This window comes from Malania oleifera, chromosome 7 (genome assembly GCF_029873635.1).
Source record: "Malania oleifera isolate guangnan ecotype guangnan chromosome 7, ASM2987363v1, whole genome shotgun sequence".
In the NCBI taxonomy this organism is placed as follows: Eukaryota; Viridiplantae; Streptophyta; class Magnoliopsida; order Santalales; family Ximeniaceae; genus Malania; species Malania oleifera.
Window position 1 is genome coordinate 107,506,331 of NC_080423.1, and position 72,089 is coordinate 107,578,419.

A 72,089-nucleotide genomic window follows, 5' to 3' on the forward strand; every position below is an offset into this window, starting at 1 on the left:
GGCATTTCTACTCGGTAGAATTTCACAAATAAGTAGTTAAATCATAGATAATAACATAAACTATCTTTTTAGCGGTTTAGTTTTCCAAAAATGCTATTGTAATCAAGTTCCCCTTACCTTATATTCGAAATGAAACTTCGTACGAAAAAGGTCCAAAACGACAACCCGAGATCCTGAAAACCTAAAACCACAGAACATAACCTTACTATGTTTTCTACTGCTATCCAAATATCCAATCAAAAATGGATTAGATTCCTACCTTGATTCTTGGGAAAACCCAAAACTCTGCGAAACGACAATCCGATCCACTAAAAGTGTAGAGTTTCCTCTTCTGATCCACGCAATACCCTTCGTTTTTGGAAACGGATGACAAACGGCGAAGGATCTTAGAGAGAGAGAGAATAAGAGAATGAGAGAGAATAAGAGAATTTATAGAATAAATCCTTACTTAGTCCTTAAGTAATCTAAATAAATATCTCCTCCAAGATATTTATATATAAATATCTAAAAATATCTCTTTTCAAAATATCTTCTCCAAATTTTTTTTTTCTTTTTTGGGGTCGGGTTACTACAACATATGTACTCATCATTTGCAAATCATTAACATAATTTCTAAAATCCTTTACTGAGCCTGATCATACACATGTAAAGTATTTTACCCACGAGAATACCTGAGAATTGGGGTGATTACCCACTTATACAAGTAGCACCCCTCTACTCTATACTTTAGGCAACCAATGGTCACAACTAAAGCATATCAAGGCACTTAACTTACTCAGTAAGCCCTTAGGCGAAAAAGTAATCTCGTACTCATACTGTTCATACAAAGGTTTACCAACGAAGGCTCCAAATGATAAAGAAATTTACCAGCTCATACAAGTATTTTCTCTCTGTCCTAACACGTTATGCAGTCTACTGCTACATCTAATATCTACTAGGGCACTCGCCTTTCTCAACAAGCTCTCGGACAAAAAGTTTGCCTCGCTCATACACGCACCATGTTATACTAGCATACATACTAATACTACTGCAATACATTATTCTGTCTATCATTTATCTTGCAACTCTCATCTGTTCATGTTCTTAACTTTGACATTTCGTAACATTTTACTTTATATGACTCTTTCCCATTTTACATTATTCACATTTCATATTTCATTCCATTTCATTTCGCTTTCATTTCATTTCATGCATTCGTACTACAACTCATTTTAGATGTACAACAGTTAGTCCATATAGATATGTGCTAAATTTGCTATTACAATTCCTTTTAATAGTTATTAGTTAGTCTATAACTCCTTTTAACTATCATCATTTACATAGTTGCATTAACAATCACATGCAGCATATAGTTACATTAACAATCACATGCAGCATAGTTCATATAACGCTTTCATTCTCGTTGCCTTCCTTGTATAACTTCTATCTCATACACATAACATTATTCAACACAAAATTTTCATTTACTCATGCCACATAGTTTAACAGTAAAATTCATACATTTCCTGTAAAATAAGTCAACCTGCATTTAACATTCATATACTGAAAACATACCTTTAATTTCTTACATAATTATCCTAAAAAATCTTTCACTTTCATCAGTCCATTTTCACATATACATAACTAATAAAACAACCCTAAGCTCAGAAATCATAATTTAAACGGTTGACATTTTAAACTCATAAGAAAACATATACATATATATATATATATATATATATATATATATATCTAACATAATCCATTTATTCGTGTAATTGATAAAACATGGTTTAATATATATTCCCCCTTACCTGCTTTCTTGAACTACGCCAACAAGGATCCCAAAAAGATACTTATAGTGCTCACCTAAACCCTAAATCAAAAGCCCTAGTTTAATCAGATAAGCCCTTCATAATCTACTATTTCTACATTTTCTCAACCTATAAACCTCAAATAAGCATTTATAGCCCCAAAACTAAGAATTTTAACGTTTGTCTCAACTTTGGAACGTTTCTCAAAAAGCCCAATTTAGAAATCTGTTCCGTTAGATGTGTAGATAATCTTCCCTATAACACCTAGCGGCCTCCAATCGTTGATTCAGGCTGAATCCAGGCCAAAAATTTAGAGAGAAGGAAGAGAGGCATTTTAGAGAGAGAAAATTTGAGGAAAAATGGATTTCCTTCACTAAGAAGCTTCCTTGGACCTTTTATACTCGAAGTTGCCACGTGGCCTCGTCGATGAGAATACGAGATTCGTCAACAAGTCATTAAAGGAATTTCGTCGATGAGAGGATGCGTTCATTGACGAAACTTAAAATCCGAAATTTACTCACTTGGGATCTCTTCGTCGACGATTTTTAGAAGAACACTCGTCGACGAGGACATAAGATTCATCGACGGGGTCTGCTGTTCTTCTTTCTATAATTCCCCTTTTTTTCCCTTATTCTTTATTCATCCATCCCATATATTATTTTCCTTAATTATTTAATCATTATAATTTTTTGGGTCATTACATTCTCCCCTCCTTTAGAAAATTTCGTCCTAGAAATTTTGCTAATCATTCATTCATTTACATTTCTACAATTTACTAATTTAGTATATCCCATATAATTCAATAATATCATCAAATAAACTTTTATATCATATATAACTAAGTAAAATCAACATATAAACTTTCAATTCATCCATAACTGAATTAATTTATAATTATCTTAATCATAAACCCATACCTGCATTCTAGGCATCATCAGACTCAAGTTGAATCAACGAGTAAACTTGTGCTGGACCACCTCTTCTTAATGGTACTTGCTGCTTCCCCCGGTCCTGGCTCGGTACAAGTACAACATGCAACGTTTCTTGATAATTCTTCTTGATATGCCCCGATTTACCGCACCTGAAACAATTAGGAGTCCCGAATCAACATTCACCCCTATGTTTTTTGTTACATTTCTGGCATACGGAGAAAAACTGATGACCCTAATAACCAGGATAACCCCAATCTCTTGTCTCCTACCTCAAGCTTGTAGCATCTTTCCCTTTCTTTCCCAATCCCTGACTGACCTTAGCTTGAAAACTCGATTGTGCAGGCCTTTTCTTTTGCTCTGTAGGCTTTGTACTGCCCTGGATGCTCTTTTCCAACACTCTTATTAACCAAATCTGAGAAATTCTAGACCTGGAATCCCACCACCAGTTCATAAATTCTATGTCTTATGCCTTTTTCAAATTTCTTAGTCTTCCTTACCTCATTCGGGATTAGAAATGGTGCGAAACGAGATAACTCCATAAATTTCGTTGCATATTCCCCAATGGTCATATTCCCCCAGGTCAGGTTAGTAAACTCTTTAATCTTTTACTCTCTGATAGATAAGGGAAAATGCCTATCAAAGAATGGCTCTTTAAATCGCTCCTAAGTTGGTGTTATCTTTATCAGCCTCTACTCCTCTAGTAGCTTCACAGAAAACCACTTGCATTTTGCATCTCTGATCATCTTAAATGCGGCATAACGAACTTTCTGCTCGTCCGTGCAGTCGAGTACAGTCATGATCTCCTCTATCTCTTGTACCCCATTCTCTGTAGCCACTGGATCAGGTCCTCATATGAAGGCTGGAGGGTTCATTCTCATGAACTCCTTGATGTTGGAGCCCTAACCTGCAGGTGGACAGTTCTGCTCTATCGAATCCTTCCTCATTTCAGCTCTAACCTGTCGGGCTATACCCCGCAACATTGTAGAGGTATTAATGTCCTTTTCACTGGAAGTCTTCGAATCATCCCTTCCTTCAACCTCTACATCCTCATCCCTAAGATTCATCCTAAAAATAGGACAGAAAAGAGATAAGAATTTCATTATCATAATCTACTTAACATAATCATTAATCTAAATCCAACATACACCCAACTTTTCAATTTAGGACCAATCTCACAGCTCAAAAATGAAATCATCTGAGGTTTATTGTGGCTTTTCTAAGGCCATCAACTGCTTTAGAAAAATCACAAGAAATCATCGACATATTTCCGCCTTTAAACTACAAAACAAAATCCTATACTTCTTAACACCTAACCTTTCCATCTAGTATCCTCATCCTAACCGATTCCTATACTCTAGTATAAATCATTCATAAGTTTGCAGAACCCAAAATCTATTGCTCTAATACCAAATTGTAATGCCCCAAACCCATAAACCTGGTCTGGTGCGTTATACTTGAATAGACTGTGCTTCGTGGCACCCCAAACCTGCTTGGTGGGACCCGGGTGCCACGTCATCCATTTATTTTTCTGATACCTGAAATTCTATTATCATTTACGTAGCGGAAAACATAACTACAATCCTTAATCAATATAATACCAGAGTTTTTCTACATCTATCTACATTCCATAATAAATCATTCATCAACTTGCATTCACATATATACATATCTCCAACATCCAGTATGCACAACCACCCATTTCTCAGAAGACTTAAAACACAAAACATAAAACTTAAAACTTAAATTTATACATCCCAAAAGTATCATCATAGTTTATACCCCTTTTTTTCTTTTTTATATCCAAAAATACTATAATAATCTCGAGCTTTCTAGGTTTGATCTCGTGAAGGTCCTGAAAAATATAGATTTGTATTTGAGTAAGACACATCTCAGTAAGGGAAGAAACAATATATTAAAATAGCGTGTGTCCAATATAAGGTTTGTAAATAACATATGTATTCATCATTTGCAAATCATTAACTTAATTTCTAAAATCCTTTTCTAAGCCTGATCATACACATGCAAACTATTTTACCCACGAGAATACCTAAGAATTGGGGTGATTACCCGCCCATACAAGTAACACCCCTCTACTCTATACTTTAGGCAGCCAATGGTCACAATTGAAGCATATCAGGGTACTAACCTTACTCAGTAAGCCTTCAGGCGAAAAAGTAATCTTGTACTCATACTATTCATACAAAGGTTTACCAGCGAAGGCTCCCAAGAATAAGGAAATTTACCAGCCCATACAAGTAATTTCCCTCTGCCCTAATACGTCATACAGTCTACTGCTACATCTGATACCTATTAGGGCACTTGCCTTTCTCAGCAAACCCTCGGGCGAAGAGTTTGCCCCGCTCATACTCGTACCATGTTATACTAGTATACATACTGATACTACTGTAATATATTGTTCTATCTATCATTTATCTTGCAACTCTTATTTGTTCATGTTCTTAACTTTGACATTTCATAGCATTTCACTTTACGTGGCTCTTTCCCATTTTACATTGTTCACATTTCATATTTCATTCAATTTCATTTCCCTTTCATTTTATTTCATGCATTCGTAATACAGCTCCTTTTAGCTGTACAACAGTTAGTCCACATAGATATGTGCTAAATCTGTTGCTAGAACTCCTTTTAACTGTCATCAGTTAGTCTGCAACTCCTTTTAGCTGTCATCATTTACATGGTTGCATTAACAATTATATGCAGCATAGTTCATATAACGTTTTCATTCTCGTTGCATTTCTTGTATAAATTGTATCTTATACACATAACATAATTCAATACAAAATTTTCATTTACTCATGCCACACAATTTAGCAGTAAAATTCATATATTTCCTGTATAATAAGTCAACCTGCATTTAACATTCATATACTGAAAATATACCTTTAATTTCTTATATAATTATCCTGAAAAATCTTTTACTTTCATCAGTCCATTTTCACATATACATAACTAATAAAATAGCCCTAGACTCAGAAATCATAATTTAAATGGTTGGCATTTTAAACCTATAAGAAAACATAATTTTATGCAGAAATTCAGCGAACTCTCTCTCTTCTCTCTCCCTACGGCTCCTCCTTCATCTCTCTTCGATTTTGGCCCCGTCGTTCGCCGGATCGATGATCTGAGGCCACCACGACGCTCCTGGGGAAGTTCTCCCTAAGTCTGTCAGAGCGAATCGTCGATGGGACGAAATTGGATTTCATCCCAGATTCAGGGTAAGGTCTTTTCGTTGAAATTTGGCTTTCTAGCAGTTATAGGAAATGCAGTAGACGTAGAAAAAGTAATATTTTGTTCTAAGATATATGGTTTTTAGGGTGTTGAGTGGGAAGCCCTGCGGGTGTAGGACCCATTATAGTAGGAGGTTTTAACCAGAATCAGGTAAGGGAAACATGCTATGTTAGGCAAACCTGTTATGATTCAGTATAAATTATATATATTTCAGCAAATTATTATTCATATTATTTATGCGATTTCAGAGCTTGAAAATATTAATGTTTAATGGTGTGGCATGAGTTTATTATTAGCCCAGTACAAGGTTTCCATAATTTTTAGAATACCATGATTTTCAACACACGCACAGAAACTCGTATTTTACAATATTTCTTAGAATATTATGATATAGCCATTTCAAAACCATAACGTTCAGTTCATACAGTTAATTAACAAATTCAGTTATTCAGTTATGCTGACATACCAGATATTCAGTTATTACAGTTTATTCAACTTAGTATAGATTATGTTATTGTTATTTCAGCTGTTACAAAATCATGGTAAAAACAGTATTTTAGAAGTATCAGTTACGTATATAGTATCAGACCCTGATGGACCATATTCAGCAATAGAGCATGGTACAATAGCTATATTCAGTTCAGCGTGCAACCCCTATTCAGATAATAGGTGGTATACAGAAGTCGGTCATGCCTATGTTGTGGACAGACTCCCCATCAGATATTGGTTAAGGGGGCACAATCTGATTGTCGGAGTTCCGTTGACTTACCCTAGTTGGCTAGCTAGGTTAAGTCCCGCCTTTGGGCCACACAACCTTGTCATGAGGGATTAATTCATGACTTCAGTTATCCATCAAGGGAATTTTCTCATTTATTATATATATAAGAGTAGATTTACAGAAAATAGACATACTTATAGTTATTAACAGTAGTATGAATAAGATATTCAAGAAACTTAGTTTATGTTAAGCAACATAGTTATAATGTATTTTGCAGCAGGTATACAGGTTTCACTTAGTTATGTTATTTATGGTATTTTTCTAAATCAGATTTTGCAAGCATGTAGCTCATTTGCCACACACTAGCAATAACATGTTTCTTCTTACTAAGCGTCGCCTCATCCCATTTAACTTATATTTTTCAGGTGATCCAGTAAGGCGAGCATTTCAAATTCGTAGATAGAGGGGTTTCAGTACTGCTTGTTGTTAGAGTGAGTATTTTGGGGAAGGTTTTCTTTGTATGGTTATAGTCTCAGATGAGGTATTTTTGGGAGATACAACTGTGTATTTATACTATGGGAGTATGTTAGCACTCTGGTATTGTACGTTATTGTATTATATTTGCGTATGGTTGTGATTATATGATTGTAGCTTCTCTGCTTAGGTTGATTGTTAGATTATTAATCAATAATATAGCAGGTTGTTAAAAAATATTTTGTATCACAACACTTTAAGTCAATGGAAATGCTATTTTACTAATTCGCCATACCAAGTTCTAAATATGAGTAAAAATGAAAATAATTTGAATCTTTAAATATGAACATGACAAACATATAACAAAAATAAAAAAAAATAGCAAACATATAAATATATTATTGTTGACATTTTGTTCGTTTATATATTGTATAATAATAAAAAATAAATATAAACAGTCACGGAGCCAGTGGTACTTGTGGATGGTGAGAGTTTACTCTGTGAGCCAGTGGAGACTATAGATGGTGAGAGTTCGCTCTGTGAGCTAGTGGGGACCATAGATGGTGAGAGTTCTCTGTGAGCTAGAGGGGACCGTGGATGGTAATGGAGATGTGTTCCGGGGGTCGGGTTGGCCGAACGTCAACTAATGCACATAAGTCGTGTTCGTATTTGGACTTTACCCTAATCAGCGAGACTTGAGGGCAGAGGACACTGATCCGTAGGTTTGGTGCCGTACTAAGGGGTCCGAAGGGCTCGTTGGCAGCTGGAGTTCCTATGTAATAATAAATAAATATAAACATATCAATATGTCAAACAACACTTAAATTGTGCAATCACACTTCTATAAACCAAGAAGTGAGTTTTGATTGCCATTTTTAAAATTTTATCTTTTAGTAACATATCACAAGCTAAATTAAACATTTGGTTTATTGCAATACAACTAGACATGATTTGACGAAATGATCGATATTCGGAAGAAAGGGAATAAATAGAACCCATAGAATCGACTTATGCATCTATACTATTACCAATACATAGGTGGGTAGTAATATTCAATTGTGAGATTCAGAAATATTAAAATAAGTGATCGAAAATCTTGTATTTCTATGACTATCCTGATTTTTGCATCTGCCGAGAAAAGGAAATATGATTGGCAGTGAAAGGGAAGGTTTAGAATCCTTTGCTATTTATTGCAATACAACTATCTAAGTTAGAAAATCTATAAAAATATCTCTATTTGCTAACTAACAAAAAAATATAATATTGAAATAGTGGAAAGAGACATGAAATTAAATATTGATTGTAGGTGTAATCCATCCCTAGAGAGAGATGTTCTGGATAAGTAATGGAAAAGATCTTTGTACATGGTTAGCTAGGTAATCGTTTTGTACTTTTTAAGAGAGGGGAAAAAAATTTTCATCATTGTTAACAAATATTTGAATTGTAAATTCATTTGACTTTGTTGATCGAATATTTATAATTTCAAAAAGATTTAATTATCTTGAACTGACATATGACCTTAATTCTCTTTCCTACTTAAGAGTTCAAATTTTGAAATGAAATTTTTGCATCAACCATCTAAAATGTTGAAATATTTTAAAATAAAAGACAGTACAAATAGTACAGACTTATTAATTTGATGGGGCGATGTAATAAAACTAAAATATTGTTTTTTAAGATTCAGGTGGGCAGTGAAAATGAACAATCCATTTCACGAGCAAAAAATGAAAAATGGCAACCTACGAGCGCCTCCGGCCGTTCAAACGCCTGGCGATTGCCAACCAGCGGAAACGGCTTTAGCTCTAGCTTTTCCGTCAGGCGCGGAAAAGGCGCGACTCTCTTCGCCAAGCCACACTCACCACCCCGTCGTCTCCGAGCAAGACACCCCGTCGTCTCCGAGCAAGAAGCCCCGTCGACATCGAACCCGAGCCCTAGCTGGAGCTCGAAACGGATCCCGCGATTGGATGTTCGTCATGCCTCGAAGTTCAGGGGCTGCGAAGCGCGTCGATGCTTCGCGAAACTCTCTATATTTCTGCTTGTTTAATCTCTGGCGTTTGTGTTTATTGAAATTGGAACAACTGCTGCAAATTGGCATGTCAATTTAGAGTGATGTGGTGATGCCGTGTGGATCAATTGATTGTAATTCGCTTCGAGTAAGGTTTTGTTTATTTATTATGCCATTCTCTCAGTGAAAATTTAGAAATTAGTTAATTTGGACTCCAAGGACTTGCCTCATGTTCAACTTGATGGGGTTGTCATCGAAAGGCAGTGTGCGTGTCTTTAGGTTGGGATGCTTATCAAGTACTTAAGCTTGATATTTGAGTAGTCGGCCTGCACATATTGAAATATTTTTTTAATTAAAAGATATGAAAAATTAGGATTCTGCTAAGATTTGGAATAGGTGCATGAATCCATATGTTTTCGTAAAAGTGTAAAGCATGTTTGGATTTTTTAAAATCTTAAAACTCCGAAAAAGCAATTTATTCAGGTGATTGGAGAAAGGATTCACATGTTAGACTGCATTGTTAATTTGCTAGAGTTTCTGCTAAAATTTGGGCTTTATTGGTTCGTATAGGGTTTCATAAAAGTGTAAGTGTGTAAAGCATGCCTGGCTTTTCCTACAATGCAAATTAAACTTTGAAAATGCATTGTTTCCATGTACATGTAAAAGATATGAAAAACTAGGATTCTGCTAAGATTTGGAATAGGTGCATGAATCCATATGTTTTTGTAAAAGTGTAAAGCATGTTTGAATTTTTGTAAAATCTTAAAACTCTGAAGAAGCAATTTATTCAGGTGTTTGGTGAAAGGATTCACATGTTAGACTGCATTGTTAATTTGCTAGAGTTTCTGCTAAAATTTGGGCTTTATTGGTTCATATAGGGTTTCATAACAGTGTAACTGTGTAAAGCATGCCTGGCTTTTCCTACAAGGCAAATTAAATTTTGAAAATGCATTGTTTCCATGTGATTGGAGACAGATTTTACATTGTTGCATTTTTTCTGGTATTTAATTGTGAGGCCTGCTGGAAAATGATGTTTTATTGTTTCTTCTAATGAGACAAGTCAGCGGATGGAATGGTTCTGCACTGCCTCATTTTCTATCTGCCCTACCCTACCCTATAGAGCCAGGACCGAGACAAGTCTGGTTCTGCTCCATCATATTGTTTACTGGGCTGCTTATTTCATGAGGTAATATTTTATTCCTTCAACATGAAAAGGTTGGCATGCTGGTCTGAATTTTTGCTGATTTATAAGGTGGTTGTGTGTTGTGGCCTGTTCAAACTTACTAGTTACTATGTGGTTGAAATGTTTTGCTGGCAGGTACATTTGGTATATGACTTTGCTACTGAATTCAGATTTTTTCTGGTTAAATTCCAAGTTTGCAGTGATGTGGGGTTGTGGCCCTTCATCACATTACTACAGGTGCAGATTCAGTCTGGTCCAGCACACAAGCGTGACCAGAATGGTTCATTCCCAGCTTATACAGGTGTGGTGCCTTGTGTCAAGGATGTGCTACTGTTTTACAAATGAGCCCCCAAATGCACCTAATATTATACTAATTAAACTAAACGCATAATAAATTACTACAAAACCCGAGAATCCTTGTCCCAATTCTTTTGAATTATTCTCCAACAAGGATCTATCCATGGTCTTGCATCTTGTGCTACATCAGTTTTCTAGGTGACCTAGGGGCGAGTTGCTTGAGTACTTGACTCACCCTATTGGGCTTTTGTAGGAACTTCTGGGCTGGGAAGAATGCTCTGGGGCCTGGGCTCACCCTACCGAAATATGGGGGCTCATTAGGGTGCCTAACTGACTGGGCATTTACCCAACAACTTAGGACTTGGGCAAATTTTACAGTGAGATGGCTAAATTCCTGATCTACAGAGTTGGGGAGTGTATGATCGGTCTATGTGCAAGTTCGGTGGGGAGCTGGCCATGGATAAGCAGTATGGTACAATGATATGAAGAAGGACTGAACTTGACTTCAAGTTATATGAACTCTAAAATTACCACAATGCACACACATCAGGCTATTCAACTTACTGTGCATGATGTGATGCTCTTACATAATATTACAAGGGGCTATGTGAAGGAAGCCAATGAACAGTGGCTGTGCAGTGTTAATTTTATTCATATGCGAAGCTCTTTATATACACTTACAGAGGGAATCAAAAAAGAGAATAAAAAATGGTTACAAAATAGAAAGTTGCAAAACAGAAAAAAAGAATATTTAGCTGGGTTTGTTATAACTGTTGATACGTCCCCTCGAGTCCAAAGGGGTGTCAACCACTTTGAGACTCATTGTAAAGTGAAGGAATTTGTCTGAAACCAGTGGCTTGGTAAGAATGTCTGCAAGTTGATCGTTGGTGCTGCAAAAAGAAATTCTGAGGCTGTTGGCAGCAACACGATCCCGAACAAAATGGTAGTCAATGTCCATATGCTTCGTTTTTGAGTGAAAAATAGGATTTGCATAGAGGTAAGTAGCACCAAGATTGTCACACTAGAGTGTAGGTGCTTGGGGTAAAAATATGCCAAGTTCCTTGAGAAGAGATTGGAGCCAAATTAGCTCAGCGGCAGAGGATGCCAAGGATTTGTATTCAGCCTCAGTAGATGATCTAGCAACAGATTTTTGTTTCTTAGAGCCCCATGAGATGAGATGGTTGCCAAGAAAAATGCAAAAGCCACTTGTTGATCGACGATCATTTGGACAGCCACCCCAATCGGCATCAGAATAAGCTTGAAGAACAGGGCCTGAGTGAGAGGTAAAAAATAGTCCATGATTGATGGTGCCCTTGAGATATCGTAAGACACGTTTGAGTGCACTCCAATGGGTAAGTTTGGGAGAATGCATGAATTGACAAAGTTTGTTCACTGCAAAGGAGATATCTGGCCGAGTGAAGATGAGGTATTGGAGACCTCCAACAAGACTTCTGTAGAGGATTGGATCATCAAAGTCAGGTGAATCAAATTTGGAGAGCTTGAGTGAAGCGGCCATAGGTGAGGACATGGGTTTGCATTGGAGCATGTTGCTGCGGGTGAGGAGGTTGTTGATGTATTTTCGCTGGGAAATGAACAGTCCAGCCGTAGTTTGATCAATCTCAAAGGCCCAAAAAGAAGGATAAATTGCCAAGATCTCGAACAGGAAAGGCCTTGCTCATGGCAGCAATTAGTGTGTTAATAGTTGAGGAATTTGATGCAGTAATGACAAGATCATCAACATAGACAAGCAAAAAAATTGTAGCAGCTGGGGTGTTGAAGATGAAAAGGGAGGGATTAGCTTTGGAAACTTGAAAACCCAAGAACTGAGCTGATCAAACCAAGCCCTTGGAGCCTGGTTTAATCCATAGAGAGCTTTGTGAAGCTTACAGACATAGGTAGGATGAGCAGGATCCACAAAACCCTGAGGTTGTTGCATGTAAACATCATCTGTGAGATTTCCATGTAAGAATGCATTTTCAATGTCAAGTTGGCGTAATGGCCAGTGCTGAGACACAACGACGCTGAAAAGAACCGTCGGCATTGGTCTTGGTTCGATAAACCCAGCGACAACCAAGGATGTTGAAAGAGGGATCTGGTGGGACAAGCGACCAAGTACAAGTGCGGGTTAAAGCATCAAATTCGTGAGCCATTGCTGCACGCCACTGGGAAAATTTTGAGGCGACTGTGTAGCTTGAGGGGTCGTCGGGAATAGGAACTGTGGTGAGGAGGCATTGACGAGCTGGGTAGGGTACGGTGCCATCAGAGAATACTTTGGGGCGGGAGGAATTAGTTTGGGAACGAGTGATGATGGGAGATCGAGGAGGGATGAGGATGGGTGGAGCAACAGGGGGGTTGGAGGGTGAGGGGGAAACATGAGTTGAAGAGTTCGGGGAAGATGAATTAGGGCTTGAGGTGGGAGCTGGGCCAAGTATAGATGGAGATGAGGCGGAAGATGGGGTGACAGGTTGCAATAGCGGGGCTGGGCCAAGAAGAGAGGGAGAAAGAATGGGTAAAGGGCCTGGAGGGGTTGAGGTGGGCTGGGTAGGGATTGTGGGCTGAGAGTGAGCGAGAGGAAAAGATGATTCATCAAAGGTGACATCACGGGAAATGTAGAGTATATTATTTGAAAGATTGAGACATTTGTAACCCTTGTGAGAGGAGCTGTAGCCAAGAAATAAACAAGGAGTGGACCTAAAATTAAATTTGTTAGGGAGATATGGGCGAAAATTGGGCCAGTAGAGACAAGCAAAGACCTTCAAAAAATTGTAATCAGGGTCATGATTAAACACCATTGAAAAAGGGGAGCGATGGTTTAGGGTGGGGGTGGGAAGACGGTTAATCAAGTAAACAACAGTCTTGAAGGCATCAGCCCAATAAGTGAAGGGAAGTGACGCTTGGGCCAAGAGAGTAAGCCCAGTGTCAACAATGTGGCGATGTTTTCGCTCAATGAGTCCATTTTGTTGATGAGTGTGAGGACAAGAGAGACGATGCTGAATGCACAATTTTTGACACAGAGGATACATGTTTAAATTCACCACCACCATCAGTTTGGAGTGTAATTAATTTCGTGTTAAACAGTCGCTCAACAAAGGGTAAGAATTTGGAAAATATTTGAATGACATCAGATTTTTGTTTAATAGGAAATAGCCACGTGAAACGAGAATAGTGATCAACAAAAGAAACATAATATTTGTAACCCAAACGAGATACAAAGGGGGATGGGCCCCAAAGATTAGAACAAACTAATGCAAGGGGCCGCTGATAGACAGTCTGACTGGGGGGAAAGGGGAGTTGGTGGGACTTTGCAAGGGGACAAGCTGGACATAAGAGGGAGCCTTTAGAGGTGCAATACTTCAAGCAGTTGGTGTGTAGAACGCGACGAACGAGAGCTAAGGAGGGATGACCCAGTCGATGATGCCATTGTTGGAGGGAGGTGTGCTGACTGACATAAGTGGAAGGAGAGGATGGCGGAATGGGAGGAAAAACATAGAGTCCGTCACGAGTTGGCCCGGTGAGGAGGATTTGCTTCGTCTGCGAGTCCTTGATAGAAAAATGAGAAGAATGGAATTCAAAAAAGCAGTTATTATCAATTCAGAATTGAAGGACTAAAATGAGATTCTTGGTGATAGATGGAACATGAAGAGATTTTTGAGAATAAAGGGAGAAGAAGGAGAAAGAGAGGAGTCACCGAAATTGTGAATTGGAAGTCCCAAGCCATTTCCAACCTTGATGGTGTCAGCACCATGGTGTTGTTCAGCAGAGAGGTTCAGATTCGATAAATCATGGGTAATATGGTGAGTGGCAGCAGAGTCAGGATACCATATATTGTCTGAAGGTGAATCTGAGGCAGTGAAATTTGCTGAGAAGTTGCCATGAGGTGAGTCATATTGAAAGGCATGATTGAATCTGTTTCGGCACTGAAGTGCCATATGCCCAAGCTTGTTGCAGATCTGGCATGTTGGGCGAGCGGTGGAGAATTGCTGGGATAAGTGGCTAACAGTATTGCGAGCTCCATGATTGTGAGAGAAATGTCTCCCACGGCCATGACCATGTCTACTAGCACGATGAAAGGGGCGACCTCGTGAACCAGCAGCAGAGGTGAAATTTACAGAGAGTTCTAAAGACTGAGGTGTGACTGTGGAGACATGGGAAAGACGATTTTCATGGATGAGAAGTAGTTGATATAGTTCATGAGTGGACACGGGATCAGCTCTGGTGGTAATGGAAGTGACGAAGGATTCATAGGAGGGACCAAGACCATTTAAAATGTATGAGACCAGCTCTTTGTCAGAAAATGGATTCCCAGTTGCAGCGATGGAATCAGCAAGACACCGAACTTTGCCAAAAAGTCTGAGATGGATAGGTCCCCGCGAGAAAGATTGGTGAGTTGAAATCTGACCTGAAACTCTCTGGCTTTTGAGTGAGAGGAGAACATGGTAGAGAGAGAGCACCAAAGATCTCGAGAGGTTGAGGAAGAGAGTACATGGCCAAGAATAGAGTCAGAGAGTAAGGAGAACAGAACACTGAGAACCAGCTGATCAGTGCATCGCCAGGCCAAGTATGTAGGATTAGATCTGGGTGGTTGTCCGGCAGAGTCAGGGAGAAATTCCGACAGAGAGGAGGTTGATCCATCAACATAGGAGAAGAGATCTTGGCCCCATAGATATGCTGTAATCTGAGCTTTCCAGAGAAGATAGTTTTTTGTGGTGAGTTTGGTTGTGATGATGTGAGAGAGAGAAGAAGCTGAGGGAGATGCAGGGATAGAAGAAGAAGAGGATAGCTCCATGGATCTCGACTGCTCTGATACCATGAAGGAAGCCAATGAACAGTGGCTGTGCAGTGTTAATTTTATTCATATGCGAAGCTCTTTATATACACTTACAGAGGGAATAAAAAAAGAGAATAAAAAATGGTTACAAAACAGAAAGTTGCAAAACAGAAAAAAAGAATATTTACCTGGGTTTGTTATAACTGTTGATACTATGGGTATGAACAAGGATTCAAGCAGTGAATCAACCAAAGCAACTCAAATGAAGAGGGCATTTTTTTTTATTTTTTATAATGGAATTAAGAAACTAGAATTTGAAAATAATTAATTTTCTTAATCATTTAAAAATTTAACAAGATAAATGGGAGAATTTTGGTTACTTTACCAAAGACTTTAAGCACAACTCGCAATGAGTCAGCTTATTCATGCAAATTTCTCCAGATAACTCCAATTCCTCAAATCCTCACAAACAGCTTACAAACAGTATGCCTGAATCTCGCACTAGCAGGAAAATGCAGCAATGGAGTCTAAATCTTGATGCTGCTGTGACAATTGACTCTCCAAAATGGTGATGGTAGAGTGGCAGCCCAATCTCTAGCAATCGTGATCAAAATATTGAGCAGGTTTGCAAAATATCATGTCTGGGATCAAAATGTTACGCCGCAGGTCAAAATCTTTGGAACAAAAACTAAAATCTCGTAGGTGAAACCAATTTGTTGCAAGTCTGGAAGATGCAGGAGAATCTGGAACTGTGTCAGGTGTGTCATCGGCGTGTGGGTGCGTGTGTTACCAGTGGCGGCATGTGATCTTCCAGCTGGTGGTAGATCGAAGGGTGGTGATTTTCAGTGGTGGTGACAGTCCGAAGAAAAAACAACAGGAAGTTAGGGATTTCGAAGGGACGACAGCTGGAGCATCTTCAGTTTGCTCGTGGGGCCTCTCTCATGGTTGGATGGCTATGAAATTTTAGGGGAGGACCTTTGGTGGTGTCTGCTTTGATGTTGATGGAGGTGTGATGAAGTAATTCCTGAAAGTTAGTGTTCAAAATTGAGAGGCACGACTATAATTTTTCTCGGAAAGTTGCAGGTGATGAAGCAATAAACAGTTTGGCACGTGGTGATTTTGGTTTCTTGACTCGTACCAAATTGTATGCAGAACAGCAATAAACAGAGAGAGAATAGAGTGAGAGAAACATAGGGAAGTAGAGAAGAAGAACAAGGGAGAAGAAGAGAACATCTGCAGGACAGAGCAGAGTTAGAGCTAGAACAGAGACTGAGAGACAGAAAGAGGATAAAGGAAGGAGAAAGAGAAGAAAGAAGAAGATAGGAGGAAGGAGGATGAAAAAGGCTGCAGGACAGAACATAGAGCCAGAACAGAGGGAGAGACAGAAAGAGGAGAAAGGAAGGAGGAGAAGAAAGAAGAAGAAAGGAGGAGGAAGGCGGAAGGGGAAGAGAGAGAGAGAGGGCGAGCAATTCCGTACTCAAATCTGATAACTGTTCTTATACAACTCACAAACTAAGCACTTATATCTACTACTAAAACACATAGAAACATAAAACCCTAACATAACAGGAATTACGCAATACAAACAAAAATCTAATACATGCATAGCTTCCTAAATCTATGCCTAAAATAAGTATTCTGAATGGGTGACCTAAATGATGTAGGTGATCCTCTGCCAGATAAACTTCTAAACGAATCTAGATTAGACCAGACATCCATTTTTAAAATTTTAACACTCCCTTTTCAATCAGCTTTAAGTAATTGTATAATATCAATTAACTCAGGGTGTTGAGAACAAAAAATAGACTCATTTGTTTAGAAAAAGAACAGACTTGGGAGGAGGGACAATCTTGTCTTTTCAAAAGAGTTGCCCCTTCCATTCCATCTGTCAATAGTATAATGTTATGGACTAGCCATAGGATCTAACAACAATGGTTTAAAACTAGCCATTGGAAGTACTTGCGTCAATTATATCTTCCTTTATCATGGTGCCTTCAAGAGTTTAAAACTCCAGACTGTATGTGGAGCTAGTGTGGGGTTGCTTTGGTTCAATTAGTATGTGCATAGCATGGATAAATACCTTGAATTCATAAATAATGAGAGAGAATTGTGGAAATTTTGCGTATAGGACTTGGAAACAATAAAGCTGTAAATAGGGTGTAGATTTTTTAGGGAGTAAAAGCTAGAGAAAGGAAGAGTAAGGACTTAGGAAATGTAAAATTTATAAAAAGTGAGGATGATATTGTCTTGGTTAAGGATGAAGACATTAAAGAAAGATGACGAAGTTACTTTAGGAAGTCTTTTAATGAAAATTAAATAGAAGACTTAAACTTAGATTTGACAAATGAGGAAAAGACTAAAAATATGAGATTTGTCCGCAAAATTAGAGTTAATGAAGTTAAGTTTGCACTAAAAAAGAAAAAAAATGGGATAGCTATAGGACCGGATGACATTCCAATTGATGTTTGATGATTCTTAGGTGATAACGGAATTATAATTTTAACTAATTTATCTAATACAATTATAAAAACTAAGAAAATGTCAGATGAATGGAGGAAAAACACTTTAATACCTATATACAAAAATAAAGTAGATATTCAAAATTGTAATAACTATCGTGGAATTAAACTTATGAGTCAAACGATGACACTTTGGGAAATAGTAGTTGAACCAAGATTAAGGTTAAAAACAAAGTCTCAAAAAATCAATTTGGTTTTACGCCTAGGAGATCTACCATAGAAACTATATATCCTTTAAGGAGATTAATGGAAATGTTTAGGGAAAAGAATAGGGACTTGCATATGATATTTATTGACCTAGAGAAAGCATATGATAGGATAACTAGGGAAGTTCTATGGTAGGTTTAGAAAAAAAGGGTGTATGTAGTAGGTATGCCGATGTCATTAAGGATATGTATGATGGGGTAATGACTAGTGTAAGGACTATAGATAGAGAAACTAGAGAATTTTCGATTACCATAGGTGTACATCAAGGATCTGCTTTAAGTCCTCATCTCTTTGCTTTAGTGATGGACCAATTGACTAAGAGGATTCAAAATGAGGTTCCATGGTGTATGTTTTTTTGCGGATGATATTGTATTAACTAATGAAACTACAGGCATACTAGAGGCTGAGTTAGAATTATGGAGAAAAATTTTGCAATCTAGAGGCTTTATGATAAGTAGGAATAAAACAGAATATATTAAATGTAATTTCAGTAATGGATGAGTGGTATAACATTGAAAGATAAATTAAGGAATGAACGTATTCGCGGTACGTTACGTGTAGCTCCTATAGAAGATAAGTGAGGAACGACTCATATGGTATGGACACTTGTAACGTAGGCCACATAGTACGCTAGTAAGAAATAGTGAGTTAGTTACTGTGGGGTGCAGTAGAAGGGGTAGGGTTAGACCTAAAATAATTTTGAATGAGATAGTGAGTAAGTATTTAATAGGGCCCTAAATCTGTCAAAAGAAATGGTGCATGATTGCATAAATTGGCAGAAAAGGATTTATATAGTGGGACTTAAGGCTTGGTTTTGTTGTTGTTGTATTTTTGAGGAAGTAATGTAAACAGCAACCAAACCAATAATAATGTAATAGCGCCAAGAGAGCAGAAAGATTAATGTGTCAGCCATCTGAATTGCTTGCTGTTTGCCCACTTGATGGAAAGTTGTTTGCAAGGCATTGTATGAGTTATTGCCACAGTTGACAGTATACCCAAAAGCATTGCTTTAGCATTTTCAATTATGCTCTTTCGTTTCTTATTTCATCATTTTTGTAATACAAATACCTGCAATCATTTATGGCCTCTTTTTTTTTCCTCACTCTCTGTCAGGGCTGCTTTTAGGGAGTCTTCTATGTTTTGCTGTAGAGGATGGTTTGTATTTTGTATATGGGAAGCTTGAAAATGCTGTTTTACATTACCTTGGAAAGGTAAATCAAGTGCTTATAACGAGTTCCTATTCAGTCCAAGTTTATAGTTATGCAGAAAAATTAGAAAACAGTTCAAATTTCTTTGATTTTTTTTTTAACGTAAAACATTGGAAATTAAGGTGGAATACAAGGTTAATATTTGTAAATCTTTGGAGAACTTAAGATGCCAGTTGAGAACAGTTTCCTGTGAATGAATGGGCCCTCAGTTTCTTAACCCTTCCCTTGTTCTGGAAGTTTATCGCCATCCCTCATGTCAATGAAGGTTTATGTCTACAGTTTTCCTTTGCAATTTGTGTCCTCACTCAATCTTGCAGGGAAAATTATATATTGTTCAGGCGTGCTTAATTGATTACATAAGGCTGCTAGCTTGAATTTGTGTTTTCAGATCTTGTTCCAGCATATATGCATTTCGGCATTCGATCTCCTTCAAGAATAGATGATTTGGTAAGCATCCATTATCACATCTGGAGATTTCATGAAAGAAATTAAACCAGTGATTGAGATGTCTGGTTCAACTTATTCTGTGCAGAACCTCTTGCGATATTGAGATGGATGATTCAACTTATTCTCCGTCAAGGTCTCTGGATATTATATTCTCTGCAAAACCCCTTCAAGCTAAATTGCGTTTGAAGGTGACAATGTTGACAATTGTAGCCCATACCCATACATGGACGTCGAATAATGACATTACTGGTATATTTTTAACTTATATATTATACATTACATTATATTGTTTTTTTTGAAATTTTGGTGGGTGCTTACCTCCATTGCATTACACTTAGGTCTGCCCTGTGGATTTTGAATCATTTAAGTTTAAATTGTGTGGGTTCGAACAACATACAGTACAAAATTAAATCGAAGTTAAAATTTAAGCATTAATTATGAATGAAAATTTTGTTTTTCACCCGCCTTGAGGGTTGTGGTTAAGAATGTTGCATACAAAGAAATAAATATAGCAAACAGTATTATTTATTATGAAAATCAAGTTGTTTTGGCATCCACATCCAAACCACTTGATATGATCCACACAACAACATCTACATCCAAACCACTCTGCACACGGTAACATTGATATATGAGTACATCATCAGTGCCACATATACATGTGGGATGCAAGAAGTACTTCAATATGTAAAACAAACATTTATTATATATATATATAGAAAATATTTGCTTCTCTTGTACTCAAAGAGCAAGCTCATGCGTGCATCATGCATCTGCTAGTGTGAAATATGCATTAAGGGTAGGACTGGCACCAGTGCTAATTGACGCAGTTGACACACATCCATTCCATACAGAAGTGTTGTTTTCTGCAGATACATCCAATTGTTTATTAATTGCATCCCAAACGGTGTCATTGTTGAAGTGATTAGCTTCGTGAATCTCAGTATACACCTGTAAGCATGAAGTACAATAAGATTTTTATGGTGGATATTGGTTATAAATTCATTGGCTACGTATGAAATACCTAGTGGGACAATCCTCACAGTGTTATTCACTTAAATACAAGTTTGAACCCACAAGGAGTTGAAGCCAAGATGTTAGCCTAGTTAGCGTATATATATAGTGCAGATAGAATCGATGAATGCATAACTATGTGTAAATAATTAGAAAAATACGATAGCTTGATTTTAGGACTTTCATGTGCAAGTTTCGTGTTCAATTCTTTGGAAAGAGTGGAAAAGGACAAGAATGGGATGAAGTATGGGTTACTTCCCATTTTGTAACTTAGGTTTAATTATAAACCCCTAATTGACTGTATATATAATGAATTCTATGCATCCAAGCCAAATTAAAGTGCACATGCCTATGCGCACGTACCTTGTTGACTGCTTTTCCATCCCAACTCACGTTGTACCAAGCTAGCATGATGTCGCACTCATCTCGTTGGGCATTCTTGCCACGGTACACAACAGCAGTGCCTTTGGTTCTTCCCTGCATGAATATAGCGGTCTGTCCATTCTCAATGTCTTTGAAGGAAGGATGCACATCGGGAACGTCCCAAACATGGTACCCAACATAGGTCACAGTGTCTCCGGTGAGGTTGTGAACTAGACACACTGTGAACACTCCACCACCTATACTTAGACGGGTCGCTGCCTTTGCTCGATCTCTCTGCGTGATCGTCTTTCCAACATGCTCTGGAAGTCCTTCCAAAGTTGAGTCAGTGATGGCCTTTCCAAGGACTTTGGAATACTCCGCGGCCATTACAGCGTTTGGATTGGTTGCTAGTCATATGATACGCGCGTAATTTGAAACGTCTTAGTATATATGTCGATAGGCATACAATAATTACACACACATGCCATACAATTTAAATCATCCACTATTTTTTATATAATAGTATTATACACAATACAATATACACAAATATAAGTGTGTGATATTTAGGAGGTAAGTATGGCATTTTTGCATATTATGTGTTATATATAGAGTATAAATTTTTTAGAGTTGTTAAGTTATAATGTGACATTTTATTAAGCAAAGAATATACAACAAGAGAAAAAGATAGGTGAGTATACGAACAGTAAGATAGGCCATTGAAGGAAAACGAATGTAATGGGCCAAACTATCTTATAAATGGCTTGGCTAGTCCTCAAAGGACTCTAGGAGAGAATTGTCCTAAAAATTAACTAGTGTTAATTTCTTTAGATAATTGGATGATGTGTTATTTTTATGACACAAACATGTGATTTATGGAATTAATATTAAAAGTATAAATTAATTCTCTCATATTGAAAAATTCATATATAGAACAATGGAACATACGCATCTTATAAAACTAAATACTATGAAATATTTATATATGTTTTTACTAAGCAACTATAAAATATTTATAAAAATTAAAGAATTTATTCCATAAATATTTTTCCAAAAAATATTCATAATTTTGAAGAACACCTTACGTATAGTTATCACATAATAAACGTTTCGCCTGCACATACCTGTCACTTACAAAACCTGTGTAGACACACAATAATTGAATAGAATAAATTTCATTTGATTTTTTTCATGGCGACAATGATCTCAAATATCAAGCACCCACATAAAATGAATTAAACAATTAAATTTGACAAGTAAATATAAATATATTAATAATAAAGAAACAAGAAATTTCATTCTAGGAACAAATTATTCGATACATACTTGCAACTATATGAACTACAAACTTGAGAAAGTGATCAGCTTGCAAAGTTGGAACTTGCTCTGCTGCTTAAATAGAGGGGAGGGTGGCTGGGTGTCCTGGCTTAATATTAACGAAGCAGTTTGGTTCGGACCTACGAGCCTGAGGCTTGTGGGCTCTTTTTCAAAAGGTTGTATGACTTTTTTCACGCCCCCTTTTTTGGAACGTGAAGAGATTTTAGGAAACAAAGTTAAGAAAGGGCGGGAGAGGCTAATGGTAAAGGGCGAATTTCTTCTAAAATAAAATTTTATGTTCATAAAAGAAAAAATTCTTCCAGGAAAAGGGACTAAACTCATATCAACGAAAATGTAATTTTCCTATTGCTCAAGAAATTTTAGGACATGTTTAATTGTGAAAAGTAATTTTTATTTTTTAATTTGAAAGTATGACAAAAATGTTTCATTGTTTTTCAATATTTTAAACATTTACATGGAAGAAACTAACAAAGATTTAGTTTTTTAGGGCCTATTTGGTATTGTTGTTATTTTCTGTTTTCTATTTTTTCACAGTGAAGAAATAGATTATAGAAATGTGTTTGTTTACGTTGTTAATTTTCTATTTCTATTATCGGTTTTCAACTGCTTGCTAAAAAATTGAAAATTATATTTTATGATTTGTAGTTGTTTTGGCAATCTGTTGTTAGAAATTTTAATATTCAAAAATAGTTCTTTTGGATTAAACTATTCATTTTATACACTTTTAAATTAAAATCAAAATTAAATGATCATATGAATTTAAATATAATTAAAAGGAAAATATACGTAAATTTTAAAAAATAGTAATAAAGTCAATTACAAAATAATTTTACTATTTTATCAATTGTCATGTCGAATTAAATTTTTATTGTAAAGTAAAATTTGAAACGAAAACAATTAAAGTAAATTAATTATAATAAATTTTATTCATATTATAGTAATTTTTTAACGTGTACTCTATGTAATTTTATTATTTTAATTATTTTTATGATATTATTTAATTTAAAGATGAAAATGAGCATTTTTTTAATTAAAATTTTAATTTATATTAATTTTATCAATGTTAACCAAACAATTTGTTGATTTTTAATTTTTAGTTTCTATTTCTAATTTTTGATTTTCGTTTTTCTACTTTTTGATAATAATACCAAATGCCCCTTAATTTTTTTCTTATACATTTATCATCCTTGCTCTTTGTTTTCATACTCAATCCATTATTCAATGGGACACCTTAACCACTTTATGAAGAGGATAATAATTGCACTATTTTTAGTGAAGTTTAAAGGCTAAACAAAAAGCTTCTTTGGATTCTCTTCCTCGAGGCTTTCACAATCTCTCATATGGGTGGATGTGATGGTATTATTTAAATGTGACTTTTGATATGTTATATTTTGTTTATGAAATACCTATTTCATAGGATAGGATACAATGATCTTCCTATAAAGGCGTCTCACATAGTTGAAGGCCAAACCTCCTTATAAGTTCAGATCCTCCTAGTACACGTTCAATGTGGGATCATGACATGTTCTCTTGTTTTATCTTTGATGCCCTTATTAGAGTGGCGTATATATCTATGTAGGATCCACTCACATGATAGTACTCACAGGGTGACTCTAATATCAAATATAATGGTTTTTGGGCTTAACTTTGGTGAGGCATCCACTGACGTCACAAGTTTGTCGTATAAAAGACGCTTCACATAATTGGAGTCCAAATTATCCTTATAAGCTCAAGATCTCCTTAGTGCACATCTGATGTGGTACTGTGACAGCAAACTTAATGCGATAGTCGGACAAAAAAAGCGGGGGACAACAATGGACTAGAAAAAAGCGTATGAGAAATTATTAGATTAGGTTGCTTAATCATTTTTTATTTTAGATAATTAATGAAAAGTTCTAAATTTTTAATAATTTTTAATTGACAATTATTTATTTGACTCAAATTGAACAAGATACTCAAAATTTAAGGTTTTATTTATTTGTAACAAAAGTTATAATTTTTCATTTCAAGATTTTCCAATAATTGCAAAAAATAAAGTTGTGATCCACAAGTGAATGCATGATGGTGCGGTTAGCTAGTTGCACTTAATATTTCTCGCAACAAACAAGCAGTACATTTAACAAGCGTGTGGGGCTCAAAGATAGAGTGATCATGAGATGGATTGACAATAAAACATCAATGGGAGGTGGGCTTCTAATTTCTAACCTTTTTGGTTCGGAGCTTGGGTGAACTTGATGATTAAGTATCATGCAATATTGCAATTAATGACCGGAACAATTATGTGATTAGTACCTCTAACAACCCTCTGTGTCCCAACTTCAACTTGTTTGGTTCTGAGCTAGATTGAAGCTGGTGGGGACTTCAGCTTTGTTAAGCCTTGTTTGGCGTAACTTTAAGTAAAAGAATGCCCAGAAAAAAAGTTGATGAAAAAGAGTTTTTAACGTCATTGCATTGAAAAAATTGTAAAAAGAAAAAAAGGTGGTTAGAGAAAAAAAAAACATACAAATTTTGAATGTAGGGTAAAAGGGTTAACGGTAAGTCAGTCAAGATATTTAAAATGACCAAAATAAAATATCTAATTAATGCCTATATAACTTTGTGATATTCTAAAAAAATTAAGGTAGCGTTTGAACATAGATTAAAAACAAAAAGTTGATGAAAAACAGTTTTTAACATCGTTACATATAAAAAATTGTCTGTCTACTTTGTAAAATATTGAATGTAGGCTAAAAAGGTTTACTGTTGTAAGTTGGTGAAAATATTTAAAATGATAAAAATAAAATATATAGGTAATGCCTATATAATTTTGCGATATTTTAAAAAACATAAAGGTAGTGTTGGAGCATAGACTCGGGCTTTTATTTGGCTTCGTGTGGATTTAAAAGAAAATTAACATGATTTATTAAAATATTTTGTCCGAATCTCAAAAATTCAAATTCAAATTCCGAAAAGTTTCAAGTGGATAATCTTAAAAACTCCGAATTAAAGAAGCCATTTGGGGCACATCATATGTACAGCTATTTGCTTTTAAAAAGAAAATTTATCCTAGAGAAAGGGGCACAAATTCACCTCACCTTTAATCATATGGTCTAATAGTTTTGATTACTCTTAACAACCACATGGGTCCCAATTGCACAAGGCTGGTATATTTGTAAACGGCAATCCAAACCAAACTCCAAACCTAAGGCTTTTGGGTGGTGAAAGCACAAACGGCAACCCAAACAAAGCAGGGTGAATGATTGCTCAAACGACGGTGTGGATTTCAGAGGATTGACAGTCCAAGAATCGACGGTGAGGAGAGAAATGCTTATGATCGGACGGTGAAGGGATGGTAAAATGTGTAAAACGTGTTAGCCAAATAGGAACAATATTAGTGCATTCATAATAAGAAGCGACAAAATATATATAATAGTTTGAGGAAAATAGGTTTTTTTTTCATTCTTAAATTTTTAGGGTAAAATTAATTACATTTACTCATTTTTATTAGGTATAAATTAGTGCACTAATTTTAATTCAATGTGTAAAAAAACTCACTAACTGTTACAATGAATTGAATTAATAATCCTTTAAAAAATGTTTGTTAAAAATAAAGAATTAAAATCGTTAAAATTCAATAAAAGGGAGGATAAGAAAGGGTATAAGATGAAGAATAGGCTTGAGTCTTTGCCTTGACTTAACTTTTATAGGCAAAAAGAAGTAAATTTGAATTTTTAGTTTGTAGAGTGGAATGAAAATTTACATAAAAAGTATTAAAAGAACCATCTTTATTTTGTCCAGTTTCAATTTTTGTGTACCAAATCAAAGTATTCAAAATGAGATTCTATAGTTTGTCTTATTTGTAAATGGTATATTTGTTGTGTGTGGAGTCTGATTTCTAGTACATGGAGTATTACATGCGTAGGACTTTTTCTTAACAAAATGAAATGTGTATTTTGTTGAGACGGATGCATATCTAATTTTATGTTTTATGAAGGTTTTCCTATATCCTCATATAAAATATATTATTCTCGATTAAAGGTAAAAAAAAAAAAACAATTGAATACGATGAGAGTGAGGGAAAGAGGTTAGGATATTATACTTGTACATATTGCTGAGTAGGGGAATTGGTGGCTTCATCTGATTACAAGGATGTAGGTAAATTTTTGAACCTCGTAAATCTTATGATCTAGGCGTTGTGTGTGTGTGTGTGTGTGTGTTTTTTTTTTTTTTTTTAATTTTTTTTTAATTTCTTAGTTTCTTTTGTTTGCTGGTTTTGTTACAATTTTTCATAACAAGATATTGTCTTGATTGATGAACTAAGGGTGGAGTAGAATATAAGTTAAAATTATAGAAAGATATTTTAGAATCTAGAAGTTTTAGGATAAGTAGAAATATGATAAAATATATGAAATATAATTTTAGTCATGATTGGAGGAATATTAGAGAAAATATTGAACTTGATGGTCAAGAAATTAATAACACTAATAGATTTTTATACCTTTGATCTATTATGAAAGTTAGAAGAAAGATAAATTAAAGATGTAATACGTAAAATTAAAGGAGGTTGGGTAAAATAAAGAGTGCTCTGATCGCATGTTATATAATCACAGAAGAAGCTAGAGAAAAGCTAAAGGCAAAGAAGAAGCCAGAAAAGACTTAGCTGTTATTTCTGTTATTGTGTTATTGTTTCTATGTAGTATAAATATTAAAAGGCCTTCCTGTATTTTTACTTGAAGAAATTCATTTTTGTTCAATTCAGATTACACAAACTCTCAAGTTCTCCCAATTTCCTTCCCTGTTTTCAGTTTTTCTCCTCTGTTCATCAAGTTCTCAACAACACGCACACAGGATGCGTGGAGCACTTCAAAATATAAAAAACCTCATTTATTATATCTTGTATTATGTAAATATATATATATATATATATATATAAAATCTATAAAAATATATGTATATATTTAAAATATCTGTATAAATATATATTTGTATACATAGAATATGATGTTGTGTCCAAAGAGCTAGTTTGTACGTGACTTAAGCATCCGTTACCATGAAATATGCCTCAAGGGTAAAGCTAGTACCCTCTAGTGATCGTTACAGTTGACACACATCCATTCCACTTAATAGAGTTTGTGGGACTAGATACATTTAATTGTTTGGCAATTGCTTCCCAAATAGTGTCATTGTCGAAGGGTTTAGCTTTCTTAATCTCAATACATACCTGCATGCATGTGGTATACAAAAATTAAGCTAACCCTCCAATGAGGCTAGAGTCTCACACTCTCCTACTCGTCCTTCTTCCCTCTTTGCCAAATGATGCAGGGGCAGCATCAAGGGTCTGCAGCCATGGGAGAATGGAGGAGAGGAGAAGGGAAGAAGAAGAGAGAAGGGAGGAGAGAGGAGATATAAGGTGGAAACTCACGAGCACTTCAAATTCAAATTCAACAACTGCTCACAACATGGATTTCCCACACTATTTATAAGAAATCCATTAAACACATGAAATTACACACAAGGTCTTAAATTTTAATTTCGACTCAAATTTTGAAACTCCAAAAGTACGAAAATTTCCATGGAAATTTTGATTTCGATGTCAATTTTGATTTCAATTTGAAAAAATAACAAAAACCAGTCGTAAAACATGGAATCCTTTGTGAAACTTTAGAAATGGTTAATAAACATAATAATATAAGTTTTAAGGGTAATATATTATAAATTAAATACAATTATGTTTTGTTTGAGGTGGAAAAGTTGTAAAATAGTATGTGTATCAAACATATTTGTAAGATAATGTACATTAAACATATTCAGTTAATGCAAATGAACATTGATGAGTTTGATTCCATGTTTAGTAGTTTGGAGATTGTGGAGAAGGAGATGTGTGGTTAGAATGGAGGGGAAATTGAAGAGTAGTACAAATGTGTGGCTGTCCATTAAGAATTGGGTGGGGGTTTTGAGTGAGAACATGACAGTTATGGCTAATTTAAATGATACTGATGTTCTGATCTTGTAGAATCTGGAGGTGCAGATTGTGAATAAAAAGAATAAAGTTATGCAAGTTGTGAGATGGCTAAAACTGAGGCAAGGGAGGTTGAAACTAAATTTGGATGAGAGCAACTTGGAGAACTCAAAGCCGGCGGGTGGTGGTGACATCCTTAGAGACTATACAAATTCTTTTATTTTTGGTTTTTCAAAATATTTTGGTTCTTATTCTAATAATGAAGTTGAATTGAGAGCAGTGATGGAAGAAATAAAACTTTATAAACAATTGAACCATACTAGTATTGACATTGAATGTGATTCGAGTATTGTAATAAATTTGATAAGATCCAGTAAATGCTTTGTATGACATTTGTGAAATTTTTGGGAGCAACTTATTGGTGTATTGGAGGGAGTAGATTTTTCTATAAATCATTTCTATAGAGAAGGGAATAAAGTGACAGATGTGTTGGCTCGACAAGGTGTCATGGGGAGGAATAGTTTGTTTACAAATAGTAGTCAACTTCTTAGAGTTATCAAAGGTTTATATAGATTGGATAAGATAGGTACGACTTATATGAGGTATGTTTAGTTGGTTTTCTTTTGGTATTGGTATAAGTTTGTTTTCTTCTTTTGTTTGGTTTAATGGATGAGGTGTTTTTTATTTGATTATTGTGTAAGCTCCAAGTGCCTTTTTGTTTCCATAGTATTCCTCCACCATTAGTGAGGGTTATTAATAAAATTAAGAAAGGAGGTGTCGCCCTCTTTTACTAAAAAAAGAAAAGAAAGTATTACTGTAAGTTTATTTTTTTTATATAATTTCAAAAGCATTTGTAATAATATTTTGTTTCAATAAAATAAATTAAAAGAGAAATTTCACTTCACTCCTGTTGCGGGATAAAATTGTGATGATCTGTGACGTTGCTCTATGACTTCTGATGACCTGAAAAAGATGAAAACAAAGCAGACTTGGAGGACCCAGGGTGTACTTCGGGGGGTTACTCCAATACCTAAGTTAAGGAATGCTTCCAAGAGTTGAATGCAACAGTAAGATTGGGTTACGAGTTAGTTACCTTGACTTGTTTGCATCACCTTTCTTTATAATGACGAGGATTGACCCTTGGGGTGATACGTCATTATGATGTGGGAGCGTGGATCATTTCAAAGGTTTAAAGCGCCAGCGTGGATCACTCTAGGTGTTTAAGGCGCCAGCGTGGATCTCTCATTTTATTATTGGATTATAACTAATTGCTCTTACCAGATGATTGAACTTGGGTAGTGATTGTTGAGTTTTGACTTCCTTTTATAAGCTGATATATTTAGGACGTATCAACTCCTAAATCTCTAATTTGAATTTCGACGAAATTTCATTGTATAATTGAAATTTTGAAAAGTTATATGAACTCTAAAATTACCACAATGCGCACACATCAGGCTATTGAACTTACTGTGAATGATGTGATGGTCTTACATAATATTACAAGAAGGGGCTTTGTGTATGAACAAGGATTCAGGCAGTGAATCAACCAAAGCAACTCAAATGAAGAAGGCATTTTTTTCTTTTTGTTTAAATAATGGAATTAAGAAACTAAAATTTCAAAATTATTATTTTTCTTAATCATTTAAAAATTAATCAAGATAAGTGGGAGAATTTTGGTTACTTCACCAAAGACTTTAAGCACAACTCGCAATGAGTCAGCTTATTCACGCAAGTTTCTCATGAAAACTCCAATTCCTCAAATCCTCACAAACAGCTTACAAATAGTATGCCTGAATCCAGCACTAGCAGGAAAATGCAGCAATGGAGTCTAATTCTTGATGCTGCAGTGACAATTGACTCTCCAAAATGGTGATGGTAGAGTGGCAGCCCAATCTCTAGCAATCATGATCAAAATATAGCAGGTTTGCAAAATATCATCTCTGGGGTCAAAATGTTACGCTGCAGGTCACAATCTTTGGAACAAAAACTAAAATCTCGTAGGTGAAACCAGTTTGTTGCAAGTCCGGAAGATGCGGGAGAATCTGGAACTGTGTCAGCTGTGTCATCGGAGTGTGGGTGCGTGTGTTGCCAGGTGGTGGCATTTGATCTTCCAGCTGGTGGTAGATTGAAGGGTGGTAATTTTCAGTGGCGGTGACAGTCTGAAGAAAAAACAACAGGAAGTCAGGGATTTCTAAGGGACGACAGCTGAAACATCTTCAGTTTGCTCGTGGGGCCTCTCTGGTGGTTGGATGACTATGAAATTTTAGGGGAGGGCCTTTGGTGGTGTCTGCTTTGATGTTGATGGAGGTGTGATGAAGTAATGCCTGGAAGTCAATCAGTGTTCAAAATTGAGAGGCACGACTATAATTTTTCTCGGAAAGTTGCAGGTGATGAAGTGATGAACAGTCTGGCACGTGGTGTTTTTGGTTTGTTGTCTTGTACCAAATTGTATGCAGAACTGCAATAAACACAGAGAGAATAGAGCGAGAGAAACATAGAGAAGAAGAGAAGAAGAACAAGGGAGAGGAAGAGAGAACATCTGCAGGATAGAACAAAGTTAGAGCTAGCACAGAGAGTGTGAGACAGAAACATGAGAAAGGAAGGAGAAGGAGAAGAGAGAAGAAGATAGGAGGAAGAAGATGGAGGAAGAGGAGGAAAAGGGCGGCAGGACAGATATTAGAGCCAGAACAGAGGGAGAGACAGAAAGAGGAGAAAGGAAGGAGAAGAAATAAGAAGAAAGGAGGAGGAAGGAGGAAGGGTGGGGGAGAGAGAGAGCCGAGCAATTCCGTACCCAAATATGATAACTGTTCTTATACAACTTGTTGGGAATAACGAACAAATTCCCGAATTCTGTGAGAAACAAAACAGAGAAAAATAACGCCAAAGAAAAAATCAATCACACGCACAAGATAATATTTACGTGGTTTGGCAATTTTGCTTACGTCCACGAAGTTGTAGGGATTTCAATATTATCAGGAAGAAAACACAGAGAGTGCGACGATACAATGCTCTGACTCTCGCTCTCTCGCAGGTACAACCACACCAACACTAATCACCTGAAAGCAATCCCTTTTATATGTTGCGCCTAGAGTTCCGTTCCGAATGGGCTCCAAAAGACTAAGCCTTAAGATAGAAATCTCTAATTAAATAGAGGTCAGGTCGTCATCCAAATTAAAACACAATTAGGCTCCACAAAAGCCCAACACAACTCATACTTATATCTAATGTAGACACCCCAATTTTAAAGGACCTCTCTTTTCTTCTCATCTTAGTGTATGGGTTCTGTGTTGTTTGTTCCCTTGCATTGTAGATATGGAGACCCTTTGTAATAATGGATAATTAAAAATTTAGGGATCATTTTGAAAAAAATTCGTATTAGGTCCTTTTACATTCTTGAGTCCTTTTATGTTAAAATTAAGGCATGTTTATTGAGTGTGGTCATGTTAAAATTAAGACCTATCTATTGAGTCATTTTATTATTGAGTCATTCTTATGTTGAAATTAAGTTCCTAATATTTTAAAATTGAGTTCTCGTTATTTTGAAATTAAGTCCTTTTTATTTTAAAATAAGTCTTCTTTTATTGAGCTAGGTCCCTTTTAATGAGTCATTGTGAGGTGAAATTGAATTCTTTTGTTATCAAACCCTTTAGGTCCCTATTATTTTAAAATTGAATCCCTATTATTTTAAAAATTGAGTCTTTTTTATTTTAAAATTAAGTCCTTTTTAACATTGAGTCCATTTGTTGAGTCCTTTTTTTTTTTGTTTTAAAATTTAGTCCTTGTCATTAACTCCTTTGATTTCCGGGAATTAAGATATTAATGACAAATCTGATTGGTCACTATATATATATATATATGCTATAATTAAATTAATCAAAGCAATTAATAGTGACACTTCCAAATTTGTTACTACAAGTTAGTAAAAGGTAGAAATTGTGAAGGTTTGTAAACTGTCACTAATACTTAATATCTTATTTTCTCTTTATCATTTGAATATGACCAACCATTAGTTATGGTTTTGATATTGTCAAGAAAAGTCCGCTGCTACTCACTAGTCTCATTTCGTCACTATACACTCTATATATATATATATATATATATATCCTTCAACTAAATAGAAGAGGACAATAGTGACGGTTTTAAAACCGTCACTACAAGTCTATATTCACTAATAAAGTTGTGTCGCGGGAAACAACTTTATTAGTGACGAATGTATTAGTGGCAGATTTACATTCGTCACCATTGAGTTTTTATTAGTAACAAGAATTGTTATCTTCACTACTACTTAATATTACTAGTGACGAATTTATAATTCGTTCGTACAAATGCATTATTATTGACGATTTTTGTTTGGTGAAAAGGGCATTCTTGCAATTCATACACAAAACCATGCAATCTATCATGCACGCTCGAGCATTAGCTATCCATTCATCACATGAACACTCACTTGCCTTCGCACAACCAGCCACAGCAAGGTGAATGTGTATTCAGTTCGAGTTTGAGGGTAGGTAGCATTTGGAAACAAGGAATGAAGAGATGGGAGATGGTAGCAATGGAGGTCGGAGCTATGTTTGATTTTATCGTTTGATGGTTGACAAAAAAATAAAAAATAAATAAAACATGTGGCCATCTTATTTATTATAGAGATCGTGATGATTTGACATTCACTGGTGCCACCCGCACATTGACATTACTTTATCATCACATACATTTTGCCATTATCATATATATATAAAAGTGCCTTTTATTATATTTTATTTTCCATAATTTGACACGTATGTGCATAGTTACTGTTCTGTGAGAGCCATGCGTGCATAAAGCTCAGCAACTCCATGCATATCCTGAATGTTCATAGTTGACACACATCCATTCCATGTGGCAGTGCTTAAGGAGCCAGACTGATGTAGTTTCATAAAAATTAAAGGCCATATGGCTTCATTGTCATAGTGGCCAGCTTCATTAATCTCAGTATATACCTGCAGGCATGCAACAGCGATCAAAATTGAATTGATTAGGTACTTTCAAAACACCTACTCACTGCTATAACTTCGTCATAATTATCCAATTTAATGTATATGTATACATGTATGTAATCAATTTTAGGAGTTGAACTTGATAAAAATGTTTAGTATGATTAAATTGAGAAGACTTGTCATATAGCACCCAAGGGTTGCTCAATTGATTATTAAGCTAAAGACTCTCTTGTTTGATAGGACACTTGGTTATGATCAAATAATTTTGAGACTATCACTTTTTAATTAAGAAAATAATTTTAGTATTTAAGTAGAAAAGGATAGAGGAGCATACCCATCCTTTATCTCATCAAATAAGTGAGGTGCCTAATTAGTCCCAAACCATCATGTAATACACACACACACACACACACACACACACACACACACACACACACCTTGTTGCTTGGTTGGTTACACCATGACAACATCCAATCACATCGATGTCCCTGCTTATTCTTTCCACGATACACAACACCAGTTCCTTTGGTAGTTTTGTACGCAAACCACAAGTGTCTCCTCACGGGCGATGTCTCTGGCAGGGGGAGGCACAGGGGGAACGTCCAAAACGCGACTTTTAATAAATTTTAGTATGTTGTTCGTCTCATATATTCCTCAAGGGAAGTGTCCTCCTTTTCAGTACTAATGCTTTTCTTATAAGGAGCCACCCCTGCTTCTTTCAAATATGAATTGGTGGCAAAGTTTGGAAACACTTTGGTATAGCACTCCACAGCCATTACAACTGAACTTAGCTAGCAAGCTCACTCTGTGTATGTGTGTGTTTATAATGAAAACCATACAACTTATGCACGCATATATATAGCATGCAATTAATAAAGATATGGAGGGGAGAGAGTTTAATCATGAGTTTTTTTTTTTTTTTTTTTAGAAAAGGTTGTGAATTTAATTAGAAAAAAAATTAATTAGCATAATGCATATGGGAGGGAATGGGAGTGGGAATTGCAAAAAGGGAAATTGATTCTTTGCTTATCTATGGGAGATAGTGACATGACATGTGCACAATTGATATGTGCATGCATGGGTAAGGAAAGATTAAGGTAAAATGAATATATTATTGTAGTAAAGCAAGAATATTTGAAAAAGGAAAAAGAATATTTGAATAATGGGAGTGGACCGATGGGGAAATATATTCCATCACCTGTCTAGCTATTTGGTTTAAGCCAATGTTTATAATATATATATATATATATATATATATATATTATTGTAGTAAAACAAGAATATTTGAAAAAGGAAAAAGAATATTTGAATAATGGGGGTGGACCGAGGGGGAAATATATTCGATCACCTATAAAACAAGTTGGGAAAAAGAAGCCTATGAGTCACAATAGAACCAATGTCCTAAAGTTTATCTAGAGTCCCTATTTTTTTAAAAATAAGGTTGAACATTCTTAAAAGAAATAAGCTGCTATTATAAATATATAATTAAATTATTTAATGAACAAAAATATTTGAAAAAATACAAAAAACTCTCATTGTAATCTAGCCCAAAATTAACAATTCATTCTAAAATTTTATTATGATCATTAGCCTCTTGTGATTTTTAAAATAGTGAAAAGTTATAATATTGTTAGCTCATGTTTACTTAAATATCTTAAAAAAATTAAAATTACTCATATAATTAATCAATATAAGTAATATATGAAAGCTGTAGAGATTTTCCAATCACATGGGTGGAGGGGTTAGGAGCAGATCCAAGGGCATCTATTCCCCTAGAAAAAGAGATTTTAGGTGAATTGAAGAGAAATTCTTGAATAACAAAGAGAGTTGGTAGTGGGATAAAAATGTACAAAAAATCATAAAGACAAAAAAATTTGGCATAAAACGTGACAAAAATGTAAAAATAGAGATAACTTTGAAAAATATAAGGAGGTAAGAAAAGATACAAAAAAGGTTGTTAGTGAAGTTAAATATAGATAATTTAATAGTTTGTATGATAGATTAGATACAAAAGAAGGGGAAAGAGATATATTTAAACTTGCTAAAGTTAGAGAAAGGAAGAGTAAGGACTTAGGAAATGTAAAAAGTATAAAAAATAAGGATGATATTGTCTTGGTTAAGGACAGAGATATTAAAAAAAGAGAGCAAAGTTACTTTAGTAAGTTATTTAACGAAAATCAAATATAAGACTTAAACTTAGAATTTTCAAATGAGGAAAAGACTAAAAATATAAGATTTATTCGCAAAATTAGAGTTAAAGAAGTTAAGTTTGCACTAAAAAAAATGAAAAATGGGAAAACTATGGGACCATATAACATCCCAATTGAAGTTTGGAAATGCTTGAGTGATAACGGAATTATATGGTTAACTAATTTATTTAATACAATTGTAAAAACTAAGAAAATGCCAGATGAATGGAGGAAAAACACTTTAATACCTATATAGAAAAATAAAGGAGATATTCAAAATTGTGATAACTATCGTGGAATTAAACTTATGAGTCATACAATGAAACTATGGGAAAGGGTAGTTGAACAAAGATTAAGGTTAGAAATGAAGATCTCAGAAAATCAATTTGGTTTTATGTCTTGGAGATCTACCACATAAGCTACTTATCTTTTAAGAAGATTAATGGAAAAGTTTAGGGAAAAGAAGAGGGACTTGCATATGATATTTTTTGACCTTGAGAAAGCATATGATAGGATATTTAGGGAAGTTCTATGGTGGGTTGTAGAAAAAGAAGTGTAACGACCTGCTACTTATTTAACATTTTTTATTTTTGCAAATCATAAATATCATCTGACTGAAATACTACTGATAAACTCAGGCTCAGGAAGGCACTGAGAGAAACTCTGTATAATAAATACATCTAAGCAGCGGTAACTGTAAAGCTATGAAATGTCTTATACCCAATACCAGAAAACTATAATAATATGAAATATAATTACAATACAAAACACCCAGTGACAACCACCAAAACCTGAAATCTACCCCAAAACACTGGCATCAAAACACACCTACCCTTCCAGCAATGTCCAATGTCCCATGGGTGACTTATGGAGATATGGAAAGATTGAACATTTTCTTTAAGTACAAGAAACACAAGAGAGAATAACATACACAAAAAAACTATAACTTTTCGTAAAACCTTAGAATAACCAGTATCCCCAAGAACTTCACCATTAAAGAATCCCCCGGGATTTCTAAGCATCTAAATCCGAGGATAACCACTAACATTCTTTCAGTTGCTCTCAGATCCATGCACACTAAATCATAAGGAACCGTAGTGAACTAGGAGTACACTCTAATGTGCAAAGGTGTGCACATTCCAAAAATGCACAAAATTCTATTTCAACTATTCCAGTGTTGCACATGGTAGCTCATTCCTTGCAGTAATTATTCACACAAGATAAGATCATAGGGCATCATTTTGGAAGAAAAACGACAATGGTTTTCCGTGACTTTTTTGGAACTACTGGTTGTTTTATAAAACGTCATAGAAAACTCTCGATGAATTTCTTCTTTCGGCTGCGAGACCAAACTCCAAAATTCCAATTTACTCGTCGTATTTTACTCCATTATGCATCCTATACACGATCACTTTTTTAACACCTAGCCTACCCTTTCCTATCATCATCCTACTTCATACCTATACTCTGGTAATAATCATCTCTAGAGTTTACAGAACCTATTTCATAAGGTTTGATACCAACTGCGATGACCCGAAAAATTTTGTTCAATTTCACTGATATCACTTGTAGTGACCTGAATATTTCATAGAGTAGAAGTCCTCAAATTCTAATTATCAGAGTATTAATTATCCCAATATAAAAATATTATTTCCAATATCAAAATTAACACCCTTAAAATTATAAATACATCAAAAACATAATTCATTAAAGATCTATTCTAAATAAAACCTTCTATCCCACCAACGCTTCAACTACGCTACTCTGATTACTATTATGCTCCTTATGATACCTGAAAAATATTAGTTAATGATTGGGCGAGATACCTTTCAGTAAGACGTAATAGATTATTATCAGTGTGTGGTAACATAAGTTTCTAGTGTAGACATAATATAACCGTTAATTTCACTTTAAAGGAAACTGGTTAAAATGAACTATAACTCACACCTATATTTAAAATACTTAACTTTCCTTATTTCATAAATTTGGCTCATTTTACACACTAATTCACGTATCTGCATAGTAGTACTTTCCTTATTGGGCGGTCGACATGTTTCACCCCCATGGTGGGTTGTGTGGTCTGAAAGCTGGACTTAGCAATAGACCGACCGACCAGTGCCAAGTCAAGTATAATCCAGTCTGTCAATACGATTTGCCTACCTTGTCCTAGAAAATCCTTCAAGAGGGGTCTCCCGGAATACCCTTCAGGAGGAGCTCTGCTAAGGACAAATCGACCATTCCATGCCAACACTATCACACCAGTGTGGTTGCACTATACTTCCTTTCTATAGCTTCGGCACCGCGCTTTCATTACCACTAGCCCTCAGGATGCTTAAACCATATATTGCACAACCTGATTCCATTTTCATAAAACTGTATAAAAACTGTCATTTCTTGTTTGGTATAATACTGGCATAACACAACTCGGCATAATGCCTCAACACAAATTTACATTCTTCTAATATTTCAGAAAACCCAGTTAATGCCCTAACTTTTTTGTATGATAGCATATACATATTTCACTAGGTTCATTTATACAATAAAGACAAATTATTCTCATGTCACACGATTTGGGTAATAAACACAAACTTTAATAAACTACCTATAGGGAAAAGATATGATTGCTTAAAGAAACCAAAAAAGCATCTGTTTCAATCGTTTAATTAATTAGGAAAATCCTTTACAACCTACACATTATATATAATAACCAAACTAGTATTTTCATAGCCTGATTATACAGAAAACCATATATAATATTTCTGTGATCATAATATCAGTTTAATCGGTGCAATTTCTAAAAGTATTGACCTAATCTAATCCGGAGTACCTTATCTTATCTCAAGAGAAGTGCCTACACAAGAAGCAATGCGCACAAGGAGCAATGAATGAGCCTCGTCAACCAACACAAGGTGTACGGACTGTGAGGTTTTGAATTATAACCAGGCATTTGGTTCCTCGGAATTGATTGGGGAAAGAAATAAGTTGGGTTATTGGTATCTATGAAAATAAAAAAAAAAAAAAAAAAAAAAAAAAACAAATTTGAAAAAAAAAATAAAAAATTGAAAATCGACAACTTGGTTAGTTAAGATTTTAAAAATCAAAATAAACTAAAATATGGATGAAATAATTATTTATTTTTCTAGAATAAAAGAATAATTAAAAAAATAAAGACAACATACTCGCGATAGAAATTATGAATATTATTGTACTAATTATTGTATTTCAAAAGGCTCTGAATTTTTATATTCCTGAAAATTTAAAACTGATAAAAATATTTGTAAGTAGCTTTTATTATTAAATTTTAAGCACTGTTTATTTTAAATTTTTTTTAAAAAAACTTCATGTGATCATTGTAATTGAGTAAAATGATTACAGTTAATTTTATTTTTCTTCAGAGATTCTGTATATTTGTATGATGTTTTATTTATTTTAATTTTAAATATGATGCCCAAGCCCATTGGAAATTCGATATCTATGGGAATATAATAATAAGTGACTCATTCTCGTATCTTACACCCCATCTTCCTTCTCAATCGCAAAATCCAAACCGCGCAGACATGGAAAGTGGGGGTGTTTATGACCCTAACCAAAAAAAAAAAAACAAAAATGGGGTTTCTTGTGGACAGTAATTGGTGTTGATGTGTCGCAGGCTGATTCTGCAGATGCTGATTCTGAGCTTATATTTGATTTTATCGTTTGATGGTTGACGAAAAAAATATAAAATAAATAAAACATAAGCTAAACATGGGCCATCTTATTTATTTATAGATCGTGATGATTTGACATTCACTGGGGTGCCCCATACATTGACACTACTTTATCACATCGCATACACCATTTTGCCATTATCATATATGTACATAATATAGATATATATATAGATATATATATATATGTAAGTGCCTTTTATTATATTTTATTTTCCAATAATTGACAAGCATGTGCAGTTAGTGAGAGCTAGTGGGCATAAAGCTAAGCAACGCCTGGCTTTCCTCAATCGTCAGAGTCGGGAAAAAACATCATTCCATGTGGCAGTGCTAGAGCAGCCAGATTGACGAGTTTCACAAAATTATAGCCTATGGATTCACTGTCATAGTAGCCAGCTTCATTAATTCAGTATATCTCAGGCATGCAGAGCGATCAAAATTGATTGAATTAGGTACTTTCAAACACCTACCAGTGTATAAAGCCGTCATAATTATCCAATTTAATGTATAGGTCTACATGGATGTAATCAATTTAGGAGTTGAACTTGATAAAATGTTAGCGTGATAAAAGTGAGAAGGCTTGTCAGTAACTATGATTGTATTTTTTTTTTTTTTTCGGACTTTATTTTAAAGAGGTGAATTGTATAGCCTGCAATTGAGGATTAAACAAAGACTCTTTGTATGATTGGGACACTTGATTTTGATCAAATAATTTTGAGACTATAACTTTAATAAGAAAAGTAATTTGTATTTAGTAGAAAAGGGTAGAGAGCACGACCATCCTTTATCTCAGCAAATAAGTGAGGTGCTAATTAGTCTCAAACCATCATGCAACACACCCACACACACAACACACGCACAGCGCGCGCGCAACAACGTAACTTTAGGCTGATTGGATACCATGCAGGCACCAATCACATAGATGTCCTAGCTTATTCTTCAACGATACAAATAACAGTTGCCTTTGGTACTTATGTGCACAAAAACACAAGTGTCTCGCACAGGCGATGTCTCTGCAGGGGAAGCACGGGGAACATCTAAACGCGACTTTTAATAAAAAGTTTAGTCTAGTTCGTCTCATTACGGAAACTTGCATACTGTGTGGTGCACACACTTAAATAAAATTTTTTATCAATTCTCCGGATATTCCTCAAGGGATCGTGTCCTCCTTTTCAGTACTATGCTGTTACTGTAAGGAGCCACCTCTGATCTTCTTTCAAGCATGAATGGGGCAAAGTTTGGAACAATTGGTATAGAACCCACACCATTACAATGATCTTAAATAGCAGCTCACTGTGGTAGGTGTTGTTATAATGAAAAACCATACACTTAGAACGCATATATATAGCTTGCAAAGATTAATAAGATGGAGGGGAGAGAGTTTAATCAGGAGTTTTTTTTTTTTTAAAATGTGTGATTAATTATGAAAAAATTTTTTATTGTGATTAGATGTAAGAAATGGGAGGAATGGGAGTGGAATTGGAAAAGGGGAATTGCTATTTGCTATCTATGGGAGATAGTGACATGACGTGTTGCACAATCGATATGTGCAGAAAGGAAAGATGAGGTAAAGTTGAATATATATGTGTAAAGCAAGAATATTGAAAAAGGAAAAAAGAATATTTGAATAATGGAGTGCCGCGGGGGAAATATATTCCATCTCCTATCTAGCTATTTGGTTTAAAGCCGAGAAACAAAAATAAAATATTATATGATACATATTATATATATAGATATAGTATATATATTATTGTAGTAAAGCAAGAATATTTGAAAAAGAAAAGATATATTTGAATAATGGGGGTGGACCAATGGGAAATATATTCCCATCACCTATTAAACAAGTTGGGAAAAAAGAGCCTATGAGTCACAATAAAAACCAATGTTCTAAAAGTTTATCTAGAGCCCTATTTTTAAAAATAAGACTGAACATTCTTAAAAGAAATAAGCTGGATTATAACTATATAATTAAATTTTAATGACAAAAATATTTAAAACAATACAAAAAAACTCTCGTTTGTAATCTAGCCAAAATTAATAATTCATTCTTAACAGTTTTATTAGATCAGTAGCTCTTGTGATTTTTAACAATAGTGCAAGTTATAATATTGTTACCTCATGTTACTAAAAGTCTAAAAAATTGAAATTACTCATATAATTCATTAATATAAGTAAATATGAGAGCTGTAGAGATTTCCAACCACATGGGTGGAGGGGTTAGGAGAAGATCCAAGGGCATCTATTCCCTACAAAGAGATTAGGTGAATCAAGGGAAGATTCTTGAATAGCAAAGAGCGGTTGGTGGTGGGATAAAAATGTACAAAAAATCAAAGGACAAAAAATTGCCATAAAAAGCTGACAAAAATGTAGAAATAGAGAAACTTTGAAAAATTAGGAGGTAAGAAAAGATACAAAAAAGGCGTTGGTGAAGCTAACTATAGATCATTTACTAGTTGGTATGATAGACTAGATACAAAAGATGGGGATAAGAGTATATTTAAAAACTGGCTAAAGCTTAGAGAAAGAAAGAGTAAGGATTAGGAAATGTAAAAATGCATAAAAAGTGAGATGAATTGTATTGGTTACGGACAAAGATATTAAAAGAAAGATAGCGAAATTAATTTAGTACGTTGGTTACCGAAAACCAATAGAAGGGACTTAAATTAGAATTTCAAGAGGAAAAGACTAAAAATATTAAAGCTTTATCGCAAAATTTAGAGGAACGAAGTCAAGTTTGCACTAACAAGATGCAAAAGGGAAAGCTATGGACCAGATAACATCCCAATTGAAATGTGGAAATGCTGGAGTGATAACGAAAGATTGGTTAACTAATTTATTAATACAATTGTAAAAACTAAGAAATTCTTTTTTTTCTTTGCGTCAGATGAATGGAGGGAAAAACACTTTAATAACCATATCGAAAAAATAAAGGGAGATATCAAAATTGTGATAAGTATCATAGAATTAAAAACGGTATGAGTCATACAATGAAACTATGGAACAGGTAGTTGAACAAATTATGTAAGGTCAGAAATGTAGATCTCCAAAAATCAATTGGTTTTATGTCTTGGAAGATCTGCACATAAACTATTATCGTCTTAAGAAGATTAATGGAAAAGTTTAGAAATAAAACAGCATATATATGAAATGTAATTTTAGTAATGATAGGTGGAATATTGGAGACAAAGTTAAACTTAATGATGAAAAAATAAATAGCACTTATAGATTTCGATACCTTGGATCTATTATGCAAGCTGAAGGAGAAATTGAAGATGATGTAATGCATAGAGTTAAAGCAAGTTGGGTAAAATGGAGAAGTGCTTCAAGTGTGCTATGTGATCATACAATACCCTTAAAGTTGAAAGGGAGGTTTTATAGGACAACTATAAGACCAATTATGCTATATGGATCAGAATGTTAGGCGATAGAGAAACATAATATCCAAAAAGTAAAAGTTGCCGAGATGAGAATGCTTAGATGACAAAATGTTATGTTTTTAGAACCTTCATGCTATTATTGTTTTCGGGAAATGGTTAAAACAATACAGAAATTATATTTTTCGTAATTTATATGGTTAAAACAATACCAGGAATTATACTGGTAAGCCACCCATACATTGACATTACTTTATCACATCGCATACATTTTGCCATTATCATATATATACATATATATGTAAGTGCCTTTTATTATATTTTATTTTCCATAATTTGACACGCATGTGCATTGTTAGGTGGGAGCTATGTGTGCATAAAGCTCAGCAACTCCATGCTTATCCTCAATCGTCAGAGTCGAAAAACATCCATTCCATGTGGCAGTGCTAGAGCAGCCAGATTGACGTAGTTTCACAAAAATTATAGCCCATATGGCTTCACTGTCATAGTAGCCAGCTTCATTAATCTCAGTATATACCTGCAGGCATGCCAGAGCGATCAAAATTGAATTGATTAGGTACTTTCAAAACACCTACTCAGTGCTATAACTTCGTCATAATTAACCAATTTAATGTATATGTATACATGTATGTAATCAATTTTAGGAGTTGAACTTGATAAAAATGTTTAGCGTGATTAAATTGAGAAGGCTTGTCAGATAATCCTATGATTGGACTTTATTTTAAAAGGTGAATTGTATAGCCCTCAATTGATTATTAAACTAAAGACTCTCTTGTCTGATTGGACACTTGATTTTGATCAAATAATTTTGAGACTATCACTTTTAATTAAGAAAATAATTTAGTATTTAAGTAGAAAAGGGTAGAGGAGCAGACCCATCCTTTATCTCAGCAAATAAGTGAGGTGCCTAATTAGTCTCAAACCATCATGCAACACACACACACACGCGCGCGCGCGCACACGTACCTTTATGCTTGATTGGGTACACCATGACAGCATCCAATCACATAGATGTCGTCGCTTATTCTTTCCACGATACACAATAACAGTTGCTTTGGTACTTATGTGCACAAACACAAGTGTCTCCGCACAGGCGATGTCTCTGGCAGGGGGAGGCACAGGGGGAACATCCAAAACGTGGCTTTTAATAAATTTTAGTATACCGTTCGTCTCATTGCGGAACTTGCATACTGTGCGGTCTGCACCACACTTAAATAAATTTTTTATCAACTTCTCCGTATATTCCTCAAGGGAAGTGTCCTCCTTTTCAGTACTAATGCTTTTCTTATAAGGAGCCACCTCTGCTCCTTCTTTTAAATATGAATTGGTGGCAAAGTTTGGAAACACTTTGGTATAGCACTCCACAGCCATTACAACTGAACTTAGCTAGCAGGCTCACTCTGTGTATGTGTGTGTTTATAATGAAAACCATACAACTTATGCACGCATATAAATAACTTGCAATTAATAAAGATCTGGAGGGGAGAGTTTAATCAGGAGTTTTTTTTTATTGGAAAGGTTGTGAAATTTAATTAGAAAAAAATTAATTAGCATAATGCATATGGGAGGGAATGGGAGTGGGAATTCGAAAAAGGGGAATTGATTCTTTGCTTATCTATGGGAGATAGTGACATGACGTGTGCACAATTGATAAGTGCATGCATGGATAAGGAAAGATGAAGGTAAAATGAATATATATATATATAAACAAAGCAAAATATATAAATTAAAACAAGTTGGGAAAAAGAAGCCTATGAGTCACAATAGAACTAATGTCCTAAAGTTTATCTAGAGTCCCTATTTTTTAAAAATAAGACCGAACGTTCTTAAAAGAAACAAGCTTCTATTATAAATATATAATTAAATTATTTAATGAACAAAAATATTTAAAAAAATGCAAAAAACTCTCGTTGTAATCTAGCCCAAAATTAACAAATCATTCTACAGTTTTATTATGATCATTAGCCTCTTGTGATTTTTAAAATAGTGAAAGTTATAATATTGTTAGCTCATGTTTACTCAAATGTCTTAAAAAATTAAAATTACTCATATAATTAATCAATATAAGTAATATATGAGAGCTGTAGAGATTTTCCAATCACATGGGTGGAGGGGTTAGGAGCAGATCCAAGGGCATCTATTCCCCTAGCAAAAGAGATTTTAGGTGAATCAAGGGGAAGATTCTCGAATAGCAAAGAGAGTTGGTGGTGGGATAAAAATGTACAAAAAATCATAAGGACAAAAAAATTTGGCATAAAACGTGACAAAAATGGAGAAATAGAGATAACTTTGAAAAATATAAGGAAGTAAGAAAAAATACAAAAAAGGTCGTTGGTGAAGTTAAATATAGATCATTTAATTGTTTGTATGATAGATTAGATACAAAATATGGGGAAAGAGTTATATTTAAACTTGCTAAAGCTAGAGAAAGGAAGAGTAAGGACATAGGAATTGTAAAATGTATAAAAAGTAAGGATGATATTGTCTTGGTTAAGGACAAAGATATTAAAGAAAGATAGCGAAATTTCTTTAGTAAGTTTGAAATTAGGATAGCTTCCCAAGAGGGGGGTGAATTGGGAATTTAAAAACTTTCTTTTTAATTCCTTTTAAGAATACTTAACTTCTTTTATTGTTTATCTAATTCTTTTACTTGTTTGTTTAATTTGTCAAACAATAACTTGGTTTCTTTTATAGAATCAACAACACAAGCACTTAAACAACTAAATCACCAATCAACCTTTCAATTAACCACACTATCCAAACTAACCAAACACAATTTGAAGGCAAACAACCAAACCAAAATTAAGATATACAGTAGTAAGAAATTAGGATGGTTGTTTGTTTATGTGTGCCTTATAAATATGAATCAAGCCTTGTAGTTGAATGATATGCTTGTTAAAATAAATTTTCTTCTTTTATATGATTTACAACCACACATCCACACTCTTCCCAAAATTCAGAATTCAAATAAACTTTAGTTAATTTTCTTTAGGTGTTTTAACCAAGTAACGTACTCCCGTATGGTTTCCGCAAAGTATGGTTTAACCAACGTACTCCCTTTCGGTTTCCGCAACCCAAAACAAAATTAAACTTTAAGTTTGTTTGATTTCCAAATAAACGTAGTGTATATGATTTCAAATTTAAACCATCCACGCAATATAAATATGTTGAAAATAAAGAGCAAGGGAAAGAGAGAGTGAGACAGGATTTTACGAGGTTCGGCTTCAACACAGCCTACATCCTCGCCTTTGGCAAAACCACCAAAGGATTCACTAAACCTGTTCCTTTACCGAGTGGAACAATACCTTTATACACTCCTTTAGAAGGCTAGAGCAGCACCTCTCTAAGCGATAATCCCTCGCCTAGCCAACGATCCAGCAAACTTGGAATCGTCACAATCTACAAGAATATAATATAAATTCTGCGTACAAAAAATACTCCCAAAATTTAGAGCAGGTTGTACAAATTGAAATGTAAATTGTACTTCAAAAAATCAAAGCAAAATAGAATATATGAAGATCTAAAGTTTTTAGAAGTCACCAATGGTTCATTTAAAAGAGAAATGGAATTGCAACCCGGAACCGAACTTTGATATTTTCAATATACTAGAATTGTAGAATTCCTCCCCAGCAAAAGATGTGAGCAAAGAAGAACTTCAGAAGAATTTCAGCACAAGATGAATTTCAAATTTTGTCTGATTTCTCTCTTTTCTTGTGTTTTCAAGTCTTGTGTTTTTTCATTACCCAAAGAGGTATTTATAGGCAACTTAAAAGATCAACTTCCACATCAAATTAGGTAAACTTTGAAAAAACATTTAATTTGTTGACTAAATTTTGAATTTCAAAATTTTGAAAGATCAACATTCACATCAAATTAGGTAAACTTTGAAAAAAACATTAAAATTGTTGACTAAATTTTGAAATTCAAAATTTTGAAAGATGTTGTCCATATCAAATTAGGTAAACTTTGAAAAAACATTAAATTGTTGATTAAATTTTGAAATTCAAAATTTTAACAAGAAGCTTCCCTTTGAGATCTAAAATTTGCTCCACGTGGCAGTCATCTGCCATGACATGGTAGTCATATGTCATAATTAAAATTTAAACCCAGAATACTTTTATTAAACCCTTTAACTTGCCAGTCATCTGTCCATAGATAGACAGTCATCTGTCAGGTGCACTGCTTATCAGAAACTTACTTTTTATTTTGAACACTTTCTTTCCGTTAAGGCGTTTGTTACTTTAATTTCAAAAACATATTTTAAGCTCTTTAAAACAAAGTGTTTCTTAGTTTCTTTTGATTTTATAAGAGCTTCACATATCTAAATGACATTTGGTTTTGAAGTACTTACAACAGTTCTTCTAATTATGGTCTTCTTAAATCCTTCAGCCTTTTGAGGTTCACTTTTGACTTTGAGTTTGCTTGTCCTTAAGCTTCTTCATTTGTTATTCATTGCCTTCAATATTCTGATGCGCTTTCACTAGATTAACATTGAGCTTCAATTTATCAACCTTGAGAGTTCTTTTACCTAAAATGCATCACTTAACATTATATGTTAAAGTGCTCTTCATTTTGTTATCATCAAAACAAGATTGAAAAGTCCAGTTAAGTCAACAAAGTTGTTTAACGAAAACCAAATAGAAGACTTAAACTTAGAATTGTCAAATGAGGAAAAGACTAAAAATATAAGATTTATTCGCAAAATTAGAGTTAACGAAATTAAGTTTGCACTAAAAAATGAAAAATGAGAAAACTATGGGACCAGATAACATCCCAATTGAAATTTGGAAATGCTTGGGTGATAATAGAATTATACGGTTAACTAATTTATTTAATATAATTGTAAAAACTAAGGAAATGTCAGATGAATGGAGGTAAAACACTTTAATACCTATATAGAAAAATAAAGGAGATATTCAAAATTGTGATAACTATCGTGAAATTAAACTTATGAGTCATATAATGAAACTATGGAAAAAGGTAGTTGAACAAAGATTAAGGTTAAAAATGAAGATTTCAGAAAATCAATTTGGTTTTATGTCTTGGAGATCTACCACAGAAGTTATTTATCTTTTAAGAAGATTAATGGAAAAGTTTAGGGAAAAGAAGATGGACTTGCATATGATATTTATTGACCTTGAGAAAGTATATGATAGGATATCTAGGAAAGTTCTATGGTGGGTTTTAGAAAAAGAAGTGTAACGACCTACTACTTATTTAACATTTTTTATTTTTGCAAATCATAAATATCATATGACTGAAATACTATTGATAAACTCAGGCTCAGGAAGGCACTGGGAGAAACTTTGTATAATAAATACATCTAAGCAGCTGTAACTGTAAAGCTATTGTAGACACCCCATTTTTACCTAGGCCCAATATATGTATTACTATTATTATTATTATTGTTATTTTATTATTATTATTATTATTATTATTATTATTTTATTTATTCTTATTATTATTATTATTATTATTAATTTTCACTAATCTTATTATTATTATTATTATTTTTCATTAGTATTATTAATATTACTTTTATTTTTATTTCTATTTATATTGTTTATTATTATTATTATTATTTATTATTTATTATTTTCATTATTATTGACATTATTTTTAATTATTATTATTATTAGTATTTTTACCTTTATTATTACTATTATTATTATTATTTTATTTATTTATCTTTGTTATTACTATTATTATTATTATTTTATTATTATTATTATTATTATTATTATTATTATTATTATTATTTCCTTATAACCATAATAGTAGTATATATTATTTCCAAAAAAAGAAAAATACCAAAAATCGAAAAAGGAAATGTTTTTAGGGTTTTTTTTCAAAAATTATTTTTATAAGGGGGGGCTACACACAGCGGAACACACACACATACATACACAGCACACACACGCACATGTATTTTTTTTTAGGCTATTTTATTTTCCTTTTATTTATTTATTCAGCTATGTGTTTCTTATTTATTTTTATGTTTCTTTTCTTATTTTTATCTGTTTTAACATTTTAAGTTTAAGACTCCATAGGTGCTTATATTAATATCCTATTTGCCATAGTATGTAGTTAATATTCAAAGTTAGACCTTTCATTGTATATGTGTTAAAATTTTAAATCTTGTGTTTTAGGTTTAATTTTATTGCGGCAATATTTGTTTAGATTTTTTTTTATAGTAATAATATTAATTGGTTTGCTCTTATTTTTGTAGGTTTCCTTTTTATTTGTTAAGGTTTGGTTTCAATTTTTTAATTGTGTATACGTTAAATAAGTAGTATTCTAGTTAATTGATTAAGTTTTCCTTTTCTTGTTGTCATATATGTATTTAGTAAATAATATATTCATATTTAGGGTTTTTCTCTTATTGTTATATTATTTGTTTTATAATTATATATTCAAATTTAAATTGTGTCCATTATGTATTGTCAAAGTAAGGTTTTTATTGTCATCATATCATGTGTAGATATTATTTAGGTTTTTATGCATGTCTAGGTTTCTTTACACTATTTAGGGTTTTGGTTATTCTTGCACTTATTTTATATGTAATATTTGTATATTTAGGGTGTATATTAATTTTGGCAACAATGTCGTATTGGTATACATTATTTTTAGTAATACCTTGTTTCCATAATTTCATTATTTCTTTACCTTTACATTAGTTTCCATGTTTTAATTTTAAATTTGGTTTATTTCTTTTATTCGTTATTTCTATATAGGTATAAAGGTAGGATATTAGGGGTGTGTACCATTAGGAAGATTATTATTATTACCTTTTATTTAGGGTGTATTATTATTATTATTATTATTATCATGTGTGAAATCATTGTGTTACCATTATGATATTTAGAATATGTATTTATTGATAATATGTGCATATTGTTACTATTAATCTTATTTATTATTGTCATTATGGGATTACTACCATTAATATTAATATTAATATTATTATTATTATTGCTATTATTAGTGCCATTATTATTATTTTTACTATTGTTATTTATTATTATTATTATTGTTATTATTATGTTCATTATTACAATGATTATTATTATTTTATTTTATTTTCTTTATTATATATATATATATATATTTTGTTATTAAATACTTTCGATTTTTATCCCTATGATTTTATTGCGGGGGTATAAGCCTTCGGGCATCACGTACCTTCAAGCTCTGAGGGAATATATATGTGTATATTATCTTTATTTATTTATTTATTTATTTATTTTTCGCATATATTTATAAATTCATAAAAAGGAGTAATTTAAAGAATTATTAGATTAACTTAGGGATAATTTCAGATTAATTAGGTACCGTTCGTAAGAACGGGTGCGTAGGGGGTGCTCGTACCTTCCCCGCGCGTAACTGAACTCCCGACCTCAACTCTGGTAATGTAGACCGTTCTACCCCTAACGGGGTAGTAATCATGTGTTCTAACCGCACTAAAGGTTAGTGGCGACTCCGATATTCCATGTTTTTCCTTAAAAATAAAAATTGATTTTCATTTCGCCGCCCGGGGCACACGCGCTCCCGGGACGTCGCGACAGCTTGGCGACTCCGCTGGGGACTTAGAGAGTCGAGCCATTATTTAATTAGAAATTATCCCAAGGTCTAATTTGATAAATCTTTTAATTATTCTGTATTTTGTAAATATTGTAATTTGTAAATAACTTTACTTAATTATAAATATTTTACTTCCATAATTTGTAAATAACCTCAATTAATTAAGAATATTTTGTTACCTAATTTGTTGAGCATTAATTGTAGATATTTTGTTTTTAAATATTCTGAATAAGCATATTAATTATAGATATTGTGAATAAGCATATCAATTATAGATATTTTGTATACTAAAAATATTTTGTTTCCTTATTTTTTGTTTCCAAATTTTTTAGAATCAGCATGTTAATGGCAGATAATATGTTTCCATATCTTGTGAATAAATAAAGATATCTTGTTTCCATATTCTTTATAGCATGTGAGTAAATGTGGGGATAGCGGGGTTAGGTTAAATTTAAATGCACACACTTTCACGCTTTATACCCGAGCTTTCCTTTCTAGGACTAGATAGGAGTGTAATAGCGTCAGTCCCTTCGTGGCAGAGCTTGATGGGACCCGCGAACCACTCCACTCAGTGCGGGTTTTATCCGGACCCCTATGGGGGAGGATGAAATTCCAAACCGGGAACCTTTTGTCAATAGGATTAGAACCTACCCACACATACTTGTCTATAGTCTTCCTTAACTAGGGTAGAGCCATGAAGAACCCTATACATACGTACCTACCCTAGGTTGGGACAGGAGCCACATCCTTCTCCATGAATAGTGTGTTGCATATATGTGAAATACTTTGTATTATATCATGCATTTGACATACATTTAGACATACATACTACTTAGTTAGTATTCTGAAAAAGCCCAATAATGAGACCATGGCCCATCCTTTCAAAAAATGAAGCACTTGGCCCAAGAATTTTAAAATATGGGTTGGCCCAACCCTTTTCAAGTAACTCGGGCCCAATTTTTTGAGAAATAACAAGTATAAGCCCAACCTTTTCCTAAGTAAAAACTCGGTCCAGGCCTAATTTTCAAAATGGGTCAAATCCAGATTTCCATAAATGGGCTTCGGCCTTATTACCCTAAAAATCCGGGCCCATATTTTCTAAACAATCCAAGCCCAAATCCTTTTAAAATTAGGGCCTGATCCCATCATGAAGTATATTGAAGCCCATATTTTAAAATACTTGAGGCCCAAGTGCACACTAAAGCCCACAAGTCCGCACTGAACAAATCCAACGGGTTGACCAACCTGGGTCAACCCCAACCTCAGATCATAATTTGACCCTTCATAGAATCTGAGATACATGGACCGATTGAGGGAAGAATTGAATTTAAATTGTGGCCCATCAATGATTGTCTTGAAATCTCTCATTAGTGGGACTTTTCCTAGAATGCTGACAAAGTAGTTAGTTAGGTTACATTGCATCCATGTATTCATGCGTAATTTCACGCGTAATCATGCACGCTAGGTCACATGCATGTTCATATCTCTATTTGTATGTGTAATTGCACTAGTTACATCCATGCACAAACATACATTGCATCCATGCATTCATACCTATGCATTCACGATTCTAAAAAGGGAAGGTTTTGGTTTGAAGTGCCTAGCCACAGAATTCGTCTGAGCAAGCAACATTGAGACTGTCACGCATCAATACAATACCAGGAGAAGGGCAAAAGAAATGAGTGAACAATTTGAAGGTAGAGTCCTAGGCATAGAACAAGGACAGGAAGAATTGATTAAAAAAATGAGTAAAATTATGGAATTGTTGATGAACAAAGGAAAAGCGGTACAAAATGATTCTGAAACAGATATAGACCCTACTCATCCTCCAGGGTTCACCCTAAATCATAGACAAACATCAGCTCCACCGCCGGGTGTCATGGGGGATCCAATGCCAAATATGCCTCCATTTATCCCAACTGTGCCTGCATAGGGGTTTCCAGTGGCAGGGACTTCCCCCTTAGCAACTCCTGATATGGGGATAAATAGACCTGAGTCTGAGCGTCGTTGTGACGTATTGGAGGAGCGCTTGAAAGCAATTGAAGGTTATAATACATTTGATTCCGTTGACCCTAATGACCTTTGCCTAGTACCAAAGGTCACTCTGCCGCCAAAATTCAAGTTGCTGAATTTTGAGAAATTCGATGGGACCCACTGTCCTCGGACCCACCTGCGCTTGTATTGCCAAAAAATGGCTGCACATACTGATGATGAAAGGTTGATGATGCATTGCTTTCAAGATAGTTTGACTGGAGCAGCTATCAGATGGTACATTCAGCAGGATTGAGCTCGAATTCGTACTTGGAAAGATCTGGAAAATTCCTTCATAGCTCAGTACCGCCACGTGATAGAAATGGCACCTGATCGCATGACCTTACAAAGCATGCAAATGAAACCTAATGAAACATTCAGAAAATATGCATATAGATGGAGGGACATGTCCATCTAAGTTAGCCCTCCAGTGGAAGATAGGGAGGGTATCTCCCTATTCGTGAATACATTGAAAGATCCCTACTTCGGACATCTTCTAGGGGCAACCCCACATGACTTTATGGATATTGTTGCTACTGGAGAGAGAATTGAAACGGCCATCAAAGTCGAAAGAACCAAAAGTGGTGATGCAGAAACTGACCCAAGTAAGAGGAAGAAAGACGAGGAAGCACAGATGATTCAGGGGCATCATTACCAAGAGGGTAAAATCCGGGGGACAAATAAGAATTTTGCCTACAAGCCCAAAGTCCATCAGATAGTGCATTCAGAGCTGCAACCCCAAGCAGTTCCCTTCGGACCTAACCCTATTTCAAGGCAGCTGAGTGTTCAGGACACGGGAGGGAGCCCCCTAATGGAAAGAAAGAGAAAAGAAGTTCAACCTATTCCGATGACTTACGCAGAATTGTTCTCGCAATTGGTGGAAATTCAAATGGTTGCACCAATACCAGGATTGTTGCTACAATCCCCTTTCCCAAGGTGGTACGACCCAAATGCTCGATGCGAGTATCATTCTGGGGCAATAGGTCATTCAATCGAAAAATGTTGGCATTTCAAGCATAAAGTACAAACCTTGAGAGATTTGGGTCTATTGGCAATTGACGTGGAGGAGCCTATTGTGCAACATTAAAGGAATATTTTGAAGATCAGATCTATCAAAGAAGTACAACAAGTTTTGAACCAGAGATATTCCGTATATAGTCTGAATAAATGGGTTTACTTTTGACCATGGAAACAGAGAAATACAAGTGGCAAGCTTTTGATTATTCGCCCCCTACATGGATGCTTTTATCTTCTTTTGTTTTCTTCTTTCTTTTGTTGCAATTTATTAAAGGTTTTATCTCCGAAGTTTCCTTTGCTATCAAAGAAACGAAATTATGCATTTTCGTATATCACTTGCATCGGGAGTTCAATGTCCAAAATTTTGTTTACTCGTGTTTCTTTGCTAAGATAAGGAAAATAAAATACCAGTATTCATGAACCAAAAGCAGGTGTTAGTTATGAAAAATTCAAGTTACGAGACGAAAATAAAGTAAGATGAAACAATGTTCGTCACTCCATGAGTTCGAATACTGCGAAGAAGTTCTGAAAGCCTCAGTAAAATATGGGTTGGTTCCATGAATCTCATGTCAGTCCGCTAATCAAGTTTTGATCGAATGATAGATGGCCATCTTTGGCCGATTAGTTATCCCTAAAAAGAACCCAATATTGATTTACCATTTGTTAACCCACTTGAGCTTGATTGTTAAACTAATTTTTCTTAAAAGTCAATTCACCAGAAATTTAACTCGGGTTTGGGTGCCTTAGCATTTGACAAGTCATTTGAGATAATAATCATTATCAAAAGGATGGCAGGCTATTTTTTCTGCTACCCAAAAGAAAGGCAAAAGAGAAACCCCTTGCAAAGCCCTTTTTGAGCCTGAAAAATTTCATTCTTAACTCGTCAAAGGATCACACCCCATACTGGGGCAGTTTTAAGAAAATGATCAGTCCCAAATGGAATTCAAATGAAAATGAAGTTAAGATTCCTTCATAAAGGGAAAAGCAAAAGCTGCGATAAAAGGAAGAAGAAAAGGAAGAAGAAAGAAAAATAAGGGACGTACTACATATGTGATCTTTGACCAAATTACCCTTAATAAAATCAACGATTTTGAGCCGTATTTAACTCTTTTCTTCTTTAACCCAAACCCTAGCCTGCATTACAGTCCAAATGAAGTCCTGACCAGATTGGAATACATTGTTGTGTCAAATGATTTGTCAGACGCAATATTGTGTCTGAACTACGTAATGACCTGATCCTGAAAGGGTACGTAGACAACTTGTCCAAATGACAAGTTCGGTCAATATCTTGCAAGTGCCTCAATTCAAACTGGGAGCATAAAACATCATTATGGGATGGGATTTTTGAGCCGTAGTTTTCCTTTTATTCTAAAAACCTGTATCCCTTATCCAACGTTTCGTCCCGAGTCTTAAAGACCATCTTGAGATCAAAACATTAGTCGGACTTGACTGAACTAGGGGCAATCATTAAACAAAAGGTTCTCAATGGTTTCACAGCAGAACAAGGTGGAAGAATAGTCCCCCAATAAAACTGGGGCAATCGGTTAAAAAAGAAAATCAGTTATTCAGTTCGAAAAGTTAGCACCATCATCATTAGGGCTCTCGAATACTGGTATGAATTTTTTCCATTGAAATAGCAAGCGAACTCAGTAAAACATCTATTTTGTGCATATGACCTTTTGATTTAGCAAGTTGATGTCCTAAATGCATGATCATTCATCATTCATTCCCCCATCCAAAAAAAAAAAAAAAAAAATCCATTCTTCAAAAGCTCTAAAAGGAGGACGGATGGTCAAAAGGGCTTAATCACTGACACATTCGCCAAAAGAGGATCCTTGTGAAAGACAGGTAAAATTGTCAAGAATAGTTACAGATGCACTCAAATGATCCAAACTCCGTGTTGAGTTCTAGTGACGCTGATTTGGGGTGCCTTCGTGTCAAAGTCAAATTTGAAGCCAATATCAATAACAAACGATGGTAAATGGGGCAAATTTTGGGTTGAGTTTTGTTTGGACTAATTCCGATGCCGTCATATCAGAGTGCATGATGAAAACATAGCCAATATCAGTGGATGAGGATCAAAACTAGGCAATTTTTGAGTTCATTGGAGCAAATTCAAGAGCTTTCAGGATAGAATCAAAGTCAAAAACAGGGTCATGACCAGGGGCATGTAAACACTAGGGCAGATTTTGAGTGCCTTTTGGAATTTGAAACATGGCCAGAATCAGCAGGCACACCCAAGATCAGAGATTGGGTTGTTGATTACAAGCATGTTGGAAGGAGAAAAGATTCATGCATTACCATGCATTTCATTCATTACCATGCATTTCATTCATTACCATACATTTTATGCATTACATAAGAAAGAAAATATAAAGGGCATCTCATTCAATATGCATACATCTTTGCATTCACGCATCACTATGCACACAGAACAACATTTCACTGCATTCTAGCATCTTAGGTAGCAACATGCATACATATAGCAATAGAGCACTATTCAATTACACTTGCCTGGTTGAATAAACTTTTGAATAATTCTTTTGCCTCATTGACTGAGCCATTCCGGTCTAGACGTATTTTGAAATTGGGGCAGCTGGCCCCAATGCACAGATTAACATACTTTGAAACTGTGGCAGTTGACCCCTTGGTTGTTGAGTCTCAAAGAGGGTAATCTAAAGACTGCCAAAGAAACTCATGTTTTCATTCCCGATTGATTATCCCCAATGGAATAATTCTGAGCCCTATGCTTGAGGACACTTTCCAAAAAATCTCAAGACTTCGTACCCGATTCATCATCCCCCATACAAAGTAGCCATTTTCCTGGTCCAAATTGAGTCATCTACCTTAAAATTAGGGCATCGACCCTCACATCCAAAATTGGTGTTGTTCACGATGAAATCGAGGTGTTGGATCACCTCAAAGCTTTCTTGATTACCTCATCCATAAGGGCAGTTTCATCCAAATTATTCTGACTATCTTATTCACTTTTATTTGACCCATCGCGGTCCACTCTTATTGACCCATCGCGGTCCACTTTTATTGACCCATCGCGGTCCATTCTTATTAACCCTTCGTGGTCCCATCTTATTGACCCTTCGTGGTCCCACCTTATTGGCCTATCACGGTCCTATTCTTATTGACCCTTCACAGTCCCACTTTATTGACCCTTGGCGGTCCCATTCTTATTGACCCATCGCGGTCCCACCTTATTGACCCTTCGTGGTCCCACCTTATTGACCTATCACGGTCCCACTTTATTGACCCTTTGCGGTCCCACCTTATTGACCCATCGAGGTCCCATCTTATTGACCATTCACGGTCCCACCTTATTGACCCTTCATGAACTATAGCTCGGGTTCCTACACCCGGTGCGAGTCACCCTTCGTGAACTATAGCTCGGGTTCCTACACCCGGTGCGAGTCACCTTTCCGTGAACTATAGCTTGGGTTCCTACACCTGGTGCCAGTCACCCTTCCATGAACTATAGCTCGGGTTCCTACACCCGGTGCAAGTCATCCTCCGTGAACTATAGCTCGGGTTCCTACACCCGGTGCAAGTCACCTTCCGTGCACTATAGCTCGGGTTCCTACACCCGGTGCAAGTCACCCTTTTGTGAACTATAGCTCGGGTTCCTACACCCGGTGCAAGTCACCTTCCGTGCACTATAGCTCGGGTTCCTACACCCGGTGCAAGTCACCCTTTCGTGAACTATAGCTCGGGTTCCTACACCCGGTGCAAGTCACCTTCCGTGCACTATAGCTCGGGTTCCTACACCCGGTGCAAGTCACCCTTCCGTGAACTATAGCTCGGGTTCCTACACCCGGTGCAAGTCACCCATCGTGAACTATAGCTCGGGTTCCTACACCCGGTGCAAGTCACCCTTCGTGAACTATAGCTCGGGTTCCTACACCCGGTGCAAGTCATCCTCCGTGAACTATAGCTCGGGTTCCTACACCCGGTGCAAGTCACCTCTCATGAACTATAGCTCAGGTTCCTACACCCGGTGCAAGTCACCCTTCCATGAACTATAGCTCGGGTTCCTACACCCGGTGCAAGTCATCCTCCGTGAACTATAGCTCGGGTTCCTACACCCGGTGCAAGTCACCTTCCGTGCACTATAGCTCGGGTTCCTACACCCGGTGCAAGTCACCTTTCCGTGAACTATAGCTCGGGTTCCTACACCCGGTGCAAGTCACCTTCCGTGCACTATAGCTCGGGTTCCTACACCCGGTGCAAGTCACCCCTCCGTGAACTATAGCTCGGGTTCCTACACCCGGTGCAAGTCACCTCTCATGAACTATAGCTCGGGTTCCTACGCTTGACGCAAGTCATTCTCATGTGCTCTCAAGCATACATGCAAATCGGTTTTCACAAATCATTTTGGTCTCTTCTGTTACAATGGGCCTGGTCCAAAATCAGCGTATTTTATCTTTGCAGGCTTATTGCCACAAATAACATAGGAGAGATCTTACTTTTACTTTGAAGCAACGAATCCTACAAAGAGGGGCAGCTGTAGACACCCCATTTTTACCCAGGCCCAATATATGTATTACTATTATTATTATTATTGTTATTTTATTATTATTATTATTATTATTATTTTATTTATTCTTATTATTATTATTATTATTATTAATTTTCACTAATCTTATTATTATTATTATTATTATTATTATTATTATTATTATTTTTCATTAGTATTATTAATATTACTTTTATTTTTATTTCTATTTATATTGTTTATTATTATTATTATTATTATTATTTATTATTTATTATTTTCATTATTATTGACATTATTTTTAATTATTATTATTATTAGTATTTTTACCTTTATTATTACTATTATTATTATTATTTTATTTATTTATCTTTGTTATTACTATTATTATTATTATTTTATTATTATTATTATTATTATTATTATTATTATTTCCTTATAACCATAATAGTAGTATATATTATTTCCAAAAAAAGAAAAATACCAAAAATCGAAAAAGGAAATGTTTTTAGGGTTTTTTTTCAAAAATTATTTTTATAAGGGGGGGCTACACACAGCGGAACACACACACATACATACACAGCACACACACGCACGTGTATTTTTTTTTAGGCTATTTTATTTTCCTTTTATTTATTTATTCAGCTATGTGTTTCTTATTTATTTTTATGTTTCTTTTCTTATTTTTATCTGTTTTAACATTTTAAGTTTAAGACTCCATAGGTGCTTATATTAATATCCTATTTGCCATAGTATGTAGTTAATATTCAAAGTTAGACCTTTCATTGTATATGTGTTAAAATTTTAAATCTTGTGTTTTAGGTTTAATTTTATTGCGGCAATATTTGTTTAGATTTTTTTTTATAGTAATAATATTAATTGGTTTGCTCTTATTTTTGTAGGTTTCCTTTTTATTTGTTAAGGTTTGGTTTCAATTTTTTAATTGTGTATACGTTAAATAAGTAGTATTCTAGTTAATTGATTAAGTTTTCCTTTTCTTGTTGTCATATATGTATTTAGTAAATAATATATTCATATTTAGGGTTTTTCTCTTATTGTTATATTATTTGTTTTATAATTATATATTCAAATTTAAATTGTGTCCATTATGTATTGTCAAAGTAAGGTTTTTATTGTCATCATATCATGTGTAGATATTATTTAGGTTTTTATGCATGTCTAGGTTTCTTTACACTATTTAGGGTTTTGGTTATTCTTGCACTTATTTTATATGTAATATTTGTATATTTAGGGTGTATATTAATTTTGGCAACAATGTCGTATTGGTATACATTATTTTTAGTAATACCTTGTTTCCATAATTTCATTATTTCTTTACCTTTACATTAGTTTCCATGTTTTAATTTTAAATTTGGTTTATTTCTTTTATTCGTTATTTCTATATAGGTATAAAGGTAGGATATTAGGGGTGTGTACCATTAGGAAGATTATTATTATTACCTTTTATTTAGGGTGTATTATTATTATTATTATTATTATTATCATGTGTGAAATCATTGTGTTACCATTATGATATTTAGAATATGTATTTATTGATAATATGTGCATATTGTTACTATTAATCTTATTTATTATTGTCATTATGGGATTACTACCATTAATATTAATATTAATATTATTATTATTATTATTACTATTATTAGTGCCATTATTATTATTTTTACTATTGTTATTTATTATTATTATTATTGTTATTATTATGTTCATTATTACAATGATTATTATTATTTTATTTTATTTTCTTTATTATATATATATATATATATTTTGTTATTAAATACTTTCGATTTTTATCCCTATGATTTTATTGCGGGGGTATAAGCCTTCGGGCATCACGTACCTTTAAGCTCTGAGGGAATATATATGTGTATATTATCTTTATTTATTTATTTATTTATTTATTTTTCGCATATATTTATAAATTCATAAAAAGGAGTAATTTAAAGAATTATTAGATTAACTTAGGGATAATTTCAGATTAATTAGGTACCGTTCGTAAGAACGGGCGCGTAGGGGGTGCTCGTACCTTCCCCTCGCGTAACTGAACTCCCGACCCCAACTTTGGTAATGTAGACCGTTCTACCCCTAACGGGGTAGTAATCATGTGTTCTAACCGCACTAAAGGTTAGTGGCGACTCCGATATTCCATGTTTTTCTTTAAAAATAAAAATTGATTTTCATTTCGCCGCCCGGGGCACACGCGCTCCCGGGACGTCGTGACAGCTATGAAATGTCTTATACCCAATACCAAAAAAACTATAATAATCTGAAATATAATTACAATACAAAACACCCAATGACAACCACCAAAACCTGAAATCTACCCCAAAACACTGGCATCAAAACACACCTACCCTTCCAGCAATGTCCAATGTCCCATGGCTGACTTATGGAGACATGGAAAGATTGAACATTTTCTTTAAGTACAAGAAACACAAGAGAGAATAACATACACCAAAGAATTATAACTTTTCATAAAACCTTAGAATAACCAGTATCCCCAAGAACTTCACCATTAAAGAATCCCCTGGGATTTCTAAGCATCTAAATTCGAGGATAACCGCTAATATTCTTTCAGTTGTTCTCAGATCCACGCACACTAAATCATAAGGAACCATAGTGAACTAGGAGTATACTCTAATGTGCAAAGGTGCGCACATTCTAAAAATGCACAAAATTCTATTTCAACTATTCCAGTGTTGCACATGGTAGCTCATTCCTTGCAGTGATTATTCACACAAGACAAGATCATAGTGCATCATTCTGGAAGAAAAACGTCAATGGTTTTCTGTGACTTTTTTGGAACTACCGGTTGTTTTATAAAACGTCATAGAAAACTCTCAATGAATTTCTTATTTCGGCTGCGAGACCAAACTCCAAAATTCCAATTTACTTGTTGTTTTTTACTCCATTATGCATTCTATACACGATCACTTTTATAACACCTAGCCTACCCATTCCTATCATCATCCTACTTCATACCTATACTCTGGTAATAATCATCCATAGAGTTTACAGATGCTATTTCATAAGGTCTGATACCAACTGTGACGACTCGAAAAATTTCGTTCAATTTCACTTATATCACCTGTAGTGACCTGAATATTTCATACAGTGGAAGTCCTCAAATTCTAATTATAGAGTATTAATTATCTCAATATAAAAATATTATTTCCAATATCAAAATTAACACCCCTAAAATTATAAATACAAAAAAATTATTCATTAAAGATCTATTCTAAATAAAACCTTCTATCCCACCAACGCTTCAACTACGCTACTCTGCTTACTGTTATGCTCCTCATGACATCTAAAAAATATTAGATAATGATTGGGCGAGATACCTCTCAGTAAGACGTAATAGATTATTATTAGTGTGTGGTAACATGAGTTTCTAGTATAGACATAATATAACCGTTAATTTCACTTTAAAGGAAATTGCTTAAATGAACTATAACTCACACCTATATTTAAAATACTTAACTTTCCTTATTTCATAAATTTGGCTCATTTTACACACTAATTCACGTATCTGCATAGTAGTACTTTCCTTATTGGGCGGTTGACATGTTTCAGCCCCATGATGGGTTGTGCGGTCCGAAAGCTGGACTTAGTAACAGACCGACCGACCAGTGCTAATTCAAGTATAATCCTGTATGTCAATACGATTTGCCTACCTTGTCCTAGAAAATCTTTCAGGAGGGGTCTCCCGGAATACCCTTCAGGAGGAGCTCTGCTAAGGACAAATCGACCATTCCATACCAACACTATCACACCAGTGTGGTTGCACTATACTTCCTCTCTATAGCTTCGGCACCGAGCTTTCATTACCGCTAGCCCTCAGGATACTTAAACCATATATTGCACAACCTGATTCCATTTTCATAAAACTGTATAAAAACTGTCATTTCTTGTTTGGTATAATATCGATATAACACAACTCGGCATAATGCCATCATATTCACAAATTCACATTATTCTCAATATTTCAGAAAACCCAGTATAATACCCTAACTTTTTCTGTATGATACCATATACATATTTTAATAGGTTCATTTATACAATAAAGACAATCATTCTCATGTCACACGATTTGAGTAATAAACCAAACTTTAATAAACTACTTGTAGAAAATATATCATGCTTTAATAAACCAAAAGCATCTGTTTCAACCGTTTAATTCATTCAGAAAATCCTTTACAACATACACATTTATATATAATAACCCAAAACTATCATTTTCATATGCCTGATTATACAGAAAACCATATATAATATTTCTGTGATCATAAATATCAGTTTAATCGGTTCAATTTCTAAAAGTACCTGACATAATCTAATATGGATCCCTTACCTTATCTCAAGAGAAGTGCCTACACAAGGAGCAATGCAGACAAGGAGCAATGCAGAAGCCTCGTCAACCAAAGCAAGGTGTACAGACTATGATGTTTTGAATATAACCAGCATTTTGGTTCCTCGGAATGATTGGGGAAAGAAATAATTTTGGGTTATTTGGTATCTCTGAAAATTAAAAATTGAAAACAAAAATAAAAAATTGAAAACTTGACAACTTGGTTAGTTAATATTTTTAAAATCAAAATAAACTAAAATTTGGATTAAATAATTATTTATTTTTCTTTGAATAAAATAATAATTAAAAAATGTAATTAAAAAAATAAAAGTACAACATAATAGAGATAGAAATTATGAATATTATTTTACTTAATTATTGTATTTCAAAATTCATCTTAATTTTTATTATTCATGAAAATTGAAAAATGATAAAAATATTTTGTAAGTAGCTTTTATTATTTATTTTTTTAAGCACTTTTTTATTTTAATTTTTTTAAAAAAAATTCATGTTATCATTTTAGAATAACATGTGGCCATCTTATTTATTATATAGATCGTGATGATTTGACATTCACTAGCGCCACCCATACATTGATATTACTTTATCACATCACATACATTTTGCCATTATCATATATATATATATATATATATATATATATATATATATATATGTAAGTGCCTTTTATTATATTTTATTTTCCATAATTTGACACGTATGTGCATTGTTACTGTTCTGTGAGAGCCATGCGTGCATAAAGCTCAGCAACTCCACGCTTATCCTCAATCGTCATAGTCGACACACATCCTTTCCATGTGGAAGTGCTAAAGGAGCCAGATTGATGTACTTTCATAAAAATTAAAGGCCATATGGCTTCATTGTCATAGTGGCCAGCTTCATTAATCTCAGTATATACCTGCAGGCACGCAAGAGCGATCCAAATTGAATTGATTAGGTACTTTCAAAACACGTACTCAGTGCTATAACTTCGTCATAATTATACAATTTAATGTATATGTATACATGTATGTAATCAATTTTAGGAGTTGAACTTGATAAAAATGTTTAGCGTGATTAAAAGGTGACTCAATTGATTATTAAACTAAAGACTGGACACTTGGTTTTGATCAAATAATTTTGAGACTATCACTTTTTAATTAAGAAAATAATTTTAGTATTTAAGTAGAAAAGGGTAGAGGAGCATACCCATCCTTTATCTTAGAAAATAAGTGAGGTGCCTAATTAGTCTCAAACCACACACACACACACCTTGTTGCTTGGTTGGTTACACCATGACAGCATCCAATCACATCGATGTCCCCGCTTATTTCGTCCACGATACACAACACCAATTCCTCTGGTAGATATGTGCACAAACACAAGTGTCTCCCCAGGGGCGATGTCTCTGGCAGGGGGAGGCACAGGGGGAACATCCAAAACGCGGCTTCTAAAAAAATGTCGTCTGCCTGTTGTCTCATTGTGGAATCTGCACACTGTGAAGTCTGCATCATCCTTACTTAAAACCTTTACCAACTTCTCCACATATTCCTTGAGGGAAGTGTCATCCTTTTCAGTACTAATGCTTTTCTTATAAGGAGTCACCCTTGCTCCTTCTTTCAAATATGAATTGGTGGCAATGTTTGGAAACACTTTGGTATAGCACTCTACAGCCATTACAACTGAACTTAACTAGCAACCTCACTCTATGTATGTGTGTGTTTATAATGAAAATCATACAACTTATGCACACATATATATATAGCATGCAATTAATAAAGATCTGGAGAGGAGGGGAGAGAGTTTAATCGGGAGTTTTTTTTTTTTTTTTCCTGAAAAGGATGTGAAATTTAATTAGGAAAAAATTAATTAGCATAATGCATATAGGAGGGAATGGGAGTGGGAATTGGAAAAAGGGGAATTGATTCTTTGCTTATCTATGGGAGATAGTGACATGACGTGTGCACAATTGATATGTGCATGCATGGATAAGGAAAGATGAAGGTAAAATGAATATATTATTGTAGTAAAGCAAGAATATTTGAAAAAGGAAAAAGAATATTTGAATAATGGGGGTGGATAGATGGGGAAATATATTCCATCACCTATCTAGCTATTTGATTTAAGTCGATGAAACAATAATATAAAATAATATATATATATATATATATATATAAACAAAATAAAATATATAAATTAAAACAAGTTGGGAAAAAGAAGCCTATGAGTCACAACAGAACTAATGTCCTAAAGTTTATCTAGAGTCCCTATTTTTTAAAAATAAGACCGAACATTCTTAAAAGAAACAAGCTTCTATTATAAATATATAATTAAATTATTTAATGAACAAAAATATTTGAAAAAATACAAAAAACTCTCGTTGTAATCTAGCCCAAAATTAACAATTCATTCTACAGTTTTATTATGATCATTAGCCTCTTGTGATTTTTAAAATAGTGAAAAGTTATAATATTGTTAGCTCATGTTTACTCAAATGTCTTAAAAAATTAAAATTACTCATATAATTAATCAATATAAGTAATATATGAGAGCTGTAGAGATTTTCCAATCACATGGGTGGAGGGGTTAGGAGCAGATCCAAGGGCATCTATTCCCCTACCAAAAGAGATTTTAGGTGAATCAAGGGGAAGATTCTCGAATAGCAAAGAGAGTTGGTGGTGGGATAAAAATGTACAAAAAATCATAAGGACAAAAAAATTTGGCATAAAACGTGACAAAAATGTAGAAATAGAGATAACTTTGAAAAATATAAGGAAGTAAGAAAAGATACAAAAAAGGTCGTTAGTGAAGTTAAATATAGATCATTTAATTGTTTGTATGATAGATTAGATACAAAAGATGGGGAAAGAGTTATATTTAAACTTGCTAAAGCTAGAGAAAGGAAGAGAAAGGACTTAGGAAATGTAAAATGTATAAAAAGTAAGGATGATATTGTCTTGGTTAGGGACAAAGATATTAAAGAAAGAAAGCGAAATTTCTTTAGTAAGTTGTTTAATGAAAACCAAATAGAAGACTTAAATTTAGAATTGTCAAATGAGAAAAAGACTAAAAATATAAGCTTTATTCGCAAAATTAGAGTTAACGAAGTCAAGTTTGCACTAACAAGGATGAAAAATGGGAAAGTTATGGGACCAGATAACATCCCAATTGAAGTTTGGAAATGCTTGGGTGGTAACGAAATTATATGGTTAACTAATTTATTTAATATAATTGTAAAAACTAAGAAAATGTCAGATGAATGGAGGAAAAACACTTTAATACCTATATACAAATATAAATGAGATATTCAAAATTGTAATAATTATCGTGGAATTAAACTTATAAGTCATACGATGAAACTATGAGAAATGGTAGTTGAACAAAGATTAAGGTTAGAAATGAAGATCTCAGAAAATCAATTTAGTTTTATGTCTGGGAGATCTACCACAGAAACTATTTATCTTTTAAGAAGATTAATGGAAAAGTTTAGGGAAAAGAAAAGGGACTTGTATATGATATTTATTGACCTTGAGAAAGCATATGATAGGATACATTGGGAAGTTCTATGGTGGGTTTTAGAAAAAAAAGGGTGTATGTTGTAGGTATACTGATGTCATTAAGGATATGTACGATGAGGTAATGACTAGTGTAAAGACTATAGATGGAGAAACTAGAGAATTTCCAATTACCATAGGTGTACATCAAAGATCTGATTTGAGTCCTTATCTTTTTGTTTCAGTGATGGACCAATTGACTTAGAGTATTCAAAAGGAGGTTCCATGGTGTATGTTGTTTGCAGATGATATTGTATTAATTGACGAAACTAGGGACGGAGTAGAGGCTGCATTAGAATTATGGAGAGAAGCTTTGGAATCTAGAAGCTTTAGGATAAGTAGAAATAAAACAGAATATATGAAATTTAATTTTAGTAATAATAGGAGGAATATTGGAGACAAAATTAAATTTGATGATGAAGAAATAAATAGCACTTGTAGATTTCGACATCTTGGATCTATCATGCAAGCTGAAGGAGAAATTGAAGATGATGTAATGCATAGAGTTAAAGCAGGTTAGGTAAAATGGAAAAGTGCTTCAAGTGTGCTATGTGATTGTAGAATACCCTTAAAGTTGAAAGGGAAGTTTTATAGGACAACTATAAGACCAACTATGTTATATGGATCGGAATGTTAGGCGACAAAGAAACATAATATCCAAAAAGTAAAAGTTGCCGAGATGAGAATGCTTAAATGGATTAGTGGTATCACATTGAAAGATAAATTAAGGAATGAACATATTCGTGGTAAGTTAGGTGTAGCTCCTATAGAAGATAAGATAAGGGAATAACGACTCGGATGGTATGGGCATTTGCAATGTAGGCCTTATAGTGCACCTATGAGGAAGAGTGACTTAGTTACTGTGGGGGGTAGTAGAAGGGGTAGGGGTAGACCTAAAATTACTTGGGAGAAGATAGTGAGTAAGGATTTAATATCCTTGAATCTATCAAAAGAAATGGTCCATGATCACATAAATTGGCAGAAAATGATTTATATAGTCGACCCCACTTAGTAGGACTAAGGTTTGATTTCATTGTTGTTGTTATTGTTGTTATATTTTAACTAATTTTTATTAAATTATTGTTCTATCAATATTTTAGGTTTATTAGATAACTATTAATGAGATTAGACACTGAAATAAATATCTCAAATATTCTCTTTGTCTAATTTAACTCAACGTTACTACGTTTCCTTTTTCTACTGTTTGGTGTTTTCCCAAATTTCACATTTTTATCAACTTCAATTGTTCTAAAATCTTTTCCCCACTTAATCATTTTGGTTGCAACCTTCATTCATATTTTTCATAAAAACTTTTATTATAACGAGTTCTCTAAGAATGTCCACGTGGTAAAAAATGACAATGACAAATAAAGCATAACTTCTATCTATGTTTCAAAGATAAGGACACGACATCCTTATTATACACTGGGCATGCAAAAAATCCTTTTATGCTCCACCCAAACAAATTATCACAAGTAGGAAAATCATTAATTGTCCATAAAACTGCAGCATGGAATCGAAATATTTTCCTAGTTTCCACATCATATGTTTCCATTTCTTTTTCCCATAGCAGCTCTTTTAACTCATCAATCAACAACCATGGGTAAACATTAATCTCATTACCAAGTGCCCTCAGTCTAGGAATAAGCGAAGACATCTAAATGAATGGTTCTTTCATACATCTCCAAGGCAGTAAGTTGTATGACATCATTATAACTGGTCACATGCTATATATGTTGTTCATGTTACTAAAAGGATTGAAACAATCTAAAGTAAGACCAACTTTGATGTTGCGAGGATCCGAAGAAAACCATAGGTGCATTTTTGCAAACTTGCCCTAAGCTTGCAAGTCCACTGGATCAATGGACAATATCACAAATTTTTTTGGGGAAACTTTTTACTTGCTTTTTGATTAGTTTTGTACCTCAGTTCACCACACTTTGAACAAACGTTTATATTTTTAAATTCACCATAAAAGAATATACAATCATACCTACAGACAGATATTAGAGTATAACAAAGACCCAAATCACACATGTATGCCTTAGCCAACCACAATAAATAAGGTTATTAGTGACAATTTAAAACCGTCACTAATAATCACAAAACTATCACTAATAGTATTAGTCACGGTTCTATTAGTATTAGTGACGACTTGAAATTAGTCACCATATTTGCAGCGACAAATACTTATAGTGACGAATTATACAAACTATCACTAATATGACGATATTAGTGACGGTCAATAAACCGTCACTAATGTTATGCTTTTAGTGATGGTTATTAAAACCGTCACACAATAACCTATTAGTAATGGTTATAAAACCATTACTAATATTTGCCCTTTAGTCACGAATTTTAGTTGAGAAAATGTTGATTATATAGTGATGGTGTTAGTCTTTTAGTGACGATTTAAAAACCACCACTAATACTTTATCTTGCTATTATTAGTAATGATTTTTCAAACCGTCACTAATACTTTGAAATAATTTTTTTTTTTTTTGAAAATTCATGTAAAATCCCGAAATTACATTTTAACATACATAAAATTAAACCAAAATTTCTAAAACATTCATAAATTATTAAAAACTTAAATACAAATTATTCAAAATTCAAATACATACAAGTACAAATTGAAATTAAAAAATAAAAAATGATTCTATTCAGATAACAAAGAATACTGGAAAAGTCAAAAATTGCGCGCATTTGACCCAACTGTTGTGCTCGGCATCGTCGTAGTGTTGTGACACCTGCAAACCCTACAAAATAATAATTATACAAAAAATTAGTATACAATGTTTGAACATATATGTATATACTATAATTTAAAAATGATTTGATAGCAAAATGATCGAACATTCAGATATAGTGTAAAAAAATGATACTGTGACGCCCCGATTTTCGTACCAATTTTTTTTATAAACAATAATAAATATTCACACATCATCAACAATATTCACAAATCGGTCAAGTTAACAACCCTATTACCACCCATATGACCCAACCCGCATTGGGTACCGGGTAAATAGTCATTTCATTTATACAACCTAATAGCGGAAGATAGTATGTACATAACAATCAAAATACAATACCCAGAGTATCAACATATATATACACATTACCATCTTATACCTAAAAACAACACAACCCTAGGGGAAATATACCTCCCTAGTCCAAGAACTCACCCTGTATATCAGGGTCTCATTTCCCTACTATCTCGGAGTTCTATCACCTGACCTATCTCCGTTCCCTAAAAAGTTTAAATAAGTTGAGTGAGATACATCTTAGTAAGAAGGAATAAATTAATTACAGTGTGTGACAATATGAGTTTAGTTATAACACACTTTACTTTTCAAATCATCATTTCATATGAGAAAATACATTGATATACGTATTCTCATAATCATATAGATATACAAACCAAGCTTTTATAAGCTTTAAAACAATTTCTCAAGTTCATTCATTTTCAACATATATTTACCCACGAAGTTCCTGAAAATATGGAAGATTACTCGCCCATACAGGTAGCTTCCCTCTGCCCTAACACGTTATGTAGCCAGGTATGGCCACATCTGATGCCTATTAGGGCACTCACCTTACTCAGTAAGCCCTCAAGCGGAGAGTATCACTTCGCCTCAATTATTTATATTATTAAGTCACACGAATCCATTTCTCAATTTTATCATTCTCTATTTCTCATTTTCCATTATTTCTTTCATTTCTCATTTTAGCCCATTTTTATCATTCTTTTACTTTCCATTTCCATTTCACTATCCAACTCATGAGTATCCTTGGTATCTAGTACCAACATCACATCTGTAACTCATGGCTACCCTGAGGATCTTTCTTTCCACGTCATGCTTCCTCCTATGGTTAGGGTTGTGCGGCTCAAATGTTGGATCTAACCGCGGTTGGCCGACCCGGTTAGATCAAAATATCATATCACATATCTTGTGTCTGTAGTATGACTGGTCAACCTATAGCCTTGATCCAAACTTAGGGGGCACAACAACTCTACTATAATTCATTTTCACATAAGTTTCCAATCAGCAATTCTCAACATAACTGCTATAATTTATTCCCCTTACCTGACTTACTGAGAGTCTCGTTAAAACCCAGATCCTACACCCCTGGCGCCCAAAACTCAAATCCTGCAATTTGTGTTTTTCTTAGATTAATTAACTTATTTCCTAAAATAATACCCATATAACCTTCCCTGGGCTCCATACACTCCAAATTAACATTTAAACTTAGATTTAACACCCTTACCTGGTTTTCCTGAACTATGCCTACAGGGTCCCGAAATTACACCCACGACACTTTTCCGAGCCCTGAATTCAATAACCCAAATTCAACCTCAGAATGCCCAATATTCTAGAATTTCTAAATCTACATTAGTTAAATAATAATTAGACCCTTAATAACCCCCTTATCCTAATTTTGGGATTATGCCTACGACGACCCCACGAGAAATCCATTTGGTTAGACTTGTAGAGAATTATCCTTAAATTCTCATGGTGGTGTCCGATCGTCAATTAGGCTTAAGATTTACGAGAAATTGAGGTAAGAGTGGAAATTTAGTTTACTCCAGGAGATATGCTTACGCCGCTCCTACGAGAAATCCGTTCCGTAGAAATGATGGTAGCGGAAAATGGAGTCCTGCGGTATTTCCAAATTTTTGATTGGCACTCGTTAGGGAGAAAAATCAAAAAGGGTGAGAGGCAGAATGAAGGAAAGAGAAAGAAATGCTGGGGGGGGGGGTGCGCAAGAAGATAGAAAGAGGGGGTGTTCTGTTCTTGAAGGATCTTTGATCCTTCAAGATGTTATATTATAATATTATATTATAGTAACATATTAATATATTATATTACATTATTTAATTAATAATTATTATTTAAATTATTTATTAAATTAATTAATTAATTTTTATTTATTTTTTTTATTTTTTTTAGGATCCACTAAATCCTCCTATAATAATTATTTTTGGAGCATTATAGATACAATTGTAAATAACTAAGTTTGATCAGTTGAAATTCACCCCACTCGGTTCGGACTTCGTATGCCTGAATTGTAAGCTAAGTGCTTAAAATGAACTAAGTTACTACTTTTGTTTGTATTCTAATTTGCTTCTAAGTGGGAAAAAAGCTCCCGAGGTTGATTTTTTAGGCATCGTCAGCTCCGGCATGTCTAGGTCAATGTGACGGATGTGTCGAGACTGACCACACTCGGTTTGGACCTTGTATGTGTGACTTGGACACCTGAGTGCTTAAAATGAACTAAATTTGCAAAGTTTGTTTGTATTCTAACTTTGCTTCTAAGTGGGGAAAAACTCTCGGGGAGGAGTTTTTAGTATGTCTTTCGTCTCATTGCGAAACCTCCACACGGTGAAGTATGCACCACCCTTAACTAAATCCTTTATCAACTTCTCCATTTATTCCTCAGGGGAAGTGTCCTCCTTTTCAGTACTAATGCTTTTCTTATAAGGAGCCACCATTGCTCCTTCTTTCAAATATGAATTGGTGGCAAAGTTTGGAAACACTTTGGTATAGCACTCCACAGCTATTACAACTGAACTTCGCTAGCAAGCTCACTCAGTGTATTTGTGCATGTGTGTGTTTATAATGAAAATCATACAACTTATGTACGCATACATATAACATTCAATTAATAAAGATCTAGAGAGGAGGGGAGATAGTTTAAGTAGGAGTTTTTGTTTGTTTGAAAAGGTAGTGAAATTTAATTAGGAAAAAATTAATTAGCACAATGCATATGCAAGGGAATGGGAGTGGGAATTGGAATTGGAAAAAGTGAATTAATTCTTTGCCCATTTATGGGAGATGGTTACAAAACATATCAGTTAGCAAGATAAAGGTACCAGAACCCAGGACGTATGGGGGTGCCCGACATGCCATGGAGTTAGAGAACTTCTTGTTTGATGTGGAGCAGTACTTTCGCATTGTGAGGATGGCCTCAGAATAGGCAAATGTGGATACTGCGACCATGTACTTGGTTTGTGACGCCAATCTGTGGTGGCGTACCAAGTACAGAGAAATTGAAACTGGACGCTGTGTAATCAATAGTTGGGCAGACTTGAAGTATAATGCCCCAAAAAATAATTATTTCAAGAGGATGTAATGATTTCAAATATATATATATATATATATATAAATTAATTAATAAACTAATTAGTTAATTGATTAATTAGATAAATTAATAAAATAGATTAACTAATAATAATAACAATTACATAAATAAATGAGTAGTATTAGAATGAAAAGGAAAAAAAATTAATTAAATAAAAATAAGATATATA

At 34.3% G+C, this 72,089-nt stretch overlaps 4 protein-coding genes across 4 annotated transcripts; 1 reads left to right on the forward strand and 3 right to left on the reverse strand.

The window, feature by feature from the left end:
- Positions 1-9,215: 9,215 nt before the first annotated feature.
- LOC131160564 (uncharacterized) lies at positions 9,216-20,095 on the forward strand. The gene is made up of 5 exons (XM_058116377.1): positions 9,216-9,319; positions 10,236-10,357; positions 10,490-10,655; positions 19,742-19,800; positions 19,886-20,095. Exons 1-4 carry the CDS (start codon positions 9,284-9,286, stop codon positions 19,790-19,792), a joined length of 375 nt encoding a protein of 124 aa, XP_057972360.1. The 5' UTR covers positions 9,216-9,283; the 3' UTR covers positions 19,793-19,800; positions 19,886-20,095.
- A 216-nt stretch (positions 20,096-20,311) lies between these two features.
- Positions 20,312-22,539, reverse strand: LOC131160563 (uncharacterized). The gene is made up of 3 exons (XM_058116376.1): positions 22,504-22,539; positions 21,178-21,584; positions 20,312-20,751 (listed from the first exon to the last, which is right to left on the reverse strand). Exons 2-3 carry the CDS (start codon positions 21,562-21,564, stop codon positions 20,566-20,568), a joined length of 573 nt encoding a protein of 190 aa, XP_057972359.1. The 5' UTR covers positions 21,565-21,584; positions 22,504-22,539; the 3' UTR covers positions 20,312-20,565.
- A 20,271-nt stretch (positions 22,540-42,810) lies between these two features.
- Positions 42,811-44,140, reverse strand: LOC131160562 (uncharacterized). The gene is made up of 2 exons (XM_058116375.1): positions 43,684-44,140; positions 42,811-43,234 (listed from the first exon to the last, which is right to left on the reverse strand). Exons 1-2 carry the CDS (start codon positions 44,086-44,088, stop codon positions 43,052-43,054), a joined length of 588 nt encoding a protein of 195 aa, XP_057972358.1. The 5' UTR covers positions 44,089-44,140; the 3' UTR covers positions 42,811-43,051.
- An 18,591-nt stretch (positions 44,141-62,731) lies between these two features.
- On the reverse strand, positions 62,732-63,951 carry LOC131160566 (23 kDa jasmonate-induced protein-like). The gene is made up of 2 exons (XM_058116378.1): positions 63,495-63,951; positions 62,732-63,141 (listed from the first exon to the last, which is right to left on the reverse strand). Exons 1-2 carry the CDS (start codon positions 63,897-63,899, stop codon positions 62,953-62,955), a joined length of 594 nt encoding a protein of 197 aa, XP_057972361.1. The 5' UTR covers positions 63,900-63,951; the 3' UTR covers positions 62,732-62,952.
- Positions 63,952-72,089: the final 8,138 nt, after the last annotated feature.

Coding starts and splice junctions, on each gene's coding strand:
- LOC131160563 (XM_058116376.1), bottom strand. CDS start 21,564: ATGGCCGCGGAGTATTCCAAAGTCCTTGGAAAGGCCATCACTGACTCA. Junction 20,752..21,177: donor ATGGAAAAGCAGTCAACAAG/GTACGTGCGCAT, acceptor TCATGCTTACAG/GTGTATACTGAGATTCACGA.
- LOC131160562 (XM_058116375.1), bottom strand. CDS start 44,088: ATGGCTGTGGAGTGCTATACCAAAGTGTTTCCAAACTTTGCCACCAAT. Junction 43,235..43,683: donor GTACCCAATCAAGCATAAAG/GTACGTGTGCGC, acceptor GCATGCCTGCAG/GTATATACTGAGATTAATGA.
- LOC131160564 (XM_058116377.1), top strand. CDS start 9,284: ATGCCGTGTGGATCAATTGATTGTAATTCGCTTCGA. Junction 9,320..10,235: donor TTGATTGTAATTCGCTTCGA/GTAAGGTTTTGT, acceptor GAGACAAGTCAG/CGGATGGAATGGTTCTGCAC. Junction 10,358..10,489: donor TGGGCTGCTTATTTCATGAG/GTAATATTTTAT, acceptor TTTTGCTGGCAG/GTACATTTGGTATATGACTT.
- LOC131160566 (XM_058116378.1), bottom strand. CDS start 63,899: ATGGCTGTAGAGTGCTATACCAAAGTGTTTCCAAACATTGCCACCAAT. Junction 63,142..63,494: donor GTAACCAACCAAGCAACAAG/GTGTGTGTGTGT, acceptor GCGTGCCTGCAG/GTATATACTGAGATTAATGA.